At 36.2% G+C, this 68,642-nt stretch overlaps 10 protein-coding genes and 1 long non-coding RNA gene across 13 annotated transcripts in view; 5 read left to right on the top strand and 6 right to left on the bottom strand.

Moving 5' to 3' along the window:
* The window catches only part of LOC122036137 (casein kinase 1-like protein HD16), an 8,532-nt gene extending 8,503 nt beyond the window's left edge, over positions 1–29 (top strand). Inside the window, exon 16 of the mRNA XM_042595375.1 lies at positions 1–29. This exon is cut by the window's left edge and continues 815 nt beyond it. The gene's annotated coding sequence lies outside the window, so the exon portion shown is untranslated.
* Positions 1–11,107, top strand: part of LOC122036122 (kinesin-like protein KIN-14C) — an 11,192-nt gene extending 85 nt beyond the window's left edge. Inside the window, exons 1-21 of one of the 2 annotated variants that reach the window (XM_042595346.1) lie at positions 1–29; positions 113–267; positions 367–480; positions 654–786; positions 3,323–3,423; positions 3,540–3,623; positions 3,739–3,816; positions 3,882–3,974; positions 4,054–4,083; positions 6,511–6,852; positions 6,933–7,014; positions 7,101–7,196; positions 7,285–7,464; positions 7,595–7,701; positions 7,810–7,988; positions 8,184–8,348; positions 8,431–8,684; positions 8,770–8,933; positions 9,413–9,867; positions 10,237–10,331; positions 10,797–11,107. The exon at positions 1–29 is cut by the window's left edge and continues 85 nt beyond it. In XM_042595346.1, the coding sequence (XP_042451280.1) occupies positions 1–29; positions 113–267; positions 367–480; positions 654–786; positions 3,323–3,423; positions 3,540–3,623; positions 3,739–3,816; positions 3,882–3,974; positions 4,054–4,083; positions 6,511–6,852; positions 6,933–7,014; positions 7,101–7,196; positions 7,285–7,464; positions 7,595–7,701; positions 7,810–7,988; positions 8,184–8,348; positions 8,431–8,684; positions 8,770–8,933; positions 9,413–9,867; positions 10,237–10,331; positions 10,797–10,867 (3,007 nt within the window). In that variant the 3' untranslated portion in view covers positions 10,868–11,107. Of the gene's footprint in view, positions 30–112; positions 268–366; positions 481–653; positions 787–3,322; positions 3,448–3,539; positions 3,624–3,738; positions 3,817–3,881; positions 3,975–4,053; positions 4,084–6,510; positions 6,853–6,932; positions 7,015–7,100; positions 7,197–7,284; positions 7,465–7,594; positions 7,702–7,809; positions 7,989–8,183; positions 8,349–8,430; positions 8,685–8,769; positions 8,934–9,412; positions 9,868–10,236; positions 10,332–10,796 lie in introns of both variants that reach the window. The other variant, XM_042595339.1, reaches the window with a different exon arrangement.
* Positions 11,108–11,640: 533 nt separating this feature from the next.
* Positions 11,641–12,392, bottom strand: LOC122036173 (profilin). The gene is made up of 3 exons (XM_042595425.1): positions 12,226–12,392; positions 11,977–12,114; positions 11,641–11,897 (listed from the first exon to the last, which is right to left on the bottom strand). Exons 1-3 carry the CDS (start codon positions 12,346–12,348, stop codon positions 11,763–11,765), a joined length of 396 nt encoding a protein of 131 aa, XP_042451359.1. The 5' UTR covers positions 12,349–12,392; the 3' UTR covers positions 11,641–11,762.
* A 1,518-nt stretch (positions 12,393–13,910) lies between these two features.
* LOC122036182 lies at positions 13,911–14,563 on the bottom strand. The gene is made up of 2 exons (XR_006127329.1): positions 14,421–14,563; positions 13,911–14,313 (listed from the first exon to the last, which is right to left on the bottom strand). It is a non-coding gene; the product is annotated as an uncharacterized LOC122036182 (long non-coding RNA).
* On the top strand, positions 14,391–15,465 carry LOC122036166. Its single transcript, XM_042595413.1, has 2 exons — positions 14,391–14,878; positions 14,976–15,465. Exons 1-2 carry the CDS (start codon positions 14,673–14,675, stop codon positions 15,292–15,294), a joined length of 525 nt encoding a protein of 174 aa, XP_042451347.1. The 5' UTR covers positions 14,391–14,672; the 3' UTR covers positions 15,295–15,465.
* Positions 15,466–24,662: 9,197 nt separating this feature from the next.
* Positions 24,663–31,236, top strand: LOC122036113 (mitochondrial-processing peptidase subunit alpha-like). The gene is made up of 13 exons (XM_042595329.1): positions 24,663–24,813; positions 26,536–26,781; positions 26,879–27,175; positions 27,269–27,436; positions 27,824–27,991; positions 28,096–28,176; positions 28,338–28,404; positions 28,552–28,649; positions 29,396–29,468; positions 29,548–29,618; positions 29,698–29,747; positions 30,729–30,841; positions 30,934–31,236. Exons 1-13 carry the CDS (start codon positions 24,775–24,777, stop codon positions 30,984–30,986), a joined length of 1,524 nt encoding a protein of 507 aa, XP_042451263.1. The 5' UTR covers positions 24,663–24,774; the 3' UTR covers positions 30,987–31,236.
* A 430-nt stretch (positions 31,237–31,666) lies between these two features.
* Positions 31,667–49,503, bottom strand: LOC122036096 (probable protein arginine N-methyltransferase 1). 2 transcript variants are annotated; one of them, XM_042595293.1, is made up of 9 exons: positions 49,217–49,503; positions 48,650–48,660; positions 46,381–46,536; positions 34,615–34,678; positions 34,330–34,472; positions 33,605–33,692; positions 33,300–33,415; positions 33,083–33,233; positions 31,667–32,187 (listed from the first exon to the last, which is right to left on the bottom strand). In XM_042595293.1, exons 1-9 carry the CDS (start codon positions 49,416–49,418, stop codon positions 31,982–31,984), a joined length of 1,137 nt encoding a protein of 378 aa, XP_042451227.1. In that variant the 5' UTR covers positions 49,419–49,503; the 3' UTR covers positions 31,667–31,981. The 2 variants fall into 2 exon arrangements, with proteins under 2 accessions (XP_042451227.1, XP_042451236.1); XM_042595302.1 differs by having other exon boundaries at positions 48,614–48,660; positions 49,217–49,310.
* LOC122036105 lies at positions 39,601–40,773 on the bottom strand. Its single transcript, XM_042595316.1, has 3 exons — positions 40,626–40,773; positions 40,413–40,531; positions 39,601–40,336 (listed from the first exon to the last, which is right to left on the bottom strand). Exons 1-3 carry the CDS (start codon positions 40,771–40,773, stop codon positions 39,848–39,850), a joined length of 756 nt encoding a protein of 251 aa, XP_042451250.1. The 3' UTR covers positions 39,601–39,847.
* LOC122036087 lies at positions 40,405–42,560 on the bottom strand. The gene is made up of 2 exons (XM_042595282.1): positions 41,536–42,560; positions 40,405–41,434 (listed from the first exon to the last, which is right to left on the bottom strand). The coding sequence occupies exons 1-2, from the start codon at positions 42,488–42,490 to the stop codon at positions 40,824–40,826; spliced, it is 1,566 nt and encodes a 521-aa protein (XP_042451216.1). The 5' UTR covers positions 42,491–42,560; the 3' UTR covers positions 40,405–40,823.
* Positions 49,504–49,724: 221 nt separating the features above from the next.
* LOC122036077 (E3 ubiquitin-protein ligase SINAT5-like) lies at positions 49,725–52,714 on the top strand. Its single transcript, XM_042595273.1, has 3 exons — positions 49,725–50,080; positions 51,529–51,915; positions 52,197–52,714. Exons 1-3 carry the CDS (start codon positions 49,892–49,894, stop codon positions 52,530–52,532), a joined length of 912 nt encoding a protein of 303 aa, XP_042451207.1. The 5' UTR covers positions 49,725–49,891; the 3' UTR covers positions 52,533–52,714.
* A 373-nt stretch (positions 52,715–53,087) lies between these two features.
* Positions 53,088–61,819, bottom strand: LOC122036068 (DEAD-box ATP-dependent RNA helicase 1-like). Its single transcript, XM_042595263.1, has 9 exons — positions 61,381–61,819; positions 60,711–60,945; positions 59,331–59,585; positions 57,690–57,835; positions 57,320–57,497; positions 55,538–55,725; positions 54,785–54,989; positions 53,613–53,718; positions 53,088–53,531 (listed from the first exon to the last, which is right to left on the bottom strand). The coding sequence occupies exons 1-9, from the start codon at positions 61,497–61,499 to the stop codon at positions 53,413–53,415; spliced, it is 1,551 nt and encodes a 516-aa protein (XP_042451197.1). The 5' UTR covers positions 61,500–61,819; the 3' UTR covers positions 53,088–53,412.
* Between the last annotated feature and the right edge of the window lie 6,823 nt (positions 61,820–68,642).

Raw genomic sequence — 68,642 nt, 5'->3', positions numbered from 1 at the left:
GGGAACTTTAAATGTCGATGCTGATGCAGGTAAACTTCTAGCTTGCAGTAATTTTTTTACCGGATTTTGAGTAATTTCAGGTATTACTATGTTGTTTCTTTTGCAAATCCAGCAAAGAAGCAATCGGATGTAATTCGCTGGTTGAATAGTCTGTTCCTGGATTTGAATATGCCTGTGGAATCCTCCAAAGAAGAACTGAGAGCGTGGCTGTTGGATGGTACAGTTTTATGTGGGGTTCTGAGCCGGATCAGTCCATCTTTCTCCGTGGTATGATTGGAAATCAGTTGATGTTTATGGTAAATCTGACATAGATATGTGTCTTCTGATGGTTAATAGTTCCCCGTTTGGCATTATCATGTTCTACAGAGTCCAAGAGATTCTTCTAATTCTTCTGATAAGCAATTGATCAACATCAAAAAGTTCATTTCAGTCATGGAGGAAATGGGATTGCCGAGTTTTAGAGTTGCAGACCTGGAGCAGGTGATGGTCCACTTTGTTAAATTTAAGTGAATCAGGAAATGAACTAATTGCAAGAACACATATAGAATCCATACTCCAATAGACGAAATTAGATTTCTTCATTAAGTTAAGCCTATGAGTGTTTTATTTTTTTCTGCTCACTTGGTTGGTACTGATCATCTTAACTGTCTCAGGGATCTATCTCTGGAGTTGTTGAATGTCTTTTGTCCCTCAGAGATCACTTGAATTCAAAAGTTATGGAAGATTGTGCTGCCAACTATGATGAACCTGTGATCCAGCTAAGAAAGAGGTGGAACCTTCCAGAAGGTTTGCTGATAAATTTTTTATCAGATTTATTTGAATCCCTTATTCATCTCTTGAAGATGCTATTGATTCATGGGCTGCATGATGCCTATGTTCTTCCTTTCATCTGAAAATTGGGTTCTTTCTTTGTCAAAGGGAGAAGGATTTGCATAGATGTTAACATTTGGTCAATACTATTCTATAGCCTATTGCTTAAGGACACTGTTATTAGGAAGTCCTCTTCTTTCTTTTTTAAATGTTGTTTATTATGTTATACATTTAAGTGGGATGATAATGAAGTATTTCCATTTTAAATGTCGTTTATCTTTATTATAGGTTACGTGTGTATATGTAAATATCATGTATAATTTTAGGGCCAAGTACCTGTCATAACCAAAGGAATTTAGATATCTTCACAATGGTATGATATTGTCCACTTTGGGCCTAAACCCTCATGGTTTTGTTTTTGAGCTTTACCCCAAAAAGATCTCATACCAATGAAGATATCTTTCCCTTATAAGGTTGTGATATTTCCCATGTGTTTTCAATATAGGACTTTGTTTGTAATCTTGCAATCCCAACAATTTTCCCTTCAAATGAAGGACCACAAGGCTCCTCAAGCAAAAAGCCTATCCGTTTGATATCCGATCCTCGACTCACCAGGTCTTCCTGTCTCTCGGTCCAATCAATCTACTAGGTCTTCCTACTGTTCGGTCCACCAGACTTGCTAGGACTTTCTTGCCCCCCAGTTCAACTTACTTATTATGTCATCCTTGCCTAGCCGCAATTAGGGCTTCTCTGCTTGGTTGTCCATCAGGATTTCCTACCTAGTGTCTAATCCTCTTGATCCTGGGAGACTTCACTTCCTTTGTTTGAGATCAATATTCTACTCACATGACTTAATTAGACCATTGCTCTGGTGCACAGTTGGCGGTTAGACCTTCTGGCAGTTTGGGCTCTGATACAAATTGTTATGATCGAAGGAATTTAGATATCTCCACAATGATATGATATTTTTCACTTTACGTCTTTTATTTTGGGGCTTTATCTAAAAAATCTCATACCAATGGAGGTATCTATCTTCCCCTTATAAGCTCATGATTTTTCCCTTGTGTTTTCAATGTGGGAATTTGTTGACAACCTTGCAACTCCAACAATCCCCCCCCTCAAATGAAGGACCACATGACCCTTCTCAAGCGGAGAGTCTATCTGTTTGACGCCCGATCCTCGACCCATTAAGTCTTCCTACGTCTTGATCCAACTGACCTACTAAGTCTTCCTGCCCTTCGGTCCACCCGACCTATTAGGATTTTCTTGTCCCTCAATCCAACTGATTTACTAGGTCTTCCTTGGTTAGCTGCAACTAGGGCTTCTTTGTCTAGCTGTCCGTCGGGATTTCCCATCGGGTGTCTGGTCCTCTTGATCCGGACACAAGAGCCCCCACTTCATTTGTTTGAGATTAATATTCTATTCACATGACTTGATTAGACTATAACTCTTGTGCACAGTCTGCGGTTAGAACTTCTGGCAATCCGGGCTCTGATGTTAATTGTTAGGGCCAAAAGAATTTAGATATTTCCACAAATACTATGATATTGTCCACTATGGCCTAAGCTTTTATGATTTGTTTTTGGGCTTTACCGAAAGACCTCATTACCATTGGAGATATCTTCCCCTTATAAACCCATGATCTTTCCCATGTATTTTCAACTTGGGACTTTGTTTGCAACCTTGCAACCCCAACAATACCAACTATAAATGTATCGGTAGAGAAATATGACCCTATAATGTATCTATTTTCACCATGTAATCTATTGATGCTTGTAGCATTTAATATTGATATCTGTTGAATTTATGATATTGTTCTTAAGATGCTTTTGTTTTTCATTTGGTTCATGTCCCAAACTATTGCCATCAGAAATTTTATCTCATTCACGAGGTGGATTTTAGTTAAATAATGATGCAAATTTCACTAGGCAATATTTACTTGGCTATTGGGTTATCTCCTATATACAACAGTTCATGCTTGCAGATGTGCACAGGATAGTGTAACAAAAATTAGGATGAAACATCATAAGATATATTGAAGAGTGCTGATGGATGTTTGCCATTCCTCTTCTAGTTTACTGAATGAGATGACTTTTTATTTGTGTTTTGGTGATCTTTTATTTGTGCTTTAAGGCAGATGTAGATAATACATGTTTTTTTCTTAAAAAAAAATATAATAATAATTTGGTACTATAAGTTTTTTTTCAGTCTAAATCTGGAAACTCAAACAGTTCACAAATTTCATTAGTTTTGGCATTTTCTTTAAATTTACCTTTTAGCAATTGGAAAACTTGCCTGTTATACATTTCGATATTGTGAATTCTAAGTTGAAACATGTTGTCCTTTTCTTGTAATGTTATTTTTTTTCCCTTTTGTTTTGACTGTTTTGTGGTCATTGGCTCATCACTGTGTGCAGAATGTATTATGCTTGAAGAATCATTGTTTTCTTCTTTCCTTTTAATGGATAATGAATAGAAGTTAATATAAGTATTTTTTTCCAATAACTTGGCAGAATCATCATTTGCCTTTCATTATGCTGGACATAATTTTCCCGAAGCTTGCCAATTAGGACAAGGGCATGTTTCTGATCTTTCATCTGCTAAAATTATAGAGGTGCTAAAGTCAAACAGTTTAGATGTAAGCTTTTAGATATACTTATCTTGATGCATGCTTATTTTATTGATTTTAACCATTTCTTGTTCTTATGGTTGTATCATCCTAAAAATTAGAGTGCCCCAGCTCAATCACTTTTAATCATCATAAATGGGATTCTTGATGAAAGCATTGAGAGAAGGAATGGAGAGATACCTCAAGTATGTTGTGGGGAAAGCAAATTGTTGGTTTACTTGACAAACTCTTCACATATCTCACCAAGTCTATTTTGATTTTCGTGATTTAATGATTGTATATCTCCTTATCTATCCCCAGCGTGTAGCACATCTATTAAGAAGAGTTGTGCAAGAGATTCAACATCGTATTGCAACTCAAATGGAGCATATAAAAAGTGTAAGATAACACATGGCATCCCATATAAACTGTTTTATAGTTGTCTAATAACTGTATATCTGCAGCAAAATAATCTATTTAAAGCTCAAGAAGGGAAGTACTCATCAAGAATAAGGGTACTAGAGGAATTGACAAAGGGGGCACATGAAGAAAACAAGGTATCAATAAACAGTTCTGTTCTTATCAATCACTACATAATATCTGTTTTTTTGACATGTTCTTTTTCATAACTTACAGATAATCATGCAACAACTCCTACTAACAAAGGTATGTAGTTTCTGCCAATCACATAATATTTGTATGGAAATCTTTATCTTCTGTGATTTAATTTTGCCCTTTGTTTATGCGCAAAGAATTAAAATTTCATCCTTAATTTGCTCCCAAATTGTTATTTCTTATATCTTAACAATGGATACAATCATTATATTTTCAAAGGAATAATTGTTGCTTCACGATGAGAACAATATAGAATTTCATTTTCTATCCTTTGCTAGGTAACATAGTCTAATTTTACTTTTTTTTTTACCTGTGTGGCCTCTTTAACTTAGGTGTTTGTAGTGCATAGATATGAGCTTTAGTATCCGAATTTAAGTTGCATTAAAGATGCAATTTCATGGGGTAATTTTTGAACTTAGGCTTTGCTATTGCTTCATTTGATGCAACATCGAATTGAACTTCCAAATTACACTAGATTAGAACAAAATTGATAAAGTGAAGAGGATAACAAACTTCACACAGAAAAAAGGAATTGGAAAATCATTATAAACTAAAAGATGATAAACTATAAGATTCTCAACCACTTTTATGGACTTTACTCTCAAATAAACAAGGAAATAAATAATGTAAACTTGGACACACACACACATATACGAAATACTTATGCTGCAGACCATGGCCTGCGGACGCTATCCGCACCTGTACAGTTTTCATTTTTAAATTTATTTTTTGAGCCCCCGGTTATGCCAATGAGATTTTGCCTTTACGGTTTAGGGGTTGGGTTATAGTATTAAGCACAAAATTTTTTTTTTGAGCTCCCGGTTATGCCAACGAGATTTTGCCTTTAGGGTTTAGGGGTTGGATTATAGTATTAAGCACAAAAAAAATTTCAAATCGAATAAATGTTTGAGGTTTGCACAGAGTGTTCGTGGTAAGGTCCTTACGGTAACAAAACCATATATATATATATATATATATATATATATAGAGAGAGAGAGAGAGAGAGAGAGAGAGAGAGAGAGAGAGAGGAAAATGTAATTTTTTTAATTTTCTCAACTAAACTGATTAAATCTGACTTAGGGATCATATTGAGTAATTCGTGATCATGGTGGCATCAATTAGTTTGTGATCATGGTAGAGTCGACTGTGTCCAAAGGGGGGAGGTGCATGGCGGTCGCAGCAGGTGGACGACAGCAGACCTATATAAACCATGTAATTGAATGTTTAAAGTTTTTTCTACATTGATGAATAACAAATACGATGAGAGGGACTATTGTGGGATCAAATCCTAATAATTTTCTCCAACTCTTAAAATGAGATTGTCCAGAGTTTAATATGAAAGAGACAAAAAGGAGAAGATTTGTGAAATTTTATAATTATTTCACATTAAGATATGAAATCTTAGATACAAAAGGTGAGATGAGATGGATACACAGTGTTAGTGGGATGTCACCATTCACAAACAAATACTAGTAGCTCTGTCAGAAGGTAAAATACCAGTGTCGTTGAGATAGTAGGTATACGTTGCAAAAGAATTATAGCTAATTCCTTTTGCATCCTGAGGATTCTGAATGAGTTCCATATATTTGAATTCTATGATTTTGTAACCAGGCCTGCACAAATACATAAATATATGTAGGAATGTAACTATCCATTACCTGCTATTTAAGTGGCCACTATTTTCATCCTTGAAATGGAAAAAAAATGCATAATTGAGCTGAATAATTTAGTAAAATTCTCTTTTACTTATAGTGGCTGAGCTGATTAAGAGGTTTCAACTTGGAAATGATTAAATTAATAATTCCGTAATAATGAATTATCATGCTTAACCATAACACTTAGATACATTGTTTCTTGTGAGTTTTAACTGTGAAGGTGTTGCATGACATATCTCTTTTTGGATGCAATATAATTTGCGCATATGGTTCATTTGAGGTTATTCTGTCTCCTCTCTATTCTAAATAATCAACTTGAAGTCTTAACACCGCAAAGCATTTCTACTATATCAAAGTTCTATCATGATTCATGTGCAAAACAGGGTTTAATGTGATTATCTAAAAGAACAGTGAAGCTTTTCTAAATTTTCTCTCAGCAATTGGTTATGGTCTGTTTAATATACACTGTATAATTCATATCTGTTCACTTTAAAAAGATGTGAGTCTAACAGTTATTTGAACCTGTGTTCTGGGGGACTAGCACTACGGAGTTTACAATTAGAAGATTGAATTAATTGGGTTAATGCAAAATCATTACTTTAGATGACTCTTTGCCTGCTATAACTGTAATATGGTTTGATGGGGGATCTTGCATTACAAACACCATATTGCAATTTGGAGCTGATCAGTATTGTTATACCATAAAAAATGATACAAATGATGAGATCACATGGCACTTTATTTTTGATGTTTCTTTTTAGTTGCTTTTATGAGTAAAGATAAAAACAATTATTATTTTTGACATCAACATATCTTTCTGTAGGCTGAGAAATTTAAGATTGAAGAAAGGAAAAGCATTTGTGAACAAGATATAATTAGGTTGTCCAACGAAAAAGAAGATATGAAAAATGTAATTGCAGAGCTTAAGAGGGAATCGGAGACCACACACAAAATGTATTCACATTGCATCCAAGAATTGGAGGATAAAGCAAAGGAAAACAAAGCCCACTTAGATGAGAAGACAAAGGAAGTTGAATTTCTTTTGGAAGATTCTAAGAACAAAATAAAAGAACTTGAGGAAGCTTCAAAAGCTAAATTTAAAAAGTGGCTAGATAAGGAAAACAAAGTTAAAAATTTCATACATGCTCAGCTGCAGGCAATGCAGGTTTGATTTTTTTTAATCTTCTATTTTCCCTCCCCATTGATATGTCTTTCCTTGTTAGGCTAAAAATTTCAGTATCTCAGGACTTGAAGGAATCATCTAACTCAGTCAAGGAGGACATCATTTATTCTCAAGTGAATTATCAGGAAGAAATGACTAATTTGGGTACCGAGTATCTCAGTTTTCATCATTAACTGCTTTTTATTTTTGATGGTGCCTTTCAATACTAGCATGTTGTTTCTATTTTTCAGGCTTGAGGCTGAAAGGGCTAGCAGATGCTGCTGATAATTATCATAATGTTCTTGCAGAAAACCAGAGATTGTATAATGAGGTCCAGGAATTGAAAGGTAGTTCTTTAGCTATAATATGGCTAATTATGGGACAAGGTAGCTTGCGGTCTGTTATGGATTTCAAATTAACTTTTGCATTTTGTAGGAAATATAAGGGTATATTGCCGCATAAGACCATTCCTCCCTGGTCAAAATATGAAGTCAACGACAATAGATTACTTTGGTGAGAACGGTGAGCTCCTTATTGGAAATCCTTTCAAACATGGAAAAGATGGACATAGGATGTTCAAGTTCAACAAAGTCTTTGGTCCTGCTGCTTCTCAAGGTTGTGTTTTTGTTGATCTATTGTCTCATTTAATAATTTTGAGTCTATTCACAGTGATATTTGGTTTAGCTTCGTAGTTTCCGTTCATATTACTTCTTTCAATGCATTGATCATGCTTCCTCAATAACAGCTGAAATATTTTCGGATATTCAACCATTGATAAGATCTGTTCTTGATGGCTATAATGTATGCATTTTTGCATATGGTCAGACTGGATCTGGGAAGACGTACACAATGGTATGGTTTTATTCTTTCTTGTTAATGAAGTTAAATTAGTTTCTACTTCTAGATTATAATTTCATTTTTTACATGTTTTCTGAAACTTGAAATCTTTCTTGTTCCAAGAGTGGACCTAATTCAGCATCAGTTGAGGATTGGGGAGTGAATTACCGAGCTCTGAATGACCTTTTTGAGATTTCTGAAAGGAGGAGAAACAGTTATTTATATGAAATTGGTGTTCAAATGGTTGAAATTTACAATGAACAAGTGCGTGATCTTCTTTCAGATGATGGTCCCCAAAAGAGATATCCTTTGAGCATGCCTCAGTTCAAATTTTTATAGCAGACATGTTTTTTTTATGAGTGTAGATAATTCATTTATTCACATTCTGTAGCTGATATTCTACTCCTTATATGCCTATGTAATTGTACCTCTTGATCTGTGGTTATGAAAAATATTTGGAAAATTTGTTGAATTTTATTTACCTTGACCTACCAAACACTAGGTATTTGGAGTACTACTCAACCAAACGGGCTTGCCGTTCCTGATGCTAGCATGCATTCTGTCAATTCGACCTCAGATGTTCTGCAATTAATGCATATTGGGCAAACAAACCGAGCTGTGGGTTCAACTGCTCTCAATGAACGAAGTAGCAGATCTCACAGGTCTTCTTATTCCTTGCAGTTGATGCATATAAGCTAAGGCTAGTTTCGTTAGCTGATTTTTTTCCCCCTTAAATTATTGCAGTATTCTCACTGTCCATGTTCGGGGTGTGGATTTGAAGACTGGATCTACATCAAGGGGTTGTCTTCATTTGATAGACCTTGCAGGCAGTGAAAGAGTTGAACGCTCTGAAGCAACAGGAGACAGACTTAAGGAAGCACAACATATAAACAAATCTTTGTCTGCTCTTGGTGATGTTATATTTGCTTTAGCACAAAAAAATACACATGTTCCATACAGAAATTGCAAACTAACCCAAGTTCTACAAAGTTCTTTAGGTATCAATTTTTTTATTTCGTTGAAGACCTGTTGTGGCTATGCATATGTTTGTACTCACTCAATGTTTGTACGCTTACACTGCAGGTGGACAGGCAAAGACGCTTATGTTTGTTCAAATAAATCCAGATAATGAATCATATTCCGAGACTATTAGTACTCTAAAGTTTGCTGAAAGAGTGTCTGGAGTTGAGTTAGGTGCTGCACGGAGCAACAAAGATGGCAGGGATGTAAAAGATTTATTAGAACAGGTTTTTCTCCCTTGTCCTGCTTCTAAACACATGTATTTTCTTTTGTCTTCCATTTCAATGTTATTTCTTTCCCAAACAAAGTTTCCTTTTTCATTGATTTTTTATAAGAATATGAGATATGGAAACATCATTGCTAGAATTTGGCTGTGGGCTATGTTGAAGCTCTGTAGAAATTGTTTGTGTTTGCAAGTGCAACTGTAATTGCTAGTGACACTAGCTATCTTTAAGATAAATGTAGCTTGTGTTATCATATCCCCTTTTATCTTTTTAAATTGCCCCTTAACAATGATTAAACATTTGTTTTGCCTGAACAATCCTGAAATTTCAAGAATTCCTTAACTTTGGTGGAGATGTATTTTGTACTTTAATATAATCAACTACACCATTCTTGTTGCCTATGGCCCTATTGAGTTTATTTCCTGTTATCCATAAAAAATCATTTCAGGCTTAATTATTTGGTTATCACTAACACTCTGCAGGTGGCATTTCTCAAAGACACTATATTAAAAAAGGATGAAGAAATTGAACGGCTGCAGATGGTTGTGGACCATAAAACTCGGTCTCATGTGGCAAGAGATGAGAAATATTCTGTATTAAAACACTCAGCATCCTCTACCTTTATCCCTTCCCTAGGTGGAACAAGCACTACAGATGCTCATCTTAGAGACAGTATGACAGTTTTTAGAGATAATGTTGCTTCACATTTTGAGGACCACTGCCATTGCACTACTAATGGAGGGGATAAAGTTCAGAATCTGCAATCTGGTGCTGACCCTTTGGGCTTCAGAGATGCCAGTTTAGAAGACAGATTAAGTGACATATCTGATAGTGCACGCTCGGTGGGTAGAGAAAGTGATGATTCAGTAAGCTGTTCCACTGATTTTGCACTTTTTCCCTACTCTAGCAAACCAGAAGAGATGACAACAGGAAGGATGTACGTATCCTAAGTGCATTATTGTTGTTCTTGTTAATTCAAATATATTAATCTATATTTCCAACATCTCTTGGATCACCAATAATTTTTAATTTAGAAGTGTGTTGAGATTTGCAACATCTCTTGGATAACCAATAATTTTTAATTTAGAAGTGTGTTTCCTCGATTTCTAAGGTAAAGACTGCTCTTGTTTTTTTTATGCTCAATTAAAATGGTTTAAATGTCTCATTGTTAGCTTCTGTTGGGAAGCTGAAGAAATTATTGAATTCTTTGTTGTTTACATACACATGTTTTGATCTCATCAGTACGTAAGCAGGAAGGATAAGCACATTTTCTAATTGCTTTTTTGGTCCTTTGGTCTGAGTGCAGGCCCAGGGTTGAGTCAAGACTCTATAGAACTGCAGGGAAAACAGGACAATCAGTATCTAACAAGGCAAAATTGAAAGAACCATCAAAATCTGAGGGTATGTCACGAATCTGGCTCATTCTCTTAATTCCATTTTTTTTCCCAATGGAGACCTCCATTTTAAAGGTGCCATTAGAGGTAAAAAATGTAGATTCTACAATCGATTGCAACCCCATTGGCAATATAATATTATCTAACTTCTTGGAAGTTTGCCTCTGTGAATTCATACTGAGAAAAATTTAATTGGAATCCATTAAATTGAGATTTGCCCTTCATCCCAATCCTTATTGGATGTTTTTGGCAGATGGAATAGGAGAGGATGGAACCAGTAACGCTCAAAATAATCAAAATCATTAACTTAGCTAATTGGTTCCTGAGATAGTAGTTCTGCCAGTTATTTTATAGGTTAAATTTTGGGATTCTGCATTTTTTTTTTGTCTAGTACAAAGTTTGAAATATATGTATATTCCTCGGCTTTTGGCCAGTGATAAATTAACACAATTAATACCCTTGCTCCTAACAGGCACGAGGAAGGCAACAGGCAACAGCAGTCTCGTAAGATCTTCGATGAAGGCTACAAAACCTCGGCAGTAAGCAATGTTGTGAGCAAGCATGATGCATTTTACACGGCACAAGTTATCTAAATTGACGGAAGCACAAATGCATGCGCGTAATATATGCAGAACGCCATTCCATGTTATTAATTTTTATAGATATGGAAAGCCAACCGCTTGTTGTCACTTCTGCCATGATGCCATCTTTTGTTCTCGATATTTATACGATATGTGGTAAAGTTTTCTATTCGCCCTCTGGAGTTTAACATAATTTTCGTAATTTACTTGTATGGTGTTTAAAAGGATCCTATGCAACCCCTTCAGCGATTGATCACCAAAAGCAACAAGAATATTTACAAACTATGGACTTCTTGTTACATGTTCGGATTGTGGAAGGTAAAGTTGCAAATGTGAGAAATTTTTTTATGCATCATTATTATTTTGCTCTCTCTTATATTACGCTTTTAAGAAGGGAATGAACATATCATGGATACGCGTTCAGGTTTTATTTTGTGCAGAGATGGTGAAAGAATGGGTTGAGAAAGAGAGAAATTGAAGCATCAATTTAATATCATGCAGCATAAGTATTACCTACAAATTTGAGTCCAGTCCTCCATTAATCTGCCTCTAAATATGAATCCAATATCAAACGATAATATAAATGGAAGATCACAAAAACACATTTGCTAATGAATTATTCATGGTTCGCAGAGATCTACTGGAATCACTTTATTAAATAATAGTTAACACAGCGGATAAATGCACGAATACGAAACATTCATTACAAAATTCGTCCTCAAACACTCTCTTTGTGAATTAACCAAAATGTTCATGGCTGAAAAATTAAGGATTCATAAAGTAGCTAAAAATGAAGCGAGTTTTTAGTCTTCATTTCCTTGGAGGAATATGAGATGCTCGCGCCTAAGAGGGGTGAATTACAGGCCTTGTTCAGAAAGGTAATCGCCCAACCTCTCCACGACTAGATTGCATTGCCCCGGAGTCATGGGCTCATCATAGATACCGAAGATCAGTGCTTGGTTAGTCTTCTTCACAGTGATACCTCCAGAACCCTGTCATGGATGACAAAATCTTGTCCGTGAGAAAGGTAAGAACTAGTCGCACACTAAACTACACTAAGAACAAGATAACCTTCTTTCCACGAATGACTACTCCTGGCTCCCCTTGAATGACCATATATTTTGTTGATCCGAGAAATAAGCCGATAGGGGCAAGTGTTCCCGGTTCATTGAAATCATTGATGATATTGGTGATCTCCTCTGGCTTAAACTATAAAACATAAATAGAAATATGAATTAGAAGAATGTAATTAATGAAAACAAAGATCAAGAAAATGTATGCTAGAAAATCAAATTAATGCCATTAGATTTGATCAAAAACCTGAGGGAAGGAAGCACTCTGTGCCCACACGCTGCCGTCTTGGCCCATGATAGCCGCCGCGGTGAGGTGATGACCCTCGGTCTCGCACATCAATTGCTCATCGACGTAGGTTTGCCACGACATTGTCTTTGTATATTTATCCTCCAAATCACCTTCTTCTCGTTGCAGTCAGTGTAAAGTGCTTTGCTCGCATGTGCTTTAATAAGTTTGTTTTGGGGATGGCGGAGAGTGAGGGGGAGATAGAAGCGGATCTCAATTGTGGCTCCACCAACCATTCAACTTAATTTTTGGTATCACTTTTAAATCGCTCTATAAATATGTTGTCCATTTTTAGAATATAAATGAGCAAGGGAGGGAAAAAAAACACAATAGATGTCCTTTTTATTATTAGAATTGTCGAAAGGTGTCTTTATTTTTTTTTTGCATTTATTATTAAAATAACATCTAATCCCGTCTTACTCCCTGTTTTATTATAAAAAATATCATCATTTTGATATTATTATAATAACTATGAGATGATAATTATGATAATTATATAATAACTACCCTTTCATAGCTGCTACGGGTTATATCAGCTATGATATCATAGTTGTTATAATATAATATTAATTAGTTTTGATTAGAGATAAAGTATCTATGCTATAATAAATATGATTTATAATTGTCATAATATAATATTGATATGTGTTGATCAAATATTTATATTATAATAATTATGGATTGTAACTGTTACATAGAGCTGAAGTGCCCATATTGTAACAGCTATATCAAAATTAAAATGTTCATATTATAACAGTTATGATTCATAACTACTGCAACAACATTAAACAAAATTATTTTTAAAAATAAAAATAGATTAAAATGAGATAAAATATCATTTTTAACAATGAATTAAAAAAAAATGTCCTTTTAGGATTTTAATAAGAAAGACTTTGTGATTTTTGCTTATTCGAGTCTAGCACAATTACATTTACAACTTAAATTGTTTTTTCATTTTTCTATGTATTATAGGAAAGCTAAAACTATGAAAATTTTAAGATATCTAAATAATATAAATAAATAGTATTATAACTATATACAATAGATTATAACACTATCTTATTAGTAAAGTTTATTAGTATTCTATTTTTTTAATTTATATTTTCTCTTAATATTAAAAATTCATAAATAAACTGTAATACTTACATATTGAATATGTCAACAAACACTATTCTGTACATTAACTTTGCCAAAAAATTTCTGCGAATATAATTTTAATTTGTTTTATAAAATTGGTTTCCATCAATTCACAGCACAAAATTCATGTTAATGATTTTCATCAATTCATTGATTTATTTTTGAACTGTCATTAAAAATTCCTTTTTTTATTAATTCACAAAACCAGCTAACCGACTGATCTTAAAAATAACCGATCCGACCTCATTAAAAAAAAATTTACCGATCAGAGTAAATATAAAAAACACAGATGACAATATCATGAGTAATTCGAACAACACGAGTATATTAAGATGCTCTATGTTAATTTTGAACGCATGGATCTTTACCATCGCATCGGACTTTAACATAGCAATGCGTTGTTAATTGAGTTGATAGAATCTTTAAATAATAAATAGAAGAAACAAATTCAAAATTCAGACAGCAATTGGACATTTTAAAAATTCAAGTCGCATTTTTGAAGTGCAGAAGGTGGATCAGGTATTGACGACAAAACCCTTGTTGGTCGCCCAGCTGGCTGTGTTTAGTCTCGTATACTATAATAAGAATTGGCAGCAAAAGGCAGAGGCAGAAAAAGACCGGTCTGACTCTGAAAGTTAAAGCAGCGGACAAGGGAATTTGTCTCCACAGCTCAACCTATTTGAGTTGACCACCTGTTTCCTCCACCTCGCCTTATCCCCAAAGCTAAATTCCCACTATCTAATGGATGAGGAACAGATTCCACTTTGTACTAATCGAACCGACTGACCTGACCTGTGTTCCTAGGTTAACTAGTTGAGCCGTGTCGGGTCGAAGCCTGTTTCGGAGCATCCAAACACTTGACTGTGAATTGGTCCAGAAGGCAAAGACTGACATCAAAGATATGGATGAATCCTATTCAAAGAACTTATCCATTAGAAGACCAACCATTTAATAAGATAATGTGGAAGAAAGAATCCTTGAAACAAGGAGAGAAAACAATGGCAAAAGGTGCATCTCACCTTGACCCTTCAAAAACATGAGGGGGCCAGCACTGAGATCTTCACGTCTCTTCGCATGAAAGGTTGTGTTCACAAGACCTTAAAATAAGGCATCTGAGCTGCCGTTTCCATCCACACCATTAAAATAATAGCAAGCCATAGAAGTTTGTTGCCCAGAGGCATCAAAGCTGTCAGCTTATATATATTGAGGCAGAGCAAATAGGAGATATAGATAAGCTACAAGGAGAGCTTGGGCCGCTTCAGAGTGTGGATATGGGTAGAGACCTCCATCAAAGGCGCCATGGAGTTGATAAAGATGATGAAGAGCTCTTTGATTCTGACCCTTTCTTAAGCAACTCGGACGACGATGATGATTCAGAAGATGATGATGCTTCCGCTCCCACTTCTGCACCAGCAAACATGAATTCAGATGGAGCTCTATCTGAGTTATCTGCGCTCATGGAGCATTTACCTATCAAGTCAGTATTTACTGATTTTCAGAAAGTAGAAATTTTTAAGTTCAGCTTCCTAAGAACATTTTTTTTTCTGAATTGAAACTGAAAATGGTTGTTGCAGGAGAGGGTTGTCCAGATACTATCAAGGGAAATCGCAATCCTACACATCACTCTCTGCTGTCAGCAGCATAGAGGATCTGCCCAAGAAAGAGAGTCCTTACAAGAGAAAGATGATGAAGGCATGCAAGAGCTACGCAGGAGGACTGGATGCGAGACAGAGGTCTCCCCATACTCCTGGACCTTGTAGCAAGACCTCATCGAAGAAGGCACCCAGAGTAGCTTCTTGTGCGTCTTTGATGTCAAAGAGTAGCAGCAGTAGCGTCTTCTGTAGCAGCAAACCACCTCCCATTCGTGTACAGAAAAATCAATGCTCACATTGATCATCTATTTACTCGCCAAGTCTTCTTTCAGATGTAGCGTTTAGATAGGGAAATTGGAATTACATTACCTGCGATTTTGTAGCTCGTTGCATTTATCTTCTCCGTTCAAGGTGTAAAATCTGGGGTTTTATTTGAGAGATGCTGAGCAGGGGTTTTCCAAGCTATCCCGAATTTGGGTGCCGTGCCAATGACAGAGATATGTTTGAAGCAAAATTTGCTTGCCATTAAGAATAAGCTATATCTTGTCTCAAATGGGGTTCCTCGTCCAACAAACCGGTTCCTGTAAAATGCTAAAACAACCATTTATTTGTCAACTCAAAAACACGATTCTCACCTGCTAATTTATTGTAAACTTTTCAACATGTCAAAAGTTGGATATGGATTCCTAGCGTGATCCAGCCTCAGAATATTTCAGATTGACTACTGTTATAAAAGGCAACATCACTTGATGCTCCAAAGCAATGTCTTAGATGCTACCGTCATTAGAACCGTTGGCTTGGCTGCGGTGCTAAAGAAATCTATTACTTCTTTAAGAGGATTAAGAATCTATCCTGTTGGAGCCCTATAAATAAAAGTCACTCTTGTTCTCTAGAATAAAGAAAAGACAAGAAAAGGACAAAGAAATAGTTATTCCTAAATCCACTTAGGTAAACACCAAGACAGTCTTTGAGCGCCTAAAAGGACACTATCAATAGGTTCCCTAGTGTAGCAATAATCACTATTCCAAAGGTTATATTACTACACAAACAGGCATAAACAACTTCAGAGATTACACCAGTATACAGTAATAATCATGACAGATCAAAACAATCAAAGCAAGTTAGAAGGTAAGTAATGAAGTCATCACCATTTCAGATAGTACGATACTAAGACAACCAGCATTTTTTTTTTGTCAAGAAAATAAGGAAAGAGATTCTTGGGACTTGGGTTTTAATGAGTGAAATGAGAATAGGGACATGGAGAGGGAGAAAAGGACATATATAATGGCAAAGAAGGGGGGGCATCCAACACATTGATGAACTGTCAGAAATAAAATAAAGGCTACCTTTTACGCTTTGTCTTTTACATGCATAACCAATGGGTTAGACAGACTCACTACAGATTCTAGAGGTGTCTGTGTGCTGAGCTCCATTGAAGATGATATCATTTTTAGTCTAGACACGGCCACCAAGCCTATGAGATTGCCAACCTCCTACATAACGTCTACTTTGCCACTTGGCTACTGTGGGCATTGGCCAGGAGCAAGTGGGCACATGAATACAAGCATACGCATACAAGCCCATAGATGTGAGACAAGTTCATAGCCCCACTGATCAAACTCTAAAACACATGCCTGAAATGTTGGACAAGTTCAAAGCCAATCGATCAGTGTCTAAGACAAATGCAATATGTATGATTACTTTTTTTTTTCAAACTTTCTTGTTCATGTGCTCTTCTGAGACTCAGTAGCAAAGACATGGTTTGGTTGGAAATGATAAGATAAATGTTTGTTCATAGGAACTATTTAACAATGTAACTTAACAATGGCCAGAGCTCAGGCTCTGTAGAAATACATGGCATGTGAAAACAGATGAGAATCGTTGATCATGGATATTTTGATAGCCGAAAGAAGAATTACAAATCTAAGGATTTTTAGACTGGCCATAAAATTGACATAAAAGGAGAAATAGAAATTTCAGAAATTCAGAGTTCATGAGAAAAAGGAGCAATAAATGCAAACTTCTGGTTTTTTTTTCTGAATAAAAAATCTGACTTCCTTTTGTAGGCTTGTAGTTATAGGAATTAAAAGGAAGATACTCATATGAAAGTGGATCCTGAGTTAACAAAAAACACAGCACTCTTGTGACCAATTGTGGTTATCCGCATCATGTTTGACAGGTGACAAGTAATTTCTTTAAGATTGGATAGGTTGCAACGTCATTTATAAAAAGAAAACAGCAATGGCTTGTATAAATTGGGTTAGCAACTTTACTGAAAACCACATAACCTCGAAAATAGGCAAGTTTCCATTCAGTTAATGAGTTGTTAAGATTTCATATTGCACTATGTTGGGTGGCAAGCTACAAGAATAATGCTGTGGCTCTTGGTTCAACATCCTTGCATTGCAAGACACAACTTAAACAACTTTTCGAAGTAAAGCCTGTGTAACCCAAAATAGTATTCCAACAATAAATCAAAAGCTGTGGATGAGATCAACTAAAAATGTTAGAGTGCACAAGAATAAGGGAAGCATATGCGAAATCCCTAATAAGCTTTTCGCATTCTGCCAATACAAGTAAAATTATGAATCTAAACATCTTCACATGCCAAGGAATCTAAATGGATGACAAAAGTAGAAAAAATTACTCTTCCAGTTAAAATGTAAGAAGACCTTCCAGACCAAGGGGTTTTAACCAAAAATTTAATACTGGAAACATCTGACAGACAACAAATCAAGTCTTACACAGTAAACTAGAGTACCTAATTCAACTTCTTATCTTATAATAAGTCAGATGAAAGTAACATGGTTTTCAACCATCATTAGTTCCATTTTGTCTAGTCATGTTCAGAGGAATCTAAGAAAGACAAATACTGTAACAGATCAGACAGACATGAAAGAGTAACTCTAGAAAGAAAGAATTGGACAGAGGCATTATTCATGGAAAAAACTGATATACTGGAGGATATTTACATATTACAATCCATCTGCCATTTACATTTGGCATGTCTAGAATCCAGATTCCAAAGCTTAGTTGCACATTAATTCCATTTCCTATATATAGTCCATTAATTGAAAAAAAAAAAAGACTCAAAGTATGTTATCAATTACATAGTTTCATGTTTTTTTTGGAAACCACTATGCCATTTCACTTTCAGTAGTATCTCTTGGTGGTTTAGGTTTTCCGTCAGACATATAAATTAGGCACCTCATAGTTAGAGATTTAGATAATGAAGGGCAAGAACTATACATGAATATTTGAACTTTGAATTTTCAGTTTTCAGATACCTATTCAAAATGTCATTGATCTTAATTTGATGGTGCCAATTTTTGTCAATTAGGAATCTAATAGCTAGATATTCAGGTAATAAATGTCAGCAACTATATATAGATGTTTGAACATCTACTATTCGATCAATTCCCGGCACGGGCATGCCCTCAGGGAAAAAAAAACCTCCCATCCTCTAGCCACTTGGCGGTTGGCTATACGCCGACCCCGTGATTTACCTCCCTTCATGGGGACGAGCTGTGAGAGGCGCTCGGGGTGAGTGTTGTTAGAATAAGTAATGTTAGAATAAGTAAAGGGGTATTTTTTTATCTTTTGGTGTATCTCTTCTTTTCTATATAAAGGCCTAACTCGTGGTATCTCTCGACACGAGATTTTAGGTTTTGCTTTGAACATGGTATCAGAGCCAAAACCCTAATTTCTTTTTTTTTTTTTCTACCACGCCGAATTCCTACTGTGCCCTAGTTTTTTTTTCTTTTCTCCCGACACCTTCCTCTCACGCCGAAACCCACTCCAAGCCGCGGCATCAGCGCCGACGACATCCTCTGTCCGCCGCATCTCATCTGTTGCCGCCTCCCGCTTCCCCTTCGATCGGTGGCGATCTCGCCCTCGCTTTAGAGCTGCGCCGCCTCGTTCCGCCGACGCCTCGCTTCCAAAGTCTGAGCACGATGTCGTTGTCGTCGGCGCTGGGATCGTGTTGAGCACCAGAAGGATCCCGTTCTGTTTGGCGGCACCGAATCGGACACTCCTGTTCCGGCTTCTTCTCCTGTTCCAGTTTCTTCCCCGTGGTTGGGTTTCTACGAGGTCCTTGCAGCCTGCTTCGCCACCGCTGCCACGCCCTCTTCGGTGTTTTTCTGGTCGGCGTCTTCGTACCTAAGGGCGGCCCATTCGCCGGCGTCCTCATCGAGCCCTCTAGGTCCTCCTCACTGGCGTTGCCATCTTCATCAGTCATGTGCTCTTTCGAACACCAGAAGCTAGCTGCTGTTCCCATGCCCTAGAGCGATCTCTCACTGCTTTCTTCCGAGCAGCCTCTGCCGCTGTTGGTTGTCTTCTGCCCGGTCACCAACAGCCAACAAGTTAACGCCGATCTCTCGCTGCTTCCTCCCGAGCAGCCTCTGCCACTGTTGGGTTTCTTCTGTCTGTCACCAGCAGCCAACAAGTTATATTCATGGCTACCTCTGGCGCCCCGAAACCAGATACCTCAATCTTTACCAACCATATCACTGCACCCCTTTCTTCCGAACAGTTGGATGGTAAGAATTATGTCTCTTGGGCATCTCACATTGAGCTTTGGCTTGTTGGACAGGGATATGAGACACATCTCACTCAAACTGAAGAAGATGTTCTAGTTGCCGATCGTCTTCTATGGAAGAAAATTGACGCTCAGTTGTGTTGTATTATCCGAGCTACGATTCATCCATCTCTTAGGAATGTCTTTCGTACTCACAAAACCTGCAAAACCGTTTGGACACAGGCTCAACAACTCTTTACAAACACCTCTCGGCGACTCTATCAGGTTTGTGAAGATCTCATGACCATTCTCAGTGCCCATCAGATTAAGGATTCAATGTCAACGTATCTCGGTTCGGTTTCTAGTCTTCTTTGTGACTTTAATGAATTGCTACCGCCTGCGGCCACTCCTGTTGAAGAGCTTGAAAATCGGAAGAAATTTTTTATGTCTCTGGCTTTATATGGTTTGCCCACAGATTATTCTCATGTTCGTGATCAGATCCTAGGCAGCCCCACCGAAGCTACCATGGACAATACCTGGGCGACTCTCCTCCGTGTCCCGGCCAAAGTCTTGACAATGCCTCCTTCAGTGTCCGTTGACTCGTCGGCTTTGGTCTCTCGACGCAACAACAAACCTCCACCTCACAAGGGTGGCAAAGGGCGTCCTTGGTGTGATCATTGCCACCGACCGGGACACACGATTGATAAGTGCTGGAATTTACATGGCCGACCGCCTCGCGCTGCTCAGATTATTCAGAGTTCTGTTGCTTCCGCAGCTTCTGCTTCACAATTAACACCGGAGCCGACCCCACTTCCTTCCTATAATGACTTTCTAAAATGGTTTGAGGATCGACAGGCTTCTGATTCCACTGCTACTGTTGCACATGCTGGTAATTTCTTTGCTGGCATATCTCACTCTTCAGATTCTTGGGTTCTTGATTCAGGGGCCACCGATCATATCACTGGTAATGATTCCCTATTTTCTTCTCTTACTACTTCCGGTTACTTACCAATGGTCACCATGGCCAATGGTTCCCAAACTCAATCCCAGGGTATTGGTATTGTTCATCCTTCTTCGTCTCTTTCCATTCATAATGTTCTTTATGTTCCCGGAGCTCCATTTAATTTGTTATCAATAAGTCAACTTACTAGGTCTCTTGATTGTGTCATTTCTTTTACTAAAACATCTGTCTCCTTACAGGACCGGAGTACGGGGAGGATGATTGGCTTCGGATGTGAGTCTCATGGTCTTTATCAGCTTCAACAACCCTCTCTTGTTGGTTCGGCGACGGCATCTCCACTTCTTATTCATGCTCAGTTGAGGCATCCAGGTCTTGATAAATTGAAACAATTACATCCTAGTCTTTCTCACTTAGAGTCTTTGTCTTGTGAGTCATGTCAGTTAGGTAAGCATGTTCGTAGTTCTTTTTCTCCTCGCACTGTGAGTCGGGCTACGTCCCCCTTTGCCTTGGTTCATTCTGATGTTTGGGGTCCGAGTCGTGTTCCTTCTACATTGGGATCACGATATTTTGTTACTTTTATAGACGATTTCTCTCGTTGTACATGGTTATATTTGATGAAGGAGCGTTCAGAATTGTTTTCTATTTTTCAATCTTTTTTTCATGAAATAAAAACTCAGTTTGGTATTTCTCTTCGTACTTTGCAAAGTGATAATGCACGTGAGTATCTTTCTACTCAGTTTCGTTCTTTCTTGGCATCCCATGGTGTACTGCATCACACATCTTGCCCTCATACCCCACAACAGAATGGAGTGGCAGAACGCAAGAATCGTCATCTCCTTGAGACCACTCGGAAAATTCTCATGTCCCTCTTCAGTTTTGGGGTGATGTCGTACTCACCGCATGTTATCTCATCAATCGCATGCCTTCATCCACTCTTCAGGGCAAAATACCACATCATATCCTTTACCCTCGTCATCCTCTTCATCCTTTACCACCTCGGGTCTTTGGTTCTATATGCTTTGCTCATGATCTTGACCCTAGCATTGATAAACTCTCTCCCCGGTCTCATAAGTGTGTTTTCCTTGGGTATCCACGGTCTCAAAAAGGGTACAAGTGTTATTCCCCTACTCTTCGTCGGTACTTCATCTCTGCTGATGTCACATTCTTTGATTCAGTTTCATTTTCGACCCTTCCGCTTCCTAGCCCGAGGTTTCTCCCTCTCCACCGACACCAGTGACTATCTTTTGTCCCCTAGAGGCGTCTCTGTCATCCCCAGCTTCGTCTCCTCCTTTACAGGTTTATCAGCGTCGTTCCCGTTCTGCTTTGCCGCCGACCAACACTGATGTTGTCGTAGACACATCTCTGGAGCCAAGTCCTTCGCCAGTTCCTCCGGTCCCATCTGCTGACTCTGATATTCCTATTGCACTTCGAAAGGGTATGCGTTCCACTCGTAATCCTTCTCCTCACTATGTTTCTTTGAGTTATCATCGTCTTTCTCCTTCCTATTATTATTGTCTTTCTTCCTTGTCGTCTGTTTCTCTTCCAAAGACTGCAGGTGATGCCTTTGCCAATCCTGGATGGAGACAGGCTATGCTTGATGAAATGAGTGCCTTACAGAGCAGTGGGACTTGGGACCTCGTTCCTCTACCTCCTGGGAAGTCGGTGGTTGGTTGTCGATGGGTGTTTACGGTGAAGGTTGGTGTAGATGGCACGGTTGATCGGCTTAAGGCTCATCTTGTTGCTAAAGGCTATACTCAGGTATTTGGATTGGATTATGGGGACACCTTTTCTCCTGTTGCCAAGATGTCTTCTGTGCGTCTTTTTCTGTCTATTGCCGCAATTCGCCATTGGCCCCTTCATCAGTTGGACATAAAAAATGCATTCTTACATGGTGACCTGCTCGAGGAAGTCTACATGGAGCAACCTCCGTGTTTTGTTGCTCAGGGGGAGTCTTCTGGTCTTGTATGTTGCTTGCGGAAATCTTTATATGGTCTCAAGCAGTCACCCAGAGCATGGTTCAGTAGATTTAGTACTGTCATTCAACAATTTGGCATGACTCGAAGCGAGGCTGATCATTCTGTTTTTTATCGCCACTCATCTACTGGTTGCATCTATGTAGTGGTTTATGTTGATGATATTGTCATCACAGGTAATGATCATCTTGGGATTTCACAAGTAAAACAACATCTTTTCAGACATTTCCAGACAAAAGATCTCGGCAAACTCAAATATTTTCTAGGGATAGAAGTGGCACAGTCTAAAGATGGAATCATTATATCCCAAAGGAAGTATACAATGGATATTCTGGAAGAAACAGGAATGTTAAACAAAAAGACAGTCAACAATCCCATGGATCCTAATGTAAGCTCCTACCAAATCAGGGGGAGCCTCTTTCAGATCCTGAACGGTACAGGCGATTGGTAGGGAAACTAAGCTACCTTACTGTCACTCGTCCGGATATCTCATTTGCAGTGAGTGTAGTAAGTCAGTTTCTTAGCTCTCCATGCAAAGAACATTGGGATGCAGTGACTCGCATTGTTCGATATATCAGGGGAGCACCAGGAAAGGGTCTTTTATATGAAGACAAAGGACATACTAAAGTCGTAGGATATTCTGATGCAGATTGGGCAGGATCTCCCTCTGATAGAAGATCCACTTCTGGGTTTTGTATATCTGTCGGAGGTAACCTTATTTCTTGGAAAAGTAAAAAACAGAATGTTGTGGCAAGATCCAGTGCAGAGGCAGAATATCGAGCTATGACTATTGCTAGTCAAGAACTTATATGGTTAAAACAGTTGCTTCAGGAACTAAGGTTTGAAGATGTTACACAAATGTCACTCATATGTGACAACCAGGCCGCTATGCATATTGCCTCAAATCCAGTCTTCCATGAGAGAACAAAGCATATTGAAGTTGACTGTCACTTTGTCAGAGAGAAAGTCATATCTGGAGAAATATCTACTAGTTTTGTCAACTCAAATGATCAGCTAGCAGATATATTCACTAAATCACTTAGAGGTCCCCGGATTGACTACATATGTAACAAGCTTGGTGTATATGATCTATATTCACAAGCTTGAGGGGGAGTGTTAGAATAAGTAATGTTAGAATAAGTAAAGGGGTATTTTTTTGTCTTTTGGTGTATCTCTTCTTTTCTATATAAAGGCCTAACTCGTGGTATCTCTCGACACGAGATTTTAGGTTTTGCTTTGAACAAGTGTAATCACCTTTTGCTACAATTGAACATCTACTATTCAGCACAGGCTCAAGAGGTACATGTTCTGAATGAGTTTAGACTATCCAGGACATCCTGCATAAGTCAAACTGTTATTGTTTAATTATAATTCCTTCAGGTTCTTGACCGCAAAGATTTTAGAACAATAAATGTCTACTTGCAGCATAAAGGCAAACAAAGTATGTAAACAGTAAAGTATCTTTGGGTTACTTATAATGTTACTTCGATTGTATTAGTGACTGGCTAAAGCAATTGAGGCAATCAACGTATTGAGTGAAAGCTTTCCCAAGTGGGTGTCAATTGTTGATTATTCTCAGTGCATGATCATAGTTGCTAGCAGACGCCATAGTACCATTCGTGGTGGTTCTCGGTAGAAAGGTAAAGATTGTAAAAGACATCAGAAGAAAGCAAAAGTTTGATCCTATATGCCGGAAAATGAAAAGTTACATCGAAATGGATCTGGTCTAATGAAGTTACGGTTTACAGTGACATGACAAAAAAAGGAGAGAATGTAAGATGGCACCGGGGGCATGTGCTACAGGCACTAAACAGCCGTTCATCACCGGCGATATTCAACAGAAGAAGCATCTGGAGGCGAAGACGGTGGATCTGCCTCACCGCTGCGTTCTTGCTGGGGGCGGTCCATGGCCTCCTGAACCCGCTCGATGTAGGGTTTGAAGCCCACTTGGAAGGAGAGATAGGCGAACGCTACAGCTCCCACCGCTACCAGCCCCGCCCTCTTCGCGTTTCGTCGCGCTCGCCGGTGCCCCGTCTCCATATCGTACTTCGCCTCTCCTCGTACGGTAGAAAAATGCGCGTAAAAAAAAACTCTACATCACTCATTAATCTGATCCGGGCCGCAGGCCACGTAGATGCGTCCGGTCTGGGCCTTGCTCTGTAGTGGGCGGCCCAGCCCATTTCCAAGGCAAACCAGTGCAGTACAATTAACCCTTCATTTTCGAGATGTATAAAACGGCTCGCCTCCGTTCTTCCCATTGCTTCGGCAGCTCGCCCTGCGTTTCGTCCCTCCTCGCCGCCCTCGTTCATCAGGCAAAACATCCATAAAAACATGTACCGAATTGCTTCATCGCGGCTTGGGTCTATCAAGGTTGGTCTTCTGAGCAAAAACCCTAACTCAAAGTAGTTATTATTATTATTTTCATTCTACATTTTATTTGGCCGTTGAACTGGTTTCAGTTGATGGGATGTCTATTTTTTTTTTTTTTGGCACTGATGTCTAATGTCCTAGATCACATCCAGTTCTTGTTATTTGCACTATGATTCTCATTAAAAGGTGTTGGAACTTGGTTTGACATAGCGATTCTTTCTTTGACGTTAGTTCCTCGCTTCCATGAACACATTAAGGACTATTGGATTGCCTAAGAAACCTTAATTTCCTCGTAGTGCCTCTTCCTTCGCTTGTTGCCTCTGTTTTCATCTTCATCTCCGAATTGCTTAGTAGCCCTCTATCCTCCATTTGTGTGTATTTATAATAAACCACTTGTTATACACTGGTTTTCATCAGGGGTTTTGGCCTCAATGACATCTTTGATCTAAATCAACCCTCATAGCAAGCAAACCTAATTAGAAAGAAAAAATTATCCATTCAATAATCTTCACATTTATCTCAAATTTGAAATAAGTTTAAATTAATTCGCACTCAATAATTTCACAATTTACTATTTCAATTCTCAAATTCATATATCTATAAATAGTAGATAAATTATGACAAAACATGTTCCCTTGTTTGTTGTTCTTTGAATCTCCTACCACTGATTGATGATTTTGTTTCAAGAATTAACAAGGTTCCTGAAAGAGTGTACTACAATAATGCAATGTGTATTATGGTGGAATCCATTCAAGAGATAGACTGGATGATTTCTTTGTCCATTTGGCTATTTTTTTTTTTCAATTATCATATTAAATGTACTGACCCCACTTAGTGGGATAAAACTTGGTTGCTATTGTTGTTGTATCATATTAAATGTACCTCTCACAATTGAACTATATTGAAACAAATAACAACAACCCCTGTGCCTCAATGCAGAGTTATCATAACCAGTTTTTATTGAGAAGGTATCTTAAATGTATCCTTTGGAATTTTAAGTCCTCCATTTTTAAAATCACTGCTTTAATCCCTCTTTAATTCCATTTCAAATGTGTACATAAAATATAAATCATCAAAAAAATTCATTGTTCTTATTCTTGTTTTTTTTGTCTAAACTAAATGCTGTATGACTTTTTCAGAACTTTTTATTTATACTATTTGTCAACTTAATTTCCATGGCATATTCTTTTTCATAGGGACTAAAATGGCTGTTTATGAAATTGAAAGGTTTATATTAAATTCCCCCAAAGTCCAAACCCCAAGGGCAGCATGCATAATTTATACTATTAAGAATTTTGAAGAAAAATATAAAAATGTCAGAATGCTCAAATGCAGTGTCTTGATGAGGGCCAATATATGCAGCCTTACTCTCTTTGCTGAGATTTCATGACTGATACCTTTTTCATTAGGTCTTGAACAGAGGACTATCCATGGCGTGATGTCTTCTCTTAAAAATTTGATGTGTAACTAATGTTACAAATTTTTAGTTCAACTTCAATGCCAGTTGTGTTTCTCTTTGTTTTCTGTAGTGTTCTATTTTTTTAACTCTCACCTTGCATTCTGGTTTAATGCCACCATGCTTTTAAATAACAAAATATTTTGTTAAATTTCCTATTCTTCCAAAATAAGTTTTAAGAAATCTTCCACCAGAACCATCTAGGTCTCTTATTTTATTAATTTTACTACATTCTGCAATGACTTAGAAACAAACTTGCTTGTCAGAATCATGCAGGTGGCACTGTGCTATTTGATCAGGCAGCTAGGTATGCAAGCACAACTGTTGCAAAAAAGTCATCTGGTGGTTTTTTTAGTTGGCTTACAGGAGAAAAGTCTAGCCAACTTCCTCCGCTAGATTTTCCACTTCCCAATGTGGCACTTCCTCCAGCTTTGCCTGATTATTTAGAGCCAGGGAAGACAGAAATTACAACTCTTCCTAATGGTGTCAAGATTGCCTCTGAAACATCACCAGTATGTTCAACAAAATGATGAATGCCTTCTTTGTTTTTTCACTAAGATTTTACTTAGCTCTTGAATTTATCTTTACTTGGATGATTTTGATTGATAGAACCCAGCTGTCTCACTAGGGCTCTATGTTGATTGTGGTTCTGTGTATGAAACACCCTTATCATCAGGCTCTACACATCTCTTAGAGCGCATGGCTTTTAAGAGCACAACAAACAGGAGCCATTTGCGTGTTGTGCGTGAAGTAGAGGCAATTGGTGGCAATGTTACAGCCTCTGCTTCACGCGAACAGATGGGTTACACTTATGACGCTCTGAAGACTTATATGCCTGAGATGGTTGAGGTGCTAATTGATTGTGTTAGGAATGCAGTGTTCCTAGATTGGGAGGTTAATGAGCAGGTATTTAATCTTAGCAATGTATGCTACCGGTTTATCTTGTTTTCTTGGTGAAAGATGTTGATATGTTTTTGGCTTGTTAATGGCTTAATGCAGTTGCAAAAAATCAAAGCAGAGATAGGAGAAATATCTAACAATCCCCAGGGTTTGCTCTTGGAGGCTATTCACTCTGCTGGTTATTCTGGTGCATTGGCAAATCCTCTTATGGCTACAGAATCTGCAATAAACAGGCTAAATAGTGGTATTTTAGAGGAGTTTGTTGCAGTAAGTATGAGTAACTTATGTTCTAATATTCAAAAATTTTAAAATCTGCGATTGAATTGAAATTTTCAAAATTTTGATAGTGAAGCTGAACTTTGTATGCTATTATAGCAAATGCTCATACAAATTTACTACTATACAAAACCATTTCAAAATACTATGTATATGGATAAAACCTGTTTCAACAGGAGGAAAACATTTTAGTATGAAGTATGAACATAGTAAATTGATCTCCATTAGATAGTTATATTTTGTTAAAGATTGCCATCATTACCAAGCCAACCGTGGGTGATACTGGTAGTCTTATAAGATTTCACATACCAATCTTTCAACCTCATGGATTTCTTTGACTTTTTACCCGTTATATTTTGCCTCTTGTGGAAATTATAGGAGAACTATACAGCTTCTAGGATTGTCCTTGCGGCTTCAGGAGTTGAACATGAAGAGTTGGTATCCATTGCCAAACCACTATTATCAGACGTTCCCAAAGTACTTCGCCATGAAGAACCAAAATCTGTTTATGTTGGAGGAGACTACCGGTGTCAAGCAGATTCTGATGTTAGTATTTTGTCATGTCTGTTTTATGATTCATGCAGTGGAGGCTTTTACTATATGAGTACTTCATATGGTTGCTCATTTGTTTGTTCCCTGTTCTTGGGCAGAGAACACATATTGCACTTGCTTTCGAAGTACCTGGTGGCTGGCGACAGGATAAAGATGCAACAACACTTACTGTGCTTCAGGTTGAAATGCATACTTGAGTTTCCAGATTGTTATAGTGACAATCAACCTGTTTTCCATTTTTGTTCTTCATCTTGTTTCCTCTTCGTGTTAAGCTTTTGTATCATTGTGATACTGCAATTTATGAAATTGTCTGAAAATAATTCTCCCATTTCATCATCAGATGCTTATGGGAGGAGGAGGCTCTTTTTCAGCTGGAGGTCCTGGAAAGGGGATGTACTCTCGCCTATGTAAGTTATTGCCTAGAATGATTCTGTTCCATCATGCTTAAGTTGGCTTCTTTGTTTTGGTTTGTATTACACCTTACCCAAGAAAAACAGTCGAAAATTACTCTTATCCCTTTATTTTCAACTTTCTGATGTAATTTGCTTTTGCAGATCTTCGTATCTTAAATGAATTCCAACAAATTCAATCGTTTACTGCTTTTAACAGTATCTACAACGATACTGGAGTTTTTGGGATCCATGCCACCACTGTGAGTGACACCAATATTTTTTCTTTCCGACTATTGACATCTGTGACTTATCTAATATTTTTTTTAATAAATTTGTTCATCATATTTGAGAATTATGACTGATGAATTTTTTATGCCATCTGCCATTATGAGAAGTTATCTTGAGTTTGTAATATACGTGTTGATGTTGAACGTTGATTATTATGTATTAGTGAATAAAACTTTGAATTTCTATGGTGAAAATGAATTTTCTATGCAAGTTGAGTAGCTTCAGTGTGCTGAAGGGAGAAAGCACATTCATGGCATTGAAGATTAAACCCTCAAAATGTGTTGCTCAATCAGTGGGGAGAAGTGCTGACAGAAGTTTTGCACATATATACAAATTTTCCTAAGAATAATACTCTTAATTGTAGTAAATATGATATGTATCATGTTAATACGTGACCAAGCATTAGAAAAGGAAATTAAAAATCTGAAGGATCAAAATTACAGGAGTCAGTTGACAGCAAAAAATAGGTTATATTAAATGTAATAATGGTTCATACTCTTCATCAATATAAATAAGAAACAAAAACTTGTGTACATGGGATCCTTTCATTTCCATTTCTTGTACTGTACAATACTGTGAAAGTCTTGTGCTTTTGCTTCCATGTCAAATTGATCTTGATTTACAAACAGAATTGACACAATTGTTGCCCTTTTGCACACTTATATTTTTCTTCCCTGAAATTAGAGAATATTGCTAATAATTTGTTTCTCCCCAACAGAGTCCAGATTTTGTTTCTACAGCCATTGATTTGGCTGTACGAGAACTCCTAGCAATTGCAACTCCTGGCCAAGGTTTTCTTATTTATTTCTTGTTCTTTTAATACTTCTGAGTCATTCCAAATTTGTTTAATTGTTTTTCTCCTTTCTAAAGTTGATCAGGTACAACTGGATCGGGCTAAACAGTCAACCAAGTCTGCGATATTGATGAATCTGGAATCAAGAGTAACATTTGTTTTCCTGTTTGCAAGATTTAATACTTTATTTTTTATTTTCACCTTTTTTGACAATTTTTTCCCTGCAGATGGTGGCATCTGAAGATATTGGTCGACAGATTTTGACTTATGGGCAGAGGTATATCTTAAACATGATTTGAATGTACTCATATGTCTTATTTTAATGCATGTCAAATCCCGCTGATTGTTGACAATACAGTATCCAAACTATACTGGTTTAGCTGAGTGTTGAAACTCTGAAACGTAATGATATCTTAAACTTTGGTATAATGGCATGCCAAACCTATCTGGAGAATGGATCCTCATTCATGATAAGGAATTCTAGAACTGGAAAAATTAGTGCCCACTCCTTGCACGGGAGTTTGAAACTTAAATGATTTCTGTCAATGTTTTTATACCATTATTCTGCTCGGAAACTGTAATTAGTTCTGGAAGACACTCTTTGAGTTCAATATTTTTCACGCTGACAAATATTATAGAATTTTTCACGCGGACAATCTTTAGTCTTCCTTTAAGCTTTGACATTTTCAATTCTAATTTATTTAATTTGTCTAATAATAGATTTTGTTGGTCATGATGAACATATTATACCATCCTAACTTATTTCCTTTCATTTGAATAGCTACATTTAATTGTCTCTGCAAGTAGGACTTTTGATTCTATTTTTCTAACAACTTTATGCACACATCTTAGCATTATTGTCTTTGCTACACGTCTGAATATGTTATTTCCTTCTTGCTCATTACTTTATTTTACTTTTAGCCTAACATGCACACTGCAATCACTTGAGAGTCTGAAAACTCTCTATTTAAACCTACAATATTGTTGCAACTAACATACACCCAGTGAATCTAACTAGTAAGTTTGGCTTTCTTATATGTGAGTATTGGAAGTTTGCATTTGATTTTCTTTTAATTTTCATCAGATGGAAGTGTAAATTGCTTTTTTGTGATAATTTTTTCTAAATAGTTAGTTTAGTGAGGTTTGCATATGCATATGCACGGAAACCTTACTAAGTAGAGTACATGCAGTCTCCAATCCAGTCATTTTATCTGGAGTCTTATGCATCTTCCTTTCGGCTTTTCTCTTGACTTGGCAGGAAACCAGTAGAGTTTTTCTTAGACGCTGTCGACAAAATAACATTGGAAGACATTACCTCCCTTTCTCGGAAGATGATAGCTTCCCCACTTACAATGGCATCTTGGGGAGATGGTATGTTACAATTAACAATTAGTGTACAGAAAGTGTATATGTATATTGTTTTCACTATGATATTTCATAATTATCTTGCTACTTTCTTGTAGTAATCCATGTTCCAAGTTACGAGTCTATCAGCCGCAAATTCCACTCCAAGTGAATCTTTTAGCAGTTTAGAAGCTGCAGATAGAGCTGCTATTTCATCTTGTGAAGGGGCAGTAACATTGCTCAATAATTTGTAGTTGATCGATTGCGATCCTCACTATTTAAGATCCTCACTATTTAAATTCATCAAACTTCTTTCTCAAAAGGGCTGAGCCGAATTCATGTACTCGTTCTACATTTTGGATTTCTTTTCTTTGCTCGTGCTGTTTTTAATGAAATTTTAATCTTGTTTATTGAGGTCACTAGATCAATATTTCATGTCGGCAGCTATTGCATACTGTCGGTTGTGGACCTCCCAGTCGTTTAGCATTTGTGGACGCCATGTACAACGAAAAATGGCAGATCTACCATTCAAACCTTCAAGGATTTAATTGTCTGAAAATAGGACACTACTGTGTATACAAACATTATTCTGATCAATACTTTTGAATTAGATAGAGTTCGAGGTCAGTATTTAATGGTCAAGCCCTTAATTGGTTGGTCAAGTTCATTCGTGAGTCAATAAAAGATATTCAAGACTTTCGATGGAGTTGGATGACAGAGAAGAGATTAAGACATGATGGAAGGAACAGCTCTGAGATGCCTTTTGGCAAATATTTGACCTGAAACCAACTAATTCAGATTAAGCTTGGATCAACTCAGAGCTCATTTGTGAATTTGAAAAAAGAAGAGACGTTCACCAAAACAGCAAACAATGGTTGCAAAGCTGATGTCCTTTAACAATCGTTTGATCATATAGTGACAAATACAGGAGATTTTCCCGAAAACATAAGTAATTCCTGCCTAAAAAATCCATTCCAAGGAATATTGACGTTCACTGGGAGCAATTCAATTACTACAATTAACTTAACCCCGACGACTGCATCTAACAAGAACACCAGCTTATAAATATTTCAGACAATTGCAAATCTTAGAATTTTTTGAATAAAAAATTGTGGGGAGAACCCCATAGAATCATAAACAAATTTTTGCAAATTGTGAATTCCATGGTTATCGCATCTTATAGTGTTGGGTGCTAGATACTTGACTGCGTTTTCCATTCAATGTGTAGTCGATCGTTATCTCCAGGTCCCGTGGATTCTTCTTATTCGGCTCCACTGTCATGTTCCCATAAATTACTTCATCCTTGCAAATTGTTAGTACCTCATCAAGGTAAAGAACAGTTTGTTTCCAGTGGGTAGCCTTTGATCTTGGGCCTGCAGGAAAAATATCATATGCTTTGTTAGCCACTTTCATAACCTGATCTGTATTGTTAACAAGCAAATTGACAGAATCGTGAAGTAAACACTGACAAGCACGCAACTGAAAATTTGAAATCAATCTTCTTATTCTTAGAGATCAAAGAATTGGGGAAAGAATAACATCGCCAACAAAGTTCCTGGCGCGCCATCTATGGTGTTCATTTCTTTTTGGCTTTTATTAGAGAATATGGAAGGTCAAAGTAAAGCAAGTAGAAGTTAGAGGTTCGGAAATGCAGAGGAATTTCAGACAAGCAAGAGTTTGTTAAAAGAAAACACTAGGGGTTGATATGGCTAGTGTGTGTTATCAAGCAGACACAATAAACCATTAACAACAACAGCTGCTATGAGTCAAACATTATTGGCTTCCAAAAATGTTCACCCTCTCATCTAACTGAGCTTATATGTTTCTTGAGGCAAGGAAACAAGAAAATAATGTGACAAAGATTTAGTTTTCCTCCATATTAATTTCGTCTAATTTGAATGGCAACTCCATTTCACATTAATGGAGCTCAAATCCAAGCTTAAAAAGCTTTCTTATCTTTTTTTATTAATATATATTTTTTTTATCTTTGATAAGTAAATTTTTGAAACCCCTCCTCTTTCCTTTCATAAAAGAAAATGGACAGAGAAACTGGCAGCAAATGCTCTAGAGTAGCAACCATACGACGCAATGCTTGTAAATGGGAGCGCCATGAAATTGAGACATGTAGCTAAAGACAATTATATATGCCTTTGAATGAGAAAAACTTGCATACAAACATAACTAACTTGTTCAACTAGCTGTGAATAGGAAACAAAATTAGCATTATCTCAAAAATTGATAGTAATCGCTTTCAAGAAGAAAACTAACCAGTAGAAAAGCTTGTCTCCCTGTGACACTGGGTGAATTGAACATTAAAGTACGCCATAAATGCATGTATGAAATCATTGCGTTCTGCTACTAGTTTGAAAGGTGCCGTGAAGGAGACATCACCAAAAGTCATTTCAGATATATCCATCATCTACAAAATCAACCAAAAATAAGGTGCTGCTGATCAGAAAGGAAGAAAGATGATAACAGAAATCACCTTGATCATAATGTCAGAGGTAACAATTTGCTTTAGATCAACGGTATCAACAAGTGGTTCGGCCATTGCTTGCTTCCTAATGCAGCTCATATCAAATCCATACACATCGTTCCAAACTGGACAAATAAAATAGCTTTAGTAACAACAGAGCACTCTAAGCATGAAAAGAAAAACAGAATTTTCCAAGTAAGATCATAAAAGCATTATTGAACAAATTTGAATGCCATTAGACACGGTTTTTTGACATTGAGTATTGCAGATGCTGAAACAATAAAGTGAGAACTAAAAAGAATACAAAGACTCACATTCAATCTTATCTTCTTTGTATTCAGCATCCTCAATTGCTGTCAAATATAGTAAAGCCTTGTCTGGTAAGATAATACCATTGTTGATCTGCAAAAAAGAAAAGACAAAAAAAAAAGTGTTGGATTGTCATCTTTCAAACAAAAGTCTCACATTGAAAATATATGAAAAAAGATTATGGGTTTATAAGGAAAAGATATCTCTATTGGTATGAGATTTTTGAGTAGAGCCCAAAACAAAATCATGAGGGCTTAGGCCCAAAATGGACAATATCATGTCATTATAGAAATATTTAAATCTCTTTTGGTCCTAACATAAAGTTGATATCATTTGTGCCCTTGCCTTAGATCAGAAAATTATCTAACATTCCATAGTAGTCTTATTATGCAATCAATAGGGTGTCAAATGTCAATTAGTGTCGCATGCAACAAAACAAGGAGTCTCAAGTAACAAATACAATCCCTAAAAAAAATGTGTGTAATACATAAGCATCTGACTTGAACTCCAATTCTATTCAAGTTATGCCATCAAGTTTTTAATTAAACACTAGAGAACCCAAATTAGGTCATGAGCCCATTGGAGTATGTTTAAATGCTCATGGGCTCAGCAGTCAACAATTGGGGGACATCAAGAAACAGTTAAAGTACTAAACAGGTTGTGCGGATGGTACAAGAAGAAGTGTATGAGATGTTGGGAAGAAAAAATCAACTCGAAAAAAACCACTTACAAGCCATTTATCACGTGCATAGAGAACTGTGTTTAGCATGTTCTCGAACAGCAAGAAATATCCCATCCACTCAGAGATGATAACATCTACATGAGCCACTGGAAGCTCAATTTCTTCAACTTTTCCTTTTAGAACTGTTATCACTGTTTTTTCAGATAAAATAAAGGTGAAAAGAAGTTACAAACACAATAGGCCAAAGAGTAAATTTGAGCAACAGAGTATCCATTTGTAAACACAGTTAGAGGCACAATATTCATCTCATCCACATTTATGAGCACTACTGACCATCAGAATATCCATTTGTCTGAACAATCTCTTTTGCCATATCAGCCATCTGGGAGCATTCCACCTGTAAATTTGATTTACTTCAAATGAATAAATAAAAAACAATATTGATACTAAAACATTTTATAAATTCAACCACAAATAGTTAAAATTCAGTGCTTGTTACATGTTATCTGGCTTCGAATGATACAATTAAAAATTAACCATGTAAAAGACAGGGCATAACATCGAAAATGAAATTTAAGTTTCACATTAGATCTTATACTTATGATTCCTATATGTAGTGCTAGTCTGATATAACAACAACCAAACTTTATTCATAGAGTCGGCTATGGATCATTTTTCGTCATTGAACTCTATCTCTTACTATATCATTATCTATAATTAAAGAAATTTTATCTTATTTTATTATTGTTAACCAAGTCTTTTTTTGATATTCCTCTTCCTCGTTTGATATGCGTATTTATCATAGTTTCACATTGCCTAATAGAAATATTTATTGGTCGTCTAAGTACATATCTATACCATCTTAAACGTCTCTCGGAGTTTTCCCTCAATAGATGTAAGTTTGACTTTCTCTCTAATACTCTCATTTGTTATTCTATCCATCCTAGTATATCCACACATCCATCTTAACAATCTCAACTCTGCAACTTGCATCTTCTACTCATGTGCTCGAATCATAAATCAACATTCAACTTTATACAACATTGTAGAACTTTCTTTTAAGTTTTAGAGGTACTTTACGGTCACATAAAACACTCGACGCTCTTCTCCATTTCAACCATCCTACTTGTATTCTATATAAGACATGTCTTTCAATCCCTCCATCATTCTGCAAAAATGGTCATAAATATTTAAACCTCTCAATTTCAGACAACTCGTCATCTCCTATTTTAACAATTGTTTCATTACGTCTAATATTACTAAACTTAAATTTTATATATTCTATCTTTATTCTACTAAGTCTAAAACATTTCCTTTCTAGTGTTTCCTGCAGAGATTCTAGTTTACCATTTATTACTTCACGTGTTTCATTTACCAAAATAATATCATCTGCAAACAACATGCATCACACTATTGTGTCTTGAATGTGTACAGTGAATTCATCCATAACTAATATAAAAAGATAAGGACTTCGAGCTGATCCTTAATGTAACCCTATCTCTATTGAAAATGCTCCAATGAAATTTTTACTCTAGTCGTTAAATCCTCGTATATATCCTTGATCAGTTTAATATATGTTACGCTAACACCTGTCTTTTTTAGAATTCTCTATATAATTTCTCTTGTAACTCTATCATAAACGTTTTCTAAGTATGAATACCATGTGTAGATCTTATTTTTACTCCCGATATTTTTCAATTAGTTGTCTAAGAAAATATATAGCTTCTATTGTCGACCTTCCAACATGAACCCAAATTGATTTTCGATCACCGTGGTCTCCTTCCTTACTCTTTTCTCTATTACTTTTTTTTAAAATTTCATGGTATGACTCATTAGTTTAATACCCTATAATTTGCATAATCTTGTACATTTCCCTTGTTCTTATATAAGGGAACTAGAATACTTACTCTCCATTGATTATACATTTTTTTCGTTTTCAATATCATATTAAATAATTTTTGCATTCAATACCTTCACTAGGCACTTCCATACCTCTGTTGCAATGTTGTAAATAGCGGTAGGCGACGGCGGGGCGATTAGTGACTGCCTCGACCGCCTAAGCAGTGCCTAGGCGGAAATAAAATAACTATATAGACTTTAATTAAGTTTATTTAAAGTATCTCAATCATAGTTAAAATTGATTAAAATTTTTACCTAAAATTTAATTAAACCGTGTACACTATTTCAGACAAGTCCGATGCATTGCTTAGAAGCATCACTGGTCCAGGCAACAAATTCCGGCCCGTCGCCGAGCTCGGACAATGCGTTCGGGCTCGCACGACGCATCCGAACATGTAATTAGGCCCAAGCGGCATGTCTGAACGTGTCACGGTGGTGAAACTGTGGCAATGGAGGCAACAGTGGCGGTTCCAAGTGCGACAGTGGCCAAAGGGGGTGCGTTACCACCTAAAGCACCGCCTTTGCTTGAGGTAGTGCGGTTGATGCCCGCCTCTCGCTCCGCCTAGGCGGCCGCCTCAACCGCCATTTAGAATACTACTCTGTCGGAATATCATCTGGCCCAACGACTTTTTCATTGTGTATCCCATTTAGAGCTTGTTCTACTTCTAAAATTTAAATTCTCCAATAAAAATTTAAATTTCTATACTCATTTAACCTACTTAAATTACCTAAGTTAAGTCGATCACCTAAATCTTTATTAAAAAGTTGATGAAAATAATTCTTCCACCGCTCTTTTATTTCTCCATCATTTACTAATATCCTATTATATTTATCTTTAATACATTTTATTTGAATAAGATCTCTTGTCTTCCTTTCTCTCACTTTAACTATTCTATAAATGTCTATTTCCCCTTCTTTTCTTTTCAATTTTTGATATGATCATTCAAATTCATTCTTTTCTTCATTCACAACTTTCTTAGCCTCTTGCTTGTCTATTATATATTTTTTAAATTTTTTTCTCGTTCTTACAAATATATAATTCCTTATAAATGATTCGTTTTTCCTTCACTTTCTCTTGTACTTTCTCATTCAACCACCAAGATTCCTTACTTAGCGGTTCATATCCTTTTGACTCACCAACAGTGTTGTTAGAGGCGCGAGGCATAATAAGGCACGAGGCACGCTTGAGAAGTAAGGCGTGCCTAAGGCGCGCGCCTCTTGAACATGAGGTTGATTACTAAACTATTGACACGCTCATATAATATGTCAAATATGATAACTATTAATATTCCACATGCAAATATCAAACCACTAGCCATAAGACACATAATATGACAAACAAATCAACACCATGATAAAATTAATAAAAATTTCAAAGTTTCAAGTTTCAACTTTCTAATCTAAACTAACGAAATTCATTAAAACAAGCATAATAAGTCAAACTAATCATCAAGCTCAAGATCATCCTCATTGTATTCTTCTTTTTTATATTCATCTTCTTCAAATTCAATTTCTTCTTCTTCTGCATCTCTAAATCTTAGAGATGAGTTTCTCATAGAGAAAGAAGTATTTCCCTTCTTGACTTGTTTAGACCTAGCATGTGAACTAGAGACCATGAATGCAATATTTTTTTCCTCTAGTACAATATTCAAGCTTTTCAGCTTCACTAGCCCTAGCAACATCCCATGTTGAGTCATCATCTTAAAAAACCAACTCATCTTCATTATCACTTTCTTCATCCATTTTATCCATCAATCATTCATTACTGTCATCAATATCTATCAAAGAGATGGAGTCAATCTTATCACGTGCACCGTACCGAAGTTTTAAGGGACGATTGTATTTCACAAATACCAAATCATTTAAGCGTTGCTGAGCTAGCCTATTCCTTTTTTTACTGTGAATCTACAAAATGTCAAAAATCACAATAAGTATAATAAAATAACAAAGAATATTTTCTACTTATAAAAGTAACATACTAATAGTATTATATATTTATATTTATTACATACCTGCTCAAATACACTCCAATTGCGCTCACAGTAGGAAGCACTACAAGTGAGGCTACGCACTTTAACAACAAACTTTTGCAATTCTGGGGTATTTGCTCTGTAGCATTCCCACTATTCTGCTGGAGATAATATTCTTCTATGTCTAATTACCACATTCCTCCCAAATAGTCCTTCTGTCTTTCGATATATAGAGAGCTAGGTAGTGATTTTATCTTACTCAGCGACGTTCGAAACCAATCTCTCTATAATTTCAAACAAACTATTCACCACTTTTCCACAAATATTTGAATCCAATTATAAATAAAAATATTCTTGAAAATAATTCCATGTCTGATCTTTTGATATATATGTTGAGTATCACTACTACCTTCTATGATAATTGAACAAGAAAATAACTACAAAAATCAAAAACAAATTAAAATCAATAGAGTACCAGCAATAGAAAAAAGGACAAAACAAAAAGAAAAACATGAAAAAAATGGAAAAACATGACAAAAAAACAAAACCGAACAGTAGCAAGAACACGAACCAGCAAAAGGGACAAAAAAAACAAAACCAGACAGCAACAAGAACACAAACCAGTAAAAATGAAAAAATAGTACAAGATAAAAAAGCAAAACCGGACCGCAGCAAGAAGAAAAGAATTAAAAGAAGATACTAGAACAAAAGAAGAAAAACTGAAAACGAAGAAAACAGAAGAGAAGAAGATAACAGAAGAAAAAAAAGAGAAGTGAAGAATAGAAAAACAAAAAAAAGGGAAAAAACGCATACCTGGTACGATGGCACAACTAAGGCAACGGCGACTAGAGCTATCAGATGAGTGAATCTGTGACGGGGTGGGTCGGCCCGTGGCGGGCCAATCATTTGGCGGGGTTGGGCGAGCCGACCTGTCAACTTGGCAGATTGGGAAATTTCCAACTCAACCCAATCTAAGACGGATTGCAGGTTTGGCGGTCCAACCCGCGGGCCCATCAAATTTTTTAAAAAAGTTTAAAAAATGTTTCATATCTTCAACGTTTTACTTCGGAAAGGTTTCATCAATCAAATGTATCCATAAACATTATTTTAAATATAAATAAACACAAACGAGTACTTATGTGAGATGAAAAATACTATTTTTATTTCAAAATTATAATAAAGAAAGATAATAAATTAGCATAAAACTTAGTTTACAAGTGTTTCTCAACACGCAGGCCAACCCAAGCCCGTCGCAGGCCGACCCATACGGGTCGCGAGCTTAAGCGGGTTGGCCCGCGACGGGCTTGGGTTGATAAAATTCCAACCAACCCACTTAAATTATTTGGCGGGGTGAGCCAACCCGACGAGCTCAACCCAAATTGACGGCTCTAACGGCAGCAACGGACTCCGGGTAGGCTCAAGTTCTTTCTTCTTCTTGCATTCTTTTCTTCTTCCCATAGTTGTCAAAAGCGCGAAGCGCAAAAAAGCGCTCAAGGGTCTTGGGGCTTAAAGCGCAAAGCGCAAGGCGAAGCGCGGGCTTTACGGAAAAGAACATAATAAACAAAAGGGCTATTATATCTATTAAAAAAACTTTCAAAATGTCTTTGAAAATCCAAATAACCATAAACAAAATATTCTTTGATGAAGTTGCAGATTACTGAAAATTAAAAGTCTTTGAAAATATGATACATGAAATATCAAATATCAAAATAATCATCTTCTTCATCTTCATTGTCCAAATCTATGTCATCAGCTCCATCGCTTGATTTGTATCCATCAGTATCTTCTTCTTCAGTTTCATTATCAAGATTAATTTCTTCTTCATTTACAAGACTAGTTTGAGCTGAAGACTGCTTTCTTTTTGCTAATGCAGATGATGATGTCCCTTTTGAAGAAGACGCATTTCGAGATCGAAAGCCATATGCACTTTCACCAACCCCAGATGCTTGTGCTACATCACTCCAACGCAAATCTTCACCTTCAAAGACAAAATCATTATCATCGTCTTTATCACTGTCATCCAATTTTCCCAACAACCATTCATTACTATCATCTATCTCTGACAAAGTAATAGGATCAATCTTATCTCGCATGTCATATCTTCTCCTCAAAGCTCTATTGTACTTGATATATACCAAATCATTCAACCGTTGTTGAGACAACCTATTTCTTTTCTTAGAATGTATCTACAAAAAAATTAAAAAGTAAAAGGTTAAGTTCATAATATAAATTTTAATATGTATTAAAAAAAATTCAACTTACATGTTCAAAAACACTCCAATTACGTTCACAGCCTGAAGAAGAGCACGTGAGGTTTAAAATCTTCATTGCAAATGTTTTTAATTCAGGCGTTGATGCACCATAAGAAGACCACCAATCAGCTTGAAAAACAAAAACATATAAATTATAAGATTAATTTTATTACCATCCAATATTGATATTGATTATTGCACGATATATTATTTATAAATTTACCTGGCGATTTTAAAGTCCTTTGTCGGATAGCCATTGGCAAACCAAAAAGTCCTTCTGCTTTCTTGTATTTTTCCAATTGATTCGTGATCTTATCTTGTAAATCCTCACCTCTCACCAATCTAGATATGCACTTGTACAAACCCTCCATCACTTCTGTATCATTTTCTATATCAGGGTTTGAGTAAAAACACTCTGGATTCAAGAAATATCCGGCTGCGTGCAAAGGTCGATGCAGTTGAATGTTCCATCTTTTGTCAATGAATTCAAATATGCTACGATATTTCTCTTCATTATTGTTAAATGATGCAGCAATAGCTTCTTTGGCCTGTCCATTGCCTCATAAATATAACCCATAGGAGATCGTTTTTCACCGTCTACCAGCCGTAATACTTTTACCAATGGACCACCAACTTTTAATGCAAAAACCATATTTTTCCAAAAAGAAGGCATCAATATTACTTCTGCTACACGTTTTCCTGCGACCTCTTTGGAAAATCGACTATTTGCCCACTTTTCAGATGTAAACATTTTTCTCAGATTTGCTTGTTGTACATGAAACCGCTTTAAAGTCAAAAAAGCGGTTGCGAAACGTGTCTTTGCGGTTCTTACCATGTCTCTCTGTCCAGTAAACTCTCTCATCATGCTCAATACTTGTGGTCTGTTGTAAATATATCCATTCACCATCAATGCCCGTTCATGCAATTTTCTGAGATGAGGAATTTTGAATATATCCTCAAGCAACAAATCTAAACAATGAGCTGCACAGGGAGTCCAGTATAAGTGTGGAAATCGGTTTTCCAAAAGACGACCTAAAAAAAATATTTAATCAAAAAAATTAAAAATATAATTCAATTATTAATTGGAACTTGGAAATAACATACTAATATTTAACAAAAATTTAAAATATTACCTGCACTGACATTGCAGCTTGCATTATCTGTTACAATCTGAACCACATTTTTTTCTCCAATGCGATACACAAATTTAGAAAGCAATTCAAACATTTTGTCCGCTGTGTGAGAATAGCCTGAAGCATCAACTGATTCGACAAATACACTTCCTTTGGGACCATTCACCAAAAAATTTATAAGAGTCCTACCCTTTTTATCTGTCCATCCATCTGCCATGATTGTGCACCCAAACTTAGCATGATCTTCTTCATGGGATTTGAGAAGTGAGTTCGTATTTGCCAACTCCTTCTTCAAATACTTAACCCTCACTTCATGATATGATGGAGGTTTCATCCCAGATCCAAATTGTCCAATAGCTTCAATACAAGGCTCAAAAGAATCATATTTAACAGCATTGAAAGGAATCCCAGCATCATACATCCATCTTGCAAATTTCTCAACTGCAATATCTCTTAACTTCTTTTTATTTTCATCAAATTGTCCTTTGCTTTTTGCACGTCTTTGTTTGACAATTTCATCGACATCTTTCATAAAATAAAGATTAATAGGCCCGGTTTGTTTACACTTTTTACCTTGGGTCGTAGGATGGTTGCTTGAATCTGATATTGGTCGTTTCCCTTTCACTTTAGTTTGATGATCAACTTCTTCATCTTCTTCCAAATCTTCCAAATTATCAACATCATCAGAATGAGGAATTTCATCCATTTGATTCTTCAAATTATTCTTTTTTTGCATAAACTCTCTAATTTCTTCTTTAACATGCTCAGGACATTTCGGGCAAGCTTTCACATTTCTATTGCCCCCGATTAAATGTAACTTGTGTCGATAAATCCCACCGTTTGTTATTTTACCACAAAAAATACAACTGACAACATTTGGATTTTTAGGATCTGAACATGTTGCATAATTCCAAGCAATATCTTTTCGAGTGGATGAAATTGTTATATTTGACATGGTTAACTCAAGAATCAAGAGTCAAGAGCGCTGCAATTAGTAATAAACAATTAATAAGTAAAACAATATAAAACAGTAAAAAAATATCAAAATATAAATCTGATTTATACGAATTAATTACAATTTTTAATTTTAAATATATATATTTTATATATTTAAATCTGATTTATATGTCTTAATAAAATTTATTAGATTTTTTATTTTACATATATTTTTTATATATTTAAATGATTAAATCTGATGTATATGTGCTAATAATATTTATTAGATTTTTATTTTTTATATATATTTTATATATTTAAATCTGATTTATATGTATTAATTGAAGTTATTAGATTTTTTATTTTAAATATATTTTTTATATGTTTAAATAATTAAATCTGATTTATAATTAATAAAGTTTATTAGATTTTTTTTTAAAATATTAAGGTTAAATTTTAAATAATTAAATCTAGTTTAAAATTAATAAGATTATTAGATTTTTAAAATATTTTTGATACATTTAATTAAAATTTAAATAATTAAATCTGATTTAGAAATTAGAATTAATAATATTTATTAGATTTTTGTTTATTTTAAATAATTTTTATATATTTAAATCTGATTTATATAAATTAATGCAATTTATTAAATTTTTTAAAATTTTAATTTATTTTTTATATCTTCAAATTAAATTTATATGAATTAATAAACTTTATCAATTTTTTTATATTTTTAATTTCGTTTATATATTTAAATTTGATTTAATAAAATCAAACTTTTTCTCCTCCCCTGTTTCACGCGAGTTCGACCACGGCGATGCCATCGCGATGCCCGCGACGTCGCCAGAGCCGTCGCCTGAGGCCACCGACGTCGCCGGAGGCGTCGCGGGAAGCCTCCGGCGGCGTCGCAGGAAGCCTCCGGCGTCGGAGAACTCCCGCGACGCCGCTGGAGGCGTCGGGTCCCTCTCGCGACGCCGCTGGAGGCGTCGGGGACCTCCCGCGACGCAGCTGGAGGCGTCGGAGGCCTCCCGCGACGCCTCCGACGCCGCCGAATGCATCCCGCGACGCCGCCGGAGGCGATCGCAGAATGGCCAGGATGCTTCAAACTGAATTTAAGTAATAGAAATTGAAAACTTACCTGCAGGCGACGCGTGAAGAAGCAGCAGCACACGTGAAGAAGCAGCCACGCCAAATCCGTCTAGTTGCAGCAGCGGCGGACGCAACGAACAGCCGCGGGAGACGAAGAGACAGGTTTAAAGAGATTAATTAGGGCTTTAAATAAAATGTAAAACAAAAAAGGAAACTTTTAGGGTCGCGCAGAAGAGCTGCGCTTCGCTCGCTTCTGCGCGAAGCGCAGCGGCGCGCGCGCTTCTTAAACCTGCTGCGCTTCCACGTTCTCGGAAGCGCAAGGGCTGCGCCTCGCTTCGCTTTGCGCTTAAGCGAGCGCTTTTGACAACTATGCTTCTTCCCTTCTATCTTTTTCTTCTCCGTGCCCTAATTTCAAACCAAGGCTACGTTTGATTGGGTGTAATGTAATCTACCTTGTCATGCAATTAAATTTGTAATGTAATGTAATGTAATCTACTATGTTTGGTAATGTAATGTATGTAATCTTTGATTACAAGGGTGATTACATTATTTTGTTTGGTGTCCATTATTTTTATAAGGAATGTAATTCGTATTATTATAAAATGACAAAAATATCCTGCGACCTCTACTAACGGCCGCCGGAGCTTGCGGCAACTAGTGGCCGTCATTGTTGGACTCCTCTGCTGGCCGCCGCCACTGGCAACCGGTGACGGCGACGATCGCCGCCGGCGGCACCGACGGCGGCGGCGCCAGCGACACAGACGACGATGGCACCGGCCGCGAGCGGGCGGTGGTCTCCGACGGCGGCAACGGTCGGCAACGACCGCAGTGGACTAGGGGTATATTCGACATTTAAATTTTGGTTAAACGATGACCTCGTAATGTAATCGGATTATATAGTATTTGCTTTGTAATCCAGATTACAAAACTTCACTACCTTTTGCAATCCAGATTACATTACATTACAAGTTTAACATTAAACCAAACAAAATAATCAATCTTGTAATGTAATCCTGATTACATTACAAGGCAGATTACACCCTACCAAATGTAGCTCAAATGAAATATTTTTTTGATAAAAAATCCATAAAATGTTCACGAATCACACCTCAATCACGCCTCAATTGAGGTGCAAAGGTGCCCTAGGCGCCCAGGCGGGCGCCTGGCGAATAGCGGTCGCCTCGTGTGGGAAAAGGCATTTTTCCCAGCGCATTGTGCGCCTCACACCTCGGGCGCGTCTTTAACAACACTACTCACCAAGTACACTCTTAGCTATTAGTTTTTAACTTTAGTACCATCTTATTCCATGTTGTATTCGTGTCATCATATATTTTACCTAATGTTTATACTCTTATCTTCTCCTTAAATATATTTTGCTTCCCATCTTTTAATTTCCACCACTTAATTATAGGAGTTATATATTTTTTTTTACTATCGATATTATGCTTGAAACGTATATCCAACACTACTAACATATGTTAGATAATTATGTTTTTCCCAATGATAACCTTGCAATCTTTACAAATTTTTCTATCATTATTCCTAACTATAAGAAAGTCAATTTGTGATTTAAAAAACATATTTCTCCACTTAGTCACTTTTGAACGTGACTAAATGTTCTCTTTTCTTAAAAAACATATTAGTTAATATAAGATTATATACTATCGTAAAATCTATTAAAGTTTTCTTATCTTTATTTCTCATTCCAAATTCATAACCCCCATGTATCCTTTCATATTTCTCATTTTTCACTTCGACATACCGATTTAGATCATCTCTTATTAAAATCATTTCATTTAGCAAAATATTTTGTCATAGTTCATCTAAATCGTTCCAAAACCTTGATTTAGTAGTTTCATCTAATCATACTTACGGTGCATATATGCTAATTATGTTTATAATTTTTCGCCACTATTATCTTAAGGGCTATAATTGTATCTTTTTTTCTAACTACTCCTACAATTTCATCCTTTAACGAACTATCTACAATAATGTCCACTTCATTTTTTGCTTTACTTTTCCAATGTACCATAACTTAAAACTTGAGTTCGCTAACATCTTTGCCTTCTCGCCTATCCATTTTATCTTTTATACACACAAAATACTAATTTTTCTCCTAATCATTGTATCTACTACCTCCATTGATTTACGAGAGTTCCTATATTTCATGTTTCAAATCTTAACTATTAGTTTTTCTATCATATTTGTTCTTATCCAGCCTATGGTGTGAGAACTCTTGGCTATTTAACATTACATTCAAGTTCTCATGAAGATGTAGTGGTCCTTGCAGATACGTTATAGTCAGACCATGCAATGCGAACTCTTGCATATTTAGCACTACACCTGAATTATAGAGATATAGCGGTCCTTGCCAAGACGTTACAGTTGAACCTGCAATGCGTTCCTTCCAAGAAACAACCTAGCATTAACACAATAGTTTAATGAATCCATTCATTGAACATTTGTCATAGTTTTAACATTGACTGACAACCTAACACAACCCTCTTCCTTTATCCGGGTTTGGGACCGGTCATAACTTGTTTGTTATGGACAGAATTTTAAAAAAATAAGCTAACACTGATAAATTGAGCCCTTTCAGCTTAGTGAATAGACTCGATACTGCTGCTGGAATTTTTAGATTTCCAAAATTTAAAGAATAATAACTTCCAATTCATTGTTACATCTCATATAGAGTGGAATTCCAAATATTTATATAGTTGTTTTGCATGTATTTGCATTTTATCGATACCTGATAAAATTTCCAAATAGGAATACTGAATCAGAAAAGGAGAAGAAAAGATCCTTCAGATAACTACTTACTGCATATACATGCTTTGCCCCAGCTTTAGCACAAAATAGAGATAAAATTCCAGTTCCTGCACCCACATCAAGGACAACCTTGTTCTTGAAAAGAAACTTATTCTGGTAAATAACATTTTGGTATGTTTTTGTTCTAACTACGTCCTTTAACATTTCCTGCAGAATAAATAAGTGAAAATAATTCACTACATAAAAAAAGATCAATGATTTACAGAAGTGCATAAAGAAATACATTAGCAATTATTGATAATTCAAAAAGGAAAGACATCATAATCTCACAAATGAAGAATCAATCATACTAGGAAATTTGTAAAAGTGCAAATCATCCAAGGAAGTATTATCCTAAATGACCTTCATTTCATCATTAAAGCAAGAAATAACAACTGAGTGTGACTGTATGATATTAGCTAAGAAGATCTTAGCAAACATTTGTACTCTTGCACTAATAAATTTAGAACTACTAATAGGTCAAAGAACCAACCTGTTCTTATCAACAATAACCGCTTAAATCATGCATTATAGACAAACAACCCAAGAGCTTCTAAAAAACAGTCTTATATGAGCCACAACTTACCAGACAAAGTGCTTTGGATAAATTATTAGACAACTATATGAAATGTACATGTAAGTATGGGGTTTGTGCAGATAAAGTGCTGTTTCATAAAATATGCTAAGCAAATGCTTATCGTGTCCCATATAAGCTTCACAAGTTTGTAGTGTACTAAGGAAGATACTTTGGATCCTCCTCTAAGTAAAAAAAAAATCACAAGTATCACATTAGAGTGTAAAACTTCACAAACAAAGAAGGGGCAACCCGGTGCATGAAGCTCCCGCCATGCGGGGTCCTGAGGAAGGATCCATTGTACGCAGTCTTACCCTGCTTTTTACAAGAGGTTGTTTCCAGGATTCGAACCCGTAACCTTTTGGTCACATGGCAACAACTTTACCATTGTGCCAAGGCTCCCCTTCAAAAAAAAAAAAAAAATCACAAACAAAAAGATAGAAGAAAGGTAACAGAGCACGGGCATCAGACCAGCCAAACAATGTTGCTAGCGATTTATTAACAAATAGTAATTGGGTATTGATGTCTAAGTTTGGCAATGAACTTTGTGTTAGGACCGTTGGCCGGCTAGAAGCCTAGAAGGGGGATTGAATAGCCCTACACAAAATCAAAACAATTGAACCATTCTCGGACTTAAAAGAACACTTGCATAAAATAATTAAATGAACTAAAAAAAAAGAGGCTCTGGAATTCACTTGGTTACAACCGGAGAGGTTGTTAATCCAAGGAAGTGAAACGCACTAAATTCTCTTTCAGACGAAGAAGTCTCTTTACAGCAATTTACGCACAGAAAAATGAAGCTAAACTAAAAAGGAAAAGCGCACAAGTGTTGTTTCAGTAATTGCTTGTTATTTTTTAGCTTCTGGACCAACACTGTATTTATAGCCTTGGTTGGAACGCCTGAAACGTTCCAGGCGCCTAGAGTAAGATAGAATTATATCTCTGACGCAACGGTCAACATCCACGTCGAAGTGGATAAAAATGAGTTTTCGAGCGCCCGGACTCGTTCCGGGCACCCGAACCCTAAAAGTCAATAGCGTTGACTTTTTTCGATCAAGGCCCTCTGCTCCGATGCTGCTCGCCTCGGTCCGAGTCTTCCGCCCAACTCCACTCGCTTGGGTAATTTCGGTCATCCGGAATAGGACTCACCCGAACCCAAACTTCCAGCCTTCTCGAACAACCTTCTGCTCTGGCTTCTCGCGCCTCGAAAATACCGCGCGCCTCCTTCTCGTCCGCCCACGTACTCTTCCGCAGCACCTCGTCCCTCAGACGCACCGAGCCCGTCGGCTCTCTCCCGTACAGTGCTTCTCACTAGCTACGTTTTTTGCTCGACTTCCTGTGCTTCTAAGTTCCTGTACACTTAGACACAAGGTTAAAAACAATAGGACCTAACCTAACTTAGTTGATCACATCAAAATCACCTTGGGATTCCAACACTTTGGACAGGAAGCGCTGCACAGGACAGAGCAAGAGAAAGCAGAGACTGACTATTTATAAGCTCTGTAGTTTTACTGTTAGTTTAGTCTAGTGGCAAACAAGTGAAGACGATGTATAAACTAACTTCTCATACACATAATTGTTGGCTGAATTCATTAAGATTAAAAAAAAAGTAGAACTTGAAACAACAATAATTTATAAATTTTCATTAAACTAGAAACATAACAACAGTACTCATGCACTACTGTCACCACTGCCTCAGGAACTTACTTCATGAATACCTGCAAAATAAAGACCAATCAGATTGTGAGTTTTGATTCACTATTCATTGAAATGTTTTTATGTTTATTAAAGCAAAACTATTCATAGTCCAATAGACAAGAGCCAACTTGAAAATCTTTATTCCAGCAGCCACGATAATTAAAGCAGCGGTGAGAAGGAAACCAAAAGAAACGAATTTGAAATAATGAGAGAAAGGAAACGAAAAAAAGATTTCAATTGGAATATGAAATCAATATGTCAATATATCATCGGGGAAAGGCAATGAGTTCAGAAACCTCAGTAATCATTGCCTATATCCCAACTAAGAAATATTGAAAATGAAAGCTCCACGACTTGCACTTTCAAACCAAAATGCATAGCGATCAAACACAGCTAAATAACAGAAGGGGGTAAAAATCACATCTTGTAATCCAAATCCAAAATAGAATACGTAGGAAACGATTTCATCCGTCGAAAATTCTCTTCTTTTTAATATCCTACTTTCAAATTTTTCACCGATATCTAGCAGGCGGAATTAAAACAGCTTCCAGGTCGAAGAGAGAGAGAGAGCATTACCGAAATGGGAGTATGAGTCGAAGTAGTAGTCGGCGCTAGTGTTCTCCGCGCCAATCAAAGGCGAATCGTCAAGACTGACACTCTCGACCCTTTCCTCCATCGCCTCGTCCTCCACCTCCACTCGGGCGCTCTCGGTCCCAGAGGAGGACGGAACGAGGCTCTGATTCTCTTGGGCGAAGGCCTTGCTCTTGCGCCGCCCCATCACAGAGGAGAAAGGAACAGCTAGAGCTGGTTAGGGTTTGGAGTTCGCCCTCCTTAGGGTTTATGAGCTACGAGAGAGGCATTTATAATTATGGCAATCAAACTTGATTGATTATTCTATAGATTTAATTTCGATAGATATTTGTGTAAAATTAATAAATATAAATCAAGCCATTAAAATAAAGAAGAAGAAGAAGAAATATAATAAAAGTAAATAATTATTAAAAAAAATATTTTAAAATGTTAAATATGTATTTTTGCACAATAAAAAAAATAAAGAAAAAAATAAACTGCAATATGAGGAACTGCTCCTTCAAATTTGTTTCCTTTTTTCCTCTTGTTCTTCCTTATTTACTTCAATCACCCTCCCGCGTTGATCTTCCTCCCAAAAATCCTCCTCTTATCCCTAAGTTCGCTCTCGATCGGTAAATCAGAGCTCGACCGTTCCGATCTCGCTCTTTTTGTTTATCGTCAATGGAATCGGATAGCCTCGAGTGCGTTTCGTTGGCGGACGGGCTGGATGAGGAGGATATCGCTCAGCACGTCTCGTCCAAGCCGCATGCCGGAGGCGCTGCCTTTCCCGGGGTTTCTCCCGCCACTAGCGTCCACGAGTTGCTTGAGTGCCCGGTCTGCGCCAACTCTATGTATCCCCCGATCCATCAGGTTGGTACTTCGATTCCTGGATCCGCGGGTTTTCTTTCGCTTATTGAGATCTGGTGATTTCGTGATTTTCTGAGAATTTGGTGAATCGAAGTTCTTTTTCTCTCTCTCTATCTCTGGTATATGGAAGGATTGCTGTGCTTGCATCTGCCAAGTGTGATTAATTTTTTTTTTCCTGTGGTTTCGTTTTCTTTTCGATACTTTTTGTAGTATTTCGATCCCTGTTTGCGAAAAAATTGCCTTTTGTGTAAGGATTGAGTTACAAATATTAAGATCATGCTGCAATTCGCTGCAATGTGAAAGCATGCGTCGATTTGGTTAAACGCTAGAATTGAGAATTTCAATCCTTACCTTGTTTCTCTTTGCGGCAATCTTGGTATTTGTATGGTTAGTTTCGCTTCAGTGAAACCTAGCATTCGGTGTGCGTGGTATTTCTATGGATCGATTAATTTTTATTGTCTTTATTCAGGCATAAATAAGTGTAGCCCTTTATGGATTTGGTAAGCAGACATCTTCGAGGATATTATCCAGTTAGGTTCTTCTTTCATGGCGGTCATGGAAAATTCCTGTTTTGCTTTCTTCTGGACTACATGACTAGGATTTGAATAATTATAAAACCATTTATTGGCTCATATAAAAATCATTTTGCTGGATGAATCCTATTTTTCCTAATACAATTTAACATCGTGTACTGTATAAATTTTTCTTCCAAAATCCACCAGACAGAGTAGCAATATGTTTCTTTATCCGATAGAGTATCTACCTAACTAGAAAATCACCAAATTCTTGATTGCCCTTGTTAACACCAATTGAATATAAAATTTCTTCATAGTTCTTACTAAAATATATAAAATTTTAATAATAAATTAGCGACTATTAAGTAGGATTTTGGGTCATAAGGTCCAGCATAGGACATTATAAGTTAAGAATTCAACTAACAAGCTACAAACATCAATTGTAAAAGCAAGTAAGATAACATGTTTCGATAACCCCCGACATTGCACTGTGATGCAAGTATAACATGAGTTCAATAAGCATGACACTATACAAAATCATATTCTAATATCAAATGTGACAATGTCATAATCGAGAAATATATTAAGAAATAATGTATCATCAAGAGCACAAAAGATGAGGACTACATATCGGAGGTATTATCTACTTTCATCAACATCACATAGTACTAATGTCAGTCTTATCCAGAGAGGCATATTTTTTTACCTTGTTTTAGTTACCTTGTTAAGATGATAGACTGTTGTACTGTTAATCCTACTTGGTAGAATGCTCTCAGTTATGTAGTTGGCTTTTTGTTGTGGCTGGTAAACAAGAAAATTGCATCAGTAACCTAAGAGCATTTAATGGGGGAAATTTTGCAAACACAGACTTACAACGATTATGTAGTTTTCATTGCTCTTACAATATTAACATAATCATGCCTAATAACTTTGCAGTGTTGTAATGGTCATACACTGTGCTCTACTTGTAAATCAAAGGTGCATAATCGTTGCCCTACATGTAGACAAGAGCTTGGGGATATAAGGTGTCTAGCCCTGGAAAAAGTAGCAGAATCACTTCAGCTTCCTTGCAAGTACAGCAACTTAGGATGTTCTGAAATCATCCTTTACTACAGCAAGATCAAGCATGAAGCACAGTGCAACTTCAGACCTTACAACTGCCCATATGCAGGATCAGAGTGCTTAGTTGTTGGGGATACTCCTTCCTTGGTTGCACATTTGAGAGATGATCATAAGGTGGACATGCACACTGGATGTACTTTCAATCACCGTTATGTGAAGTCGAATCCACGTGAGGTTGAAAATGCAACATGGATGTTAACTGTAAGTATTCACGAACTGCTTGTAATTTTTTATTACTTTTGTGCTTCATCTTGATTGTTAAACACCAGAACCATATGGTGAAGGAAACTTACGTTGTTTTAGTCAATTCTTGCTTGCAATGGAACTTCATTGACTTCCTTATTTACCTGTATATTAAGAGCCTGATCTTAGATCTTAAAATTGGACATCCAAGATAAGAAAGTGTTCCTACAATAGTATCATCAGAGTAAATTTTAGACAACTCTGAAGCAACTTTCTCACTGATTTCTTTTGTTATATAGGTTTTTTACTGTTTTGGCCAATATTTCTGCTTGCACTTTGAGGCCTTTCAGTTAGGAATGGCTCCTGTTTACATGGCCTTTCTTCGGTTCATGGGCGATGAGAACGAGGCGAGAAACTTCAGTTACAGCCTTGAAGTTGGGGGCAATGGCAGGAAACAAATATGGGAAGGTACTCCACGGAGCATTCGTGATAGTCACCGTAAAGTACGTGACAGTCATGATGGCCTTATTATACATAGGAACATGGCACTCTTCTTCTCCGGTGGTGACCGGAAGGAACTGAAGCTGCGGGTTACTGGACGGATATGGAAGGAGCAGCCAAACTCCGATTCTTGAACTAAATGTGCTGCAATCTATCTTATTCAATTGTGTAGCTATGTTGTAGCATTGACATACTTTCTCCATGTTACATTGGATTGTTATCAGTGGTAATTGTGAATAGAAGAACGTATGGTTAGTTAACCAGTGTATTCTGCCACTACAGTTGGGGATCATGCTCGATTTTGAACATTTTCATTTCGCGTACTTTTTGGCAACAAAACAATGCCTACTCAGGTGAAATATTATGAACTGATACAATACAATGTTTTAGGTTTAATGTGCACTCAAAAATATTTATTAATTAATCGTTTATTTGTAGTGCTAAGTAGAGGCTTACATGTGAAGTATGGAACTAAAGAAACTCCATCCTTCTTTGAAAAATCTTTCATGGAACTACCAATGACACACAGAAAGAACATTTTGCTTCTGCAAGAACTTCGGCTTCAACATCAATTAACTCAGGCAACTTGATCATAATAAACCTAGCGATAAGATTTACTAGAATCAAATATAAAAAAAAATATTTTTTAAAAAAATATTTATTTATTCTAAAAAATTATGCATTTCTTATAAATAAATTGTTTTTCTATAAAAGAAAATAGACCTCCGACAAACCAACGGAGCCTACATATTAATGGAAAAACAACTGATGTTAGTAGAAGGATACACCCAGCTAGATGGCGACTTAGCCCTTTAAGTAACATTAAAAAAATTAAAAAAAAAAAAAGGTTACAGTAGGCACATTGTTTCGACATGTTTGCCTTTACTTCATCTATGATAATTAGTAGCCCCAACAAAATTGCAATAAGTGAAAGTAATCAGGAGTGAAAAAAACAGGTGTTAATGCTAGACAGTCATGTCGTGTGTTCCGATTGTCGCACCATGTTAAAACACACTATTCCTTCAGTTCTTCTGTTCTTGACTTCTGTCTCTTACTTGCTTGAGCTGATCCAAAACTGCTACTGGTTCTCTTTCCTTTTCTTGTTTCCTCATGCTCCTTCAGCTTCTCCAGGGCTAAGATTTCAGAACTAAACAAAATGAGTTTTAAACCTCATGAGAGACCAAGGTATGAACAATAGGAGCTAACACGTTTACCAGATAAGTACAGTGGATGGAAGTTTTCCACAGAATCTTTAGGTAAAGAGTAAGATGGACAAGAATTGGCATCAGCCTTCTCAAGCATCTTTTCAAATCGCTTGATCTGAAACATCAGGTGTTAATCATGAAGAGGGAAGCATGCTTGTTATTGAGCAGTTACAGAGTAAGCAACTCAAATGAAATTAAATAATACATAGCATGTGAAGAACATTAGGAAAATTGAAGCTAGAAGAAGCTTGACAACAAGGGAAACTTTTCTCAAAAAAGTATTGTCGTCTTGTAACAAGTTCAGGATGGTGATATTTTTTTCGTGTACCTAACCTGATACTTTAATGGATTGGTAAGAGAACCAAACCTGGAAAGAATCAAGGTTTCTCATCCCATATAATCCACCACAACCTGTTGCAAATCCCTCTCACATTCCATACAATCTCACTCAAACAGGAAATGGTAGCTCTTACGTATTTTCATTTTACAAAGATCCTGACCCATGCAAATTTACATGTAAACAATCCATGAAGGAAACTGTAGTCATATTTGACCACTTTGACTCCTCTACACTACATACCCACCAAGCCCATACTTCTGCACACCATTTTTTCCCAGTCCCTCCAATCTTAGTAAACATTACAATTATATGTTGAATACTAAAGCACAGTCGCCTATGAAACTGAAACCAGTGTAGTTAATTACATTTCTGCAGCTCAATGATTTTTTAAAAATTCTCATCCAACCTTATACAAAGTACAATCACCCGTGAATAAAAGCAATCACTCATCATGATACTCATGTGATTTGTTACTAACTTTCTAAGATCAATAGCACGTCATAGTCTGTAAAAATGTCTTGACCTAACAACAATCCATGGTAAGACTTGTTGTAAAATCAAATTAAAAAAATTCTATAATGAAAAAAAAGGATGAGACAATTCAAAAAAGAAAATTGTTTACAAAATTAGTAAACTAAATGATATTCCTTGCAGTGTGCTTCAGGCAAGTACAGTAAATTAAACTTCAGGTATTGCAGAATTGGATGTGAATGCTCACCAGAAAACAAACATGTAAACATCCAATTTTTTCTTCCAAGTTCCAAATAAACAAGTATGCTTAAAAAAAAATACTCACACAATTAATTCCTAACATCAGCTATACAAAGTTTGATCTCATTACCTCATTTTGTCTCAGGAATGTAAAGCAACGCCCTGATTGACCTGCTCTTGCAGTTCGACCTGCTCGATGGATAAATGTCTTAATATAAGCAGGGATATCATAATTTATAACATTTCTAATTCCTTCAACATCCATTCCACGCGTCATTGCATCGGTTGCAATTAGCACGTGTGTTTTTCCTTCTTTGAAGGACTTCAGTTTCTTGCTGCAAGATAGATATACTGTCACTGAGAAATAGAACATGACTTCAAATACCAATTTAAATGAAGTTACCAAAAAAAAACAAATCATTTATTCAAATTCTTATGGCTAAAACAACTAAGAAAAGAATTATGATGTGCACATGTGATCAGACAAATTGATATGAAAATAACTAATAATTAGCGCAGGTAGGGATAAGATTAAAAGAAAACATCAAAACATAATCTGACACTAGATAGTAAACACTACTATACAACTCAGGCTCATAAATGTTGCATAGATTAGCAAACAATGATTTTTGATAGAAGACATAAGTATTCCCTTATAAATATGCATTCAATCATTTTCAATGCAGATACAGGTACTCTCCAGTAAACCCAGATGTCCAAGACAAACTGGGCTAGGCTCCCTATGGTTCATTTAGAGAGTGAGATCATTACATGCTTAATCACCTTGAATCAATAAAATATTATCAGTACAATGACAGGATACATTACTATTTAAGTTTATGTATAAGAAAGCTTATCATAGAAATTAATATTCATAATTTACCTTCGCATGGCCTGATGCTGATTACGTGAATATTCACTAATTTTAAATGGCAATTCACCAAAGAAATTCAATAAATTGCTTAGCCTGTGAGTTGTCTCCACAGATGATGTAAAAACTATGGACTTCTCTCCTACCAAATTTTGCAATAGAGCAACCAAATAGAGTGGCTTCAATTTAGACCTGCAGACCTGCAAATATTCACAATCCAGACAGAAGAGAAAGAGTAAGACAACTATATTTATCCATCTATCCACAATTACTAATTACCTGGCATAAGTTAAACAGATTGATACATGATTTGAACAACAAAAAGTGGTGAATACCAATTATTTGGGCTGGTCACATGGTCTTTGCTACAATTGAGGTTTATGTCACTAGATGTTAGTTAAACAAACTACATGCACTTGAGAAATTGAGGCTGATGCATTAACAAATCATGAATTGTATCAAACTACAAATTATAAGGTTCAAATAAAATAATAAAATATTTTTAAAATAATTCTACTTTATTTAGAATACGTTGGTATCTAAAAGTATGTAAAATAATATAATATTCAATTTAATAACATAATAGAATAAGTAGAGTAAGTTGACGTTGATTCATAATAAAAATATATAAGTTCATATCCTCCATTGTTGACAATAAAAAAAAAATCTCCATTTCTTTTCATTAAGAATTGAAATTATATGAGCAATAGCAAACTTCCATAACAAATGCTTTAAAAATGAAAAATCATTGTCATGAAATGGAAGAATGTATTCATGGCATGCTTCTAAGCTCATATCTGTTTCACCCTTATTATCATTCCATATATAACATGACAAGATCTATTCGTGTTAAGTTCACATTGTATTCCCACCAAACAAGATTTTTCTCTTCTATATCATTGTGAACTTTGAAATTTCACTTTATCTGACCATTATACTTCTATTATATAATATACATAAGCATTTTTTCTTCTTTTAAAATAAATTCAGTTTAATTTCAAGTATATTGGATTTAATTAAATTTCTTAATGGTTAGATTTACTTTTAGTTGGGTAGATTTAAGGTTTCATCATTATTTTTAGAATCATAAAAGAAGATTCGTATTGAATTATATTGAATAGGATCACCGCGGTTCTTTTTTCGCTTATGATATATATGTAAGAATTGTATCGTTTTATATGTGAATTGTACTGTATTATATGATACAAATTGTGAATCATTTGATAACTATGGCATGCACCCCATTGTTACAACTTCTCAATAATGTGTGTTCTTAACTCTCCTCTGACTCTTTAAAGAAGTAATAATCATATTAATATATCTAACAATACACCTATTGGTTTCCTGAGAACAGAATTGTCACAGGCTCCCTTAGATAACTCCTCTCCTTCCATCCATACTAGCAGTGCACTTACTTTACAGTTTCTATTCTATTTCACACCCACACGTTCATATTTAAATGGTATTCTCAAGTAATCAAGTAAATTAATATCAACTATTTGTACAAGTCAACTTCATCATACACCCTTAAATCAAACAAAAGAACTGGTCTTACAAATACTAGTCTAATATGGTATGTATTTCTACAATTGAAACTGTTTTTTGTTATATACCTAATGACTGTAAGCAAAGCAATAAATAAAATAATTTTATTCAAACCTTAGAGACATCCATTCAGCAGTAGAAAAATGTTTATATCAAGACTCCCAAGCAGTTTGAACGTCAAAGATATTTTATTGGCAAACAAATCAATTATTTGAAAGTTCAAATTATAAAACTTCGAATGCAATATACCAGCTTGAATGACTCGAGACTTTTAGGTAGTTTGTAACGCTTATCACCGCTAGTCAACAATAAAGGATGATGTAGATAAAGCTGAGAAATCTTGCTAGGATCTTGGGTCAGTGTAGCAGATAGAATAAACTTCACAAGCCTTGGATAAACTTTACCTTTAAACCCTCTTTCAGCACCACTACAGAAGAAAAATAAAAGATATCAGAAAGAAACTGAACAAAAATTTCAGTGGAGTTAGTTGTTGATTCAGGGCTCTTTTACATTCAATATTAGGAATCAAGAGTTTAGTTTCTGGTAGGGACCAAAAGATTCCAACATTGGACAGGTACTTAAACCTTGTTAAGAACAATGCAGAAAGTGATGAAATTACCATCTTCTAAGGGTAGTTAATGAACCATGTAAAGCACAAATGTTGCTCGAACGACCAGCTTGATAATCTGATTTGGTGAGCTGAAGCACAGTTGGCAACCAGGATTGATATGCATCTCGTAATAACTTATCTGTTTCATCAATTACCTGAAGATATGAATATAAATGCTAAGTTTACACTTACAAATGAGATTTGATCTTTAAGAAAATTATTTTGAAGCTTGAAGCTTAACTCAATGGATAATTAGGTCATTATGTAGCATTAAACAAGCTGAAATTAATAATTAAAATTGGTGGTACAGACTCAAGTTACTCCATGAGGAATTACATTTGTTTACATTGGTCTACACCTATAGATCAGCCAAGCTATTATTCACTATGGCAATGAAACCCAGAAAATTTTCCATTTCTTGAAAGATATATCATTTAGTAACCAAAGCCTTAAGTTATGAGGCTATCCATCCTCAGATAATGTAGCACTTTTAGAGTCCCATTATTTGAATAGTAGTTATGAGAGAGAGGAGGGAAAAGTTCACAAAAATACAAATGGAGTTCCATCAGTTATGTACTTTTTTTTACTCTTCCTCATATCTTCCATCCAAGTAATCGAACCCTTAAGTTCTCGTCAGGACTCATTAGAATAATGACACATTAAAGGAGAATTGCTGATCAACAAATATATTATTGGGAATGATATTCTCATAAGTTTTACCTCCTCAAATGGCCCTCATCAGGTTCCTAGTTGGAAGAACACTTGTGTCATTCTACAAATGAGGTCATCAAATGAGACAACTTTTACACGCTAACCTACGTTCAAATTCATGGTCCACTAAGGCATTGACTCTTTTGGTATCAGGTGTTGGAAAATAGGGATATCTTCAAGTTTTATACGAACACAAGACTCCCCCTTCCCCTGTCAAATAGGACTAACACTATTTATTTTAAGGATAGGACGAGGGAAAGTAATTTATGAAGTGAGAGGATAGGGGAAAAAAATAAAGGGAGCTAGTTTTCTTCAGTTGGAACAATGTTTTATAAAGCAGCTGCATAGGCTTCCGGTGAAGAACCACATTGGAACCACTTATACTGCACTGGAACTGCATTGATGAAGGGATGCGTCAAATGATCAAATAGAATGCTACTTATGAAAACAAAAGCCAAACAAAGCATTTGGTACACGTTAATAAACTCTTTGTATCCTTATATTGCAAATCACTGAAATATCTAATAACAAAAAAAGTCAGACCCTTCTTGAAAAATAAAAAACCATAAGAACAGGGAGAGGTAAGTTGAGTTTAAGAAGCTGGGACTGTCATTGTGCATTGGTTGCTACACATGTATCATGACATTCAGGAACACAGGACCTGAACTCAATCTCACCAAAAAAGAGTTGATCAGGAATTCAATCACGTTCTACTGGGTTATGATAGGCTAGCTAGTTTGCAAAAAGAAAAAATAAGCTGCATTTTTTAAACTTAAATAGACATACCAAAAATATCATTGAGAACTTTAGGAAATAACTTACTAGGAAATAAAATTGAGAAATAACTTAATGAGAAAGGATTTGGAAGGAAATGCATTGTAAATATAAAAAAAATAGAAACAGGAAATACTGTCCCAGTATAAGAGAATATTGAATTACCAGATAACAAAGATGTTCTAAACTAAAACCTTTTGTCATGTTAATGTGATCCATTAGCCTTCCAGGTGTTGCAACCAATATGTCAACTGCAGTCTGTAGCTCCATTTCTCCGTCTTCTGGATCAAAAGGAGAATACAACCCAAGATTAGGTCTCTTGATAAGTTCCAATCTCTCATCTTCAATTGATGACTGGCCAATTGCTAAGCCTACACGTAAACCCACTACAGATGCTATGGCAGCAAACACATCTTTAACCTGAACCACAAGATAATCATATCCATAAAATAAGTAAAAATACATAGTAATGATAAACTGAATTTTTTTCTTGTGTATTGCTTAATTATCAAAAATAGGATTTAGAACAGCTTATATAATCACATGAAACAACTATCATTTCACACGAGAATACGATAACAGTAATATTGGGCTTCCATAATGAGTATAGGGATTGTGTCTTCACAAATCTAGCAAAGTTAAAGCATATAAATAACAACTGAATTCATTAATCTAATATGATCATACACCAACTATACAAATTTGCCTTTGTCACCATAGGAGATGCAATTTCTAATGATGAAAAATCTATGCCTTTACCACCACAGACAACACAATGTCTAATGATGAAAAGTTGTTATAGTAGTTAACCACCTAGTAGACATGTTATGCAAATCCATGGGCAACACATATGCAGTTAATTCTAGTGCATGAAAGATGGTATAGGGTTTCAAGAGCCATCTAAACAAGGTGTTTGCCTAGCTGCCTAGAACACAAAGACCCTCAACTGCAGTGTACTATGCTGATGGTCAGCATCAAACTTTATTAGGGTTCAAATGAATATTCATTGTAACAATTGATATCTGGGTCTTTATGCAGAACCTCATTATAAAACAAGATTGTACAGATATAACTCACTAATTTCAAACAGAAAGGTCACATAGATATAAATCTGTAGCAACAATAGCAGAGAGAAATAAATGCCCAAATTTCTAACATTTTATCCACATGGAAATGGACCAAGAAGCACATGTTATACTCAAATATGCATAATAAACCTTGTTCATTGCAACTTGTATATTCAATGGGAAGCATTTGACACATGAACTACACTATCTTTCTTATGTCCTAACTACAAAAGTACTTGAAGAGACCTTGTTTGTTGCAACTTGTATATTCAATGAGGAGCATGTACTTACATGAAGCATAGAGTCTTGCTTATGTCCTAATTCAGAACTACTTGAAGACCATGGTTATGCTCTTACCTAGTCTTGAGGGTTTGTCCTTTCATTTATAATTTCATCGCCACAATTTAAAGGTAAAGCAACAGTAACAAAATTTATAACAGGCGGCAATTTAGAGTTAGACAAAAGTTTCATGACAAACCTGTAAGGCTAAGTCCCGTGTAGGCAAAACTACTAAAGCACGCAGGCACCTTATCTTCCTCAGTGCAAGTGTTTGAACAATTGGTAAAGCATAAGCAAGTGTCTTGCCACTCCCTGTTGGAGAGTTTACACAAATATCGCGTTCAAATGCACCCGGTCCAATTGTCTCATTCCACACGGCTACTTGAACTGGAAAAAGTGATTGTATACCCATCTTCTTCAGGACCTCTTCCAATCTAGAATAAGAAGACATATTAACAATGAAATGACAAGATTGGTTTAAAAATGCCAATATTCTCTATAAAGAATGCATGTTATGCATCACACTACAATACAAATTATCTAAAACCAACAAACCAACCTATTCAAATTTCTATTTATCATATAGCCATAATCATTGATCTTGTATTTCATGATCCATAATAATATACTCCCAAATTGTGAAATCTTCTTATGGATAGTTTACCACTCATGACTAATCTTTTTATTTGTTGTTATAATCACTATGTTCACTTGCATTATGGTCTAAACATCAAGCATCCTGTATACTCTAATTCTCCATGAATCACAATTTTGAACGAGCTTTTGCATATTTATCCTACAAACTTCTTTATAAAATCAAACACAAGGTTTATTGTTGAGAAGTAGGTAGGTGATGGAATACTAAAAACCTTGGATCTAGAAAGGGGACGAGACTCAGAGGACCATCCTCAAATTGGTCGATGTTCATTGGGTTTCTCATCCATGTCAGGTGGGGAACGCGCTTCCTCTGGTTGGAGATTTCCTCCATCTCCCAAACTCTATCTATCACCTACTCCCGGAAGACGTATATAATGATCACGAAGTGTTAGCGCTTCGTACGCGAGGAAGATCTAGGCGCGGTCCTTCCAAAGACGAAAAAGGCTTGGGCGGCGCTCGAAGGCGATCACGGTTTGAACCCCTCGAGGTGCAGGCGAAGGGAGAGCACGCCGCGACCAGAAGTGGGATACAAGCTAGGGCCTCAAAAGAAGGCTTGGGCGGCGCTAACGGGGCTGCGGTCCGGCGCTGAAGCGCCTCCACCTGCGGTTGCGAGGGTTTATAATTCCACCGCAGTTACTTCCACCGAGCGAACTGTAAAAATTACGCTCCTTTTTAATTTTTAATTGTTGCTATTTTTGTTCTTTTTTACGTCGAAGTCCTCCCTTAAAAGTGTTATTCAAGGTTAATGAACAAGTTTAATATTCGATTTGAAAATAGTTTGTTTATGTTTATTTAATATATATAAGATTAATTAAATAAATAAGTTTGAACAATTCGTTAAGCTAAACAAACAAGTTTGAACATATATATATATATATATGTGTTTAGCTCGTTAAATTTCGTGAATAACGTTCGTGAACAACGTTCATGAACAATGTTCACGAAACATATTCATTAATAAAACTCTTTTCAATATACTAAATAAATAAATAAATTTAAATTATCAAGCTCAATAATCAATCAAACAACTAAAAGTTCCAAATAATCAAACAAGCTTGAATTGAGAGCTTGATAACATCTAAATGAATCAAGTTCAAACCAAGCTTCAAACAAGCTCCAACTCATAAAAAAAATCAAGTCAAGCTTGAACACTCATTTCAAAAGCTGGATTCATTTTAAGCTTGGCTCTGCTCCGCTTGGTTACCTTATCAAATAAGCTTGAACACCACAAAAGCTCGGCTCGGCTCGGCTTGTTTACAGCCCTAATCCTCGATCACGTCCTTTTTACATGAAATTTATAAGGCTGATTTCGGTAGGTGTAATCTGTGTTGTAATACAATCAGAGTACATTACAAGGATAATTATTTTATTTAGTTTAATTTAAAATTTGTAATATAATATAATTTAGATTATAAAAGGTAGTGAAATTTTGTAATATGACTTGCAAATTAAATGCTATGTAATCTAATTACATTGTGAGGTTATTGTTTAACTAAAATTTGAATGTCGAATATACCCCTAGTTCGTCGCCGCCCACCACTGCCCGCCCCCCTCCCGCTACAACCGTCGCCCCCGCCGACAGTCGTCGACAATTATCGACAGCGGTTGCCGGTGACCGATAGTTGCTAATGGCGGTGGCCCGCGGTTGCCAGCACCCCCGGTCGGTGGTTGCCGGCGACGACCACTGGTTGCTGGTGGCTACCGCAATCTCCAACAGAGGAGCAACGACTGTCGGTAAAGGTCGCGGGATATTTTTTTTATTTTATAATAATATGAATTATATTTTTTATAAAAAATAATGGACATAAAACAAAGGAATGTAATCACCTTTGTAATCAAAGATTACATACATTACATTACCAAACGTGGTAATGTAATCAAGATTATATTACATTACATTACGTTACAATTTAATTACATTACAAGTTCGATTACATTACACCCAACCAAATGTAGTAATAGGGGTGTAATCGAGCCGAGCCGAACTCTTGAATATTTGAATTTGGTTTGTTTATAATCGAGCGGAGCTTGAACTTTATTTAATGAATATATTCATGACTCACAAACTTATTCGAGCTTTTATCGAGCCTAAACGAGCTTAATAAATATAAATTATAAATTTAAATAATCATTAAAAATTAAATTATATATTTAAACAAATTATAATATTCTAATTTAAAATTTATAATTCTATTTTAATAAATAAATTTAATAAATTTATTTATATTTTTCATAAGTGAATATAAAATCTATAAATTCAATATCAAAATTATTATTTTTTTTATTTAAAAATTGATTCATGAGTTTACTAACAAACATGTTCACAAACTAACAAGTCAAATATTGTGAAGCTTGAGTCTCATTAAATGAACTCAAACGAGATTTTTATCGAATCGAGTTTCAAATAGCTCATAAGCGGCTTGGTTCATTTACACCCCTAGAATTTAAGAATCAAAATTGGGCAAAAATTAAATTTCTAAATCATTTGTGCGTCCCATTCAAGTTTTTTATCAAAAAAAAAAAAACGCTCAAACACCTTATAACTGGGGATGGTTGACGGAGCCAACCCTGAGGCATGTCACCGAGGGTGATGACTAAGGGCCCTGATTTGTAGGGGCCTCCAAATTTAACAATCATATATAATAGATATTATATATATATATATATATATATATATATATATATATATATATATATATATAGATTGTTTTAATAAAAACCTAAAAAAATATATTTGATTGGATTATTTTAATAAAGGTCCAAAAATATATATATTGTTGAATTATTTTAATAAAGGTAAAAAAAAAATATTTCCTATTAAAATTAAGGAAAAAATCTAAAAAAGAAAAGAAAGATATTCTTTTTTCTCTTTCCAATTAGATTTTATTTGTGTACAATTTTGTCTTCATTAATTTATTTACAAAAGTCATCAGACTCTAAACAATAAAGTATAAATCTTGAACGCTAATTTCCTTTTTTCTTCTTCTTTGAATCTCTTCTAATTAAATTAGAAAAAATTATTAATTTTAATTTCATCAACATCATCATTCATCAATATATAAACTTACAACGTAAGTTACCTACTTATCTATATTTTTTCTTATTGTCAATATTCAATATTGATTTTTAATATTATATTAGAGTTAATATTTTATGATTTTTCTTACCGATTTGAAAGAGTATAAATAAATCATCCCAATTTTAATCATCATAGAATAAAATTATATCGATTACTTCAAGCACAAATCAGGATTTATTATTCTTTGACTATTATTTTCACTGTTTATGTTTGTTTCATTGTTAGTTTTGTTGTTGGTTTTGTGTGTTTTATTTTTACACTTTGAAATTTATAATATAAACATGTTTCTAAAAAAATATCAATCTTAGAGTTAGAAAAGAAACAAAAGAAAAATAGTAGAACAGATTATTAAAACTCACAAAGGTATTCTTCGTAAGTTTTTTAAAGCTAGTTATTCAATTGAAGATTTAATTAATGAATTGTAAGAAGAAAGTCAAGAAGAACTAAATGAGCATGTAACAAATGAGCAACAATCGAGTAATCAAGGAGAATTAAATAATTATGCAATCAATGAACGGGAAGAATTGAGAGAAAATGATGATTATAATCATGCAACGAATGAGCAGGAAGAATTGAGAGAAAATGATGATTTGAATGTAAATGGCTTGACAATTTTATGTATCGAAAATAAGATGTTAGAAAAAACTTGATTTTGAAGACCTTATTGATGATTTTGCTTTTCAAAATACTAGAAGATATAGATTTTTTTAATAATTATTTCATACTTATTTTTTTTTAATTTGTAGGTATTCACTTTTTGGAGAACTTAGTAAACATATTTGGTATGATGTTACACTTTTTGAAGAATTTTAAGGAATAAATTTTGTATAAAATTTATCATATTTTAAATGAAATATATTAATTTTTAAAATTTTTTATTAAATTATATTCAAATGGTACATTAGTAAAATTTCTTCTTAGAGGTTACTTTACTATTTTCGCCCAAGGGCCCCCAAAATTTAAGAGCGACCCTGATTGTTGATATACAATCCAAATGCGCAAGCTGGAAGGATTTTTCGGTGTTCCTTGAACTTCCAACAGAGACATTGTATCAGCAGGGCTCGTTGCGTAATGACGAATCTAATGATGGTGTTATGGCAGATCTATCTTCGTTTGTGAAAAATTAGATGGTCTTGACGGGGAAGATCTCGAATCCAAGATGACAGGATTCAAACTTGAGATGAATCTGTTGAAGAAGGCGGTGGGTGCTTGGGCAACTGGAAATGTTCCTTCTTTAACAAAGTTCAAAGCTCCTGAACCTAAGCTATTTGGTGGTAAACGCAGTGCCAAGGAATTGGAAAATTTCCCTTGGGACATGGAAACTTATTTTCAGCAGCAAAGGTTCCTGTTGAAGAAAAAGTGTCCATCACAAGCATGTATTTAACTGAAGATGTGAAGTTATGGTGAAAGGCGCATCTATCTAATGATGCCAGTGCAAACCGTGAAAAGATTGAAACTTGGCAGGTCCTCCAACGTGAATTAAAAGAGCAGTTTCTGCCTAGCACCACTTCGTGGCTTGCTTGGGAGTCCCTTCGAAAGCTGAAGCATACAGGAACTACTCGGGATTATGTGAAGAATTTTAGTTCATCGATGTTGGATGTGAGGGATATGTCTAAGATAAACTCTTCAACTTCCTTGCAAGATTGCAGCCTTAGGCCCAAGCCGAGTTACGAAGGCAAGGAGTCAAGGATCTGCCATCCGCTATTGCGGTTGTGGATCGATTGGTTGATTTCAAAGCCATTGGCTCTGTTGATGTTATGCAAAAGAGGAACGATGGGAAGGGAAAACGAAAAACGTGGGTATTTCAAAGCCATTTGTCAAATCTGGCAATTTCGGAAGAAGAAGAACCAGAAGAGATGCCGAAAGCATTACAAAAGAGTCAAAGGAAATCTATATCTTTGTGGCATAAAGATGAATACGTTCGTCCCTAGTACCTTCGTCAACCCATCTCAAGACTAACACGGAGAAGGTAAATCATGGGCGACTACTAACCTTTGGAATAATGACTAATACATAAGGGAGATATTTACCTCGACTTTATCAAGATTCGAATCCCAGACCTCATTATGACAACACTTCATATATTAACCACTAGACTCATCCGAGGGGACTAAGAAAATCTACATATTTGACAAGACGAAACGTGGGTGTTTCATTTGCAATTGTGATCATCGGATGTAAGACTCTCCAAAGAAAGGAAAATTATCTGCGTTGGTGTCAGAGGAAGAAGCTAAGCAGAATAATAGGGGCCCTTCATTGGTAAATCCTTTACAATGGTTGGGTGCCTTACATGCTAAAAAAATTGTCAATCAAAGGGCATGATGTATGTGAAAGCCTTCATCAATGGCAGGGAAGTGATGGCCATGGTGGACACAGGTGCAACCCATAATTTTATTGCCCAAAAAGAAGTTTCAAAGTTGGGATTGAGATTGACTCAACATTTGAGTCAAATAAAGGTTGTAAATTCGGAAGCAAAACCTATCAAGGGCGTGACTAATGTTGAATTGAGAGTTGGAAGTTGGTCCGAACAGTGAGGGTTGATGACTGTCCCTTTTGATGATTTTTGATGTCATTCTTGGTAATGAGTTCTTGGTGCTGCTCAAGCTACGGTGATGTCACATTTAGGTGGGCTATTGATTGCTGATGTCAATAGTCCTTTTGTGAAAGGGGTGTTTGATGGGGTCATAGCCTCTGAAAAGAAGGTGGGTATGATCTCGGCGATGCAGATTGAGAAAGGTTTGAAGCATGGTGTTGTTACCTATCTCGTTGCCATGATCGAGATTAAGTATAATGTTTACCAAGTGTCTGATGCAGTTGTTGATTTGCTTGAGCAATTTAGGGATATCATGCCTACGGAATTGCCCAAGTCTTTGCCTCCTAGGTGCGCTGTGGATCATAAGATTGAATTGGAATCAGGTGCGGTGGTGCCCGCGAAGGCCCCTTATTGAGTCAGACAAAACTTGTGGAATTGAGGAAGCAACTAAAAGAATTGTTGGACGGTGGGATGGTGCAACCATCCAAAGTTCCATTTGGGTCGCTAGTGCTGTTCCAAAAGAAACAGGACAGCTCATTTGCATTGATTATAGGGCTTTGAATAAGGTTACGATAAAAAATAAGATCCTAGTCCAAATGTCTTGGAACTATTTGACAAGCTATCAAAGGCAAGATACTTCACAAAGATCGATTTAAGATCAGGTTATTAGCAAGTGAGGATTGTGGAAGGAGATGAACCAAAAACTACTTGTGTTACGAGGTATGGTTCATATGAATTTTTTATCATGCCTTTCAGCTTAACAAATGATCCTGTATTTGAGTACTTGGCGTTGGTGCAAGGAGTATCAGATGATCAAACCTGAATTTTGATAATAGCAAAGGGTTCTAAGTTAAGTGTTACTGTTGTTCTAACAAGTTAAACTAAGTGTGCAGGAAAGTCCCAAGTGATCTTAGACAAAGTGAAAGTCCTAGTTGAGACTAGGTAAAAAGGTGGAAAAGTCCTAGCTGTGGTTAGACGATGAAGTCCTAGTCCATGGGATTGGGCAAAGACTTGGTAGGTCGAGGACATTGGGCGAAATTTGAGAGTCGAGGACACTAGGTGAAAGTCCTAGGGGTCGAGGACACTAGGTGAAAGTCCTGGGGGTCGAGGACACTAGCTGAAAGCCCCGAGGTCTCAGATGCTGAGCAAAAGTTCAGACAGTCTAGAGAATCAGTCTAGCAAATGATAATCTCTCTTGAGAGGAGTAGGTGAGGATGTGTTCCCCGTAGAGATAACAATAGGAATCGATCCAACCTAGAGTTTCACCGAAACTCAAAGTTAGGACTGGACAGTCTGGAAACTGTCAAAATTTACTTCACTTTATATGTTATTACTTGTCTTTTTAACTCTGTGGTGTAGGTAATTGAAAGTAAAAGGTGGCTGGAAAAATAGGGCTCTAGGCGCCCGGAGCTTGTCTGGGCACTCGGACGTCTGAATTCTCGGAGTTACTCCAGGTGCTCGGGTAAGTGCCGATGAGGGAGCGCCCCGGGTGGGTGCCTAGCAAGGCACCCGGACGATCCAAGCACCCGAAGTTGCTCCAGGCGCTTGAACCAGTGAAAAGTCATCTTCAAGCTGAGTTGGAGCGTGTCGACTGACCTACCTCGTCAGCGGTCCAGGCACCTGGAAGGGGTCCAGGCGCCCGGACATGGATAAACTTCTCGAATAAAGTTTTGACAAGAGTTTGCCACGTCAGCACACTCCAGGCTCCCAGGAGGGGATCCAGGCACTTGAATGGGTCTATAAAAGGAGGGTTCAACTAGAAACTCGAAAACATCATTCTTAACGACTTTTCCTCCAGTGTGCCGCTTTGGAAATAACTCCACGACACCCGAAAGTTGCTCTAACGACGACTACACTCAAGA

The sequence above is a fragment of the Zingiber officinale genome, chromosome 1A (genome assembly GCF_018446385.1).
Source record: "Zingiber officinale cultivar Zhangliang chromosome 1A, Zo_v1.1, whole genome shotgun sequence".
Classification (NCBI taxonomy): domain Eukaryota; kingdom Viridiplantae; phylum Streptophyta; class Magnoliopsida; order Zingiberales; family Zingiberaceae; genus Zingiber; species Zingiber officinale.
The sequence above is the reverse complement of the archived record's forward strand: the minus strand, read 5'-3'. Positions and strand labels throughout refer to the sequence as shown.

What these genes read in the sequence shown, in the direction of transcription:
- LOC122036173 (XM_042595425.1), bottom strand. Translation starts at nt 12,348, where the DNA reads ATGTCGTGGCAAACCTACGTCGATGAGCAATTGATGTGCGAGACCGAG. An exon ending in AGAGTGCTTCCTTCCCTCAG is followed by an intron (nt 12,115 to 12,225) that starts GTTTTTGATCAA and finishes TATGTTTTATAG; the next exon opens with TTTAAGCCAGAGGAGATCAC. An exon ending in TAGTCATTCGTGGAAAGAAG is followed by an intron (nt 11,898 to 11,976) that starts GTTATCTTGTTC and finishes CATCCATGACAG; the next exon opens with GGTTCTGGAGGTATCACTGT.
- LOC122036077 (XM_042595273.1), top strand. Translation starts at nt 49,892, where the DNA reads ATGGAATCGGATAGCCTCGAGTGCGTTTCGTTGGCGGACGGGCTGGAT. An exon ending in TGTATCCCCCGATCCATCAG is followed by an intron (nt 50,081 to 51,528) that starts GTTGGTACTTCG and finishes ATAACTTTGCAG; the next exon opens with TGTTGTAATGGTCATACACT. An exon ending in ATGCAACATGGATGTTAACT is followed by an intron (nt 51,916 to 52,196) that starts GTAAGTATTCAC and finishes TTTGTTATATAG; the next exon opens with GTTTTTTACTGTTTTGGCCA.
- LOC122036087 (XM_042595282.1), bottom strand. Translation starts at nt 42,490, where the DNA reads ATGTCAAATATAACAATTTCATCCACTCGAAAAGATATTGCTTGGAAT. An exon ending in AAGCTGCAATGTCAGTGCAG is followed by an intron (nt 41,435 to 41,535) that starts GTAATATTTTAA and finishes TATTTTTTTTAG; the next exon opens with GTCGTCTTTTGGAAAACCGA.
- LOC122036096 (XM_042595293.1), bottom strand. Translation starts at nt 49,418, where the DNA reads ATGGGGCGGCGCAAGAGCAAGGCCTTCGCCCAAGAGAATCAGAGCCTC. An exon ending in GACAAATGGATATTCTGATG is followed by an intron (nt 34,473 to 34,614) that starts GTCAGTAGTGCT and finishes CTGAAAAAACAG; the next exon opens with TGATAACAGTTCTAAAAGGA. An exon ending in CCTCTGACATTATGATCAAG is followed by an intron (nt 33,234 to 33,299) that starts GTGATTTCTGTT and finishes TTGATTTTGTAG; the next exon opens with ATGATGGATATATCTGAAAT.
- LOC122036105 (XM_042595316.1), bottom strand. Translation starts at nt 40,773, where the DNA reads ATGGAGGGTTTGTACAAGTGCATATCTAGATTGGTGAGAGGTGAGGAT. An exon ending in AAGGACTTTAAAATCGCCAG is followed by an intron (nt 40,532 to 40,625) that starts GTAAATTTATAA and finishes TTGTTTTTCAAG; the next exon opens with CTGATTGGTGGTCTTCTTAT. An exon ending in ATTGGAGTGTTTTTGAACAT is followed by an intron (nt 40,337 to 40,412) that starts GTAAGTTGAATT and finishes ATTTTTTTGTAG; the next exon opens with ATACATTCTAAGAAAAGAAA.
- LOC122036068 (XM_042595263.1), bottom strand. Translation starts at nt 61,499, where the DNA reads ATGGAGGAAATCTCCAACCAGAGGAAGCGCGTTCCCCACCTGACATGG. An exon ending in CACGGGACTTAGCCTTACAG is followed by an intron (nt 59,586 to 60,710) that starts GTTTGTCATGAA and finishes CTTGTGGTTCAG; the next exon opens with GTTAAAGATGTGTTTGCTGC. An exon ending in TAGAACATCTTTGTTATCTG is followed by an intron (nt 57,836 to 59,330) that starts GTAATTCAATAT and finishes TCATATCTTCAG; the next exon opens with GTAATTGATGAAACAGATAA.
- LOC122036113 (XM_042595329.1), top strand. Translation starts at nt 24,775, where the DNA reads ATGTACCGAATTGCTTCATCGCGGCTTGGGTCTATCAAG. An exon ending in ATTGGGAGGTTAATGAGCAG is followed by an intron (nt 27,176 to 27,268) that starts GTATTTAATCTT and finishes GGCTTAATGCAG; the next exon opens with TTGCAAAAAATCAAAGCAGA. An exon ending in GGTGTCAAGCAGATTCTGAT is followed by an intron (nt 27,992 to 28,095) that starts GTTAGTATTTTG and finishes GTTCTTGGGCAG; the next exon opens with AGAACACATATTGCACTTGC.
- LOC122036166 (XM_042595413.1), top strand. Translation starts at nt 14,673, where the DNA reads ATGGGTAGAGACCTCCATCAAAGGCGCCATGGAGTTGATAAAGATGAT. An exon ending in ATGGAGCATTTACCTATCAA is followed by an intron (nt 14,879 to 14,975) that starts GTCAGTATTTAC and finishes TGGTTGTTGCAG; the next exon opens with GAGAGGGTTGTCCAGATACT.